Genomic DNA, 52,245 nt, shown 5'->3' with positions numbered 1-52,245 from the left:
AAATTTCTTTCCCCTTCCTTTTAGCATCATTTTTGTTGAACTACTGTCGGGGTAGCAATAGGTTTTATTACCATTTCTTAACAGGAGTTTAACTAAATGTATGCAAATCGAAGCTGGGGTCCGGCCCTATTTTCGTGCTTGATGAGGCAAAGAGCATGTTGCTTTTATGAGTAGGAGTCTCCATTGAAACCTTTTTACTCATTGTTTTAAACAATAAAGATGAATCGGAAAAGGAAAAAAAAGAATAATGTAGGTTAGAAAAGAGTTGCTATCAGCCAAGAAACATCAAAATTGGAGTAGAATTGTTCGTCATGAAGCTGAAATTGTATGTTATTAGGATAGATGATGAAATTTAAGTTTGAGGAACGATGTTTATGAACTTCTTTAGAGGGGAAAGAGAGAGATTGAGAGAGAGAGAAAAAATCTTTTTGATAAAGATGAAGAAACTGATCGTAACTATCCTATAATTAAGTCAACATTTAAAATTCAGATTCTCTTTCTAAAAAAAGGCCTTAAATCGTGGAAAGTCACATTGAGTCCAAATCTAGTATATTTAGTAATTTTAGTTGTATATTATTCTTATAATTTGTAATATAGAGTCTTAAGTAATATTATTAGGTCATTTTCCCTACAAATTAATTAAAAGGCTCCAATGTTTAATATCATTAGATAATCCAAGTTTGGTTAATGGGCTTGAATTTGAAGACATGGGCTTAAAGACTTTGTTTGGGAAAGTTGTGAAAGGAGCTTCGTGTAGGGAAAATATGCGGAGTGTCCTTCAAATGCACATGTCTTTAATTTTTGTCCCTCAAAATGGTGGCTTTTAATTTTTGGCAATTTCGCTTAATATCATGAGGTTTGGAGTTCAAATGCCGGCTCAGTAAAAAATTAATCACAAGGTAGAATTTTGTAACAAAGTTAAGCCTTAAGGCAGAGTTTTGGCATGCCTGAAGCCAAAACTCTACATGAAACTCTACCTGAAGGTAGGCAAAAACTCTGTCTTGCGAATCCAAACTCTGCCTTGTGATTTTTTTTTTAATTTTTGATTGAGCGAGAGTTCGAATCAGAAATCAAGAAATTCCAACGAAAGGGAAAAATTAAAGACAACCAATTTAATAGACGAAAATTAAAGACCACCCCAAAATAAGGGTCCAGCGAATTGCCCGAATAATAGCTACCCATAGCTACGTAAAACATTTATTTTTATTTTTTAAAATTTTTTATCCAAGACAATGTTTGGTTTTTAGAGAAGATTAAATGAAATCAAGAAAAAGGTGATGAAAAAAATTCTTTTGATAAAAATATGACTAAAAATAAAAGAAGAAAGGGTTCAGTAATTTCAGATGAAACCCAGGTGTACAAGTTAAGATTAATTTGATTAAGATTAAAGAAGAAAGTGAAGAACAACTTAAAACTATAAAGAAACTAAATAAGATAAAAATAATAAAACTGAAAAATATTAATTTTCAGCTTACGTAGCCATTAGAAATATCTTATGTGGCATAATTTTTTTCAACTCAAGTGTCATTTAAAAAGTCATCACAAGTTCTTTATCATAGTTTAAGCTAGCATTTGGCCATAGATTTCCATAAAAATTTTGAAAAAATTGGTTTGGGTGAAGTTTGTCAAATTTTGAAAATGTGTTTGGGCATAGTTTTTCAAAACATATTTTATTTTTTTGTTTTGAAAAACATGAAACATTACTTGAACCCATAAATTCTAAAAACTATCAAGAATACCCAACCATACAAACATACATACTTGCTAATCCCAAATTATGCAGAACATGATATTTTAATAACTGCTAATAACACATTTACTAGCTACTACAATTCAAATTACAATACAAAGATTCATCCGTGCAAGAAAAAAAACAATAGTAGTGAATAGCTATTCTTTAATTTAATCTTCCCACATTGTACGAACAATCTCTTCACGATGAGTATGTATTTTCAGATCAGATGACTGAGAAGACGAAGCAACATTGTTACTCTGAGTCTATTATTCGTCAGTTTCATCAACAGGCATATCATCATGTTCATATTCAATGAATAATGCATCACTGCTTTGGTGTTCACGCAAAAAAATGATGTAATACGGCACAAGCAAACACTATTTTCACCGGCGTGTCAAATTCATCATGCCTTGTTGTAGTATTCTGAATCTACTTTTTCATGCACTAAAAGTTCTTTCAATTACATTGCCTACTGAGGCGTGTCTATAATTAAATGAATTCCCAAATATCTATAGACACGCCATGGTACTGTAAATGACATGGTTTCCCGTGGCAAATGAATTCTCAAATATTAATCCAGTATGTCATAATCTTTAAGCTTGGTGTATATGTACTGCTTTAATTATGGAAACATGGTATATACAGCATTAATGGAGAAATATGTTAGATAGAATTAGTTGGGTCATTAAAAGATGGGGCTTTTTTGTAAAATACAAAAGTTGGGGTAGTTTTTAAAATTTTTGAAAAGGCCAAAACATAGATCTTGGCCCAAAATACAAGTTTGAACTAGAATTTGGGATTTGAAGATTCGTTTTCAAAATCTGTTAAAATTTTATGGTGAAACAAAATTTTGAAAGCAAATCTTCAAAGTATGCTCCCAAAATCTATGGTCAAACGGGAGCTAAGGGTAATAGAAACGCTCGATAACTTAATTATGAAATTTTCAAATTACAATAGCACTTTAGGAGCTTATTTGGTCAAGCTTCTAAAATCAACTCATTTTGAAAAGTATTATTTTAAAAGCATTTTTTGGTGAGAAGCCGTTTGTTCTTTGGCTAATCAATTTAAAAAACACTATTGAGCAACAACTAGTATTTGGTCTAAGCTTTTATAATCTATTCTAAATGTATCTCTCAAAAGCGTTTTTCAAAAAATTATTTTGGGTAAAAGCTTTTTCTTAGCTTATGAAAACAACTTTTACTACTCCCTAATGTCACGCCCCGAACCATGGCCTGGGCGAAACACGACACTCGGTGCCTTAATGCATGTGATCGATCCAACCACCTGGCTTGCTGAATCATCATGAGGATAACATGAGCGGAATATAACGTGAATGCATGATGAGCCTTTATAAAATGTAATAAGTCATAATACTTAATAAAAATACTTGTTTAAACATGAGTACGGAAATAACATGAATGAGCCAAAATGGCTATACGACTCCGAAAGTTTGACATGACATAACTGACTTGTCTAGTCTATGAAACCTCTACCATGAGTCTGACTGGAAAACATACTTACTGGGACAAGGCCCCCAGCATACCTTAGATGCATAACTAATCATAAAACAAAAGTTGATTAAACCCCGAATGAGATGGGGCTCACCAATAAGCTGATACGAATGTTGTCCTACTGAGCAGATGTGTCGTTCTGTATATCAGTACCTGCATGGTGAAATGCAGGCCCCCGGTCAATAAAAGGGGACATCAGTACATTGAATGTACTCGTATGTAAGGCTACTGAATGAAATAACATGGGACATAAAGTAATAAAGATAAGAACTGAACGTGAAACTGAAACCTGGTTATGAGCATGAACATGAATACATATATAATATAAAGCATGAGTAAAACATGGTAGGTAGGGAGAGCATTTCATAACCGACAATATAATATCACCACGTGGGTACGTGGAGTCTGGTACCTCGCCGGACCAGCAGAGCTCCCATACCTTGCCAGGATATGAGGTGGTATCGTGCCTGATGGATCCATTCAGTGTAAAATTAAGGTATCGTCTTATCTGGGCGGAGCGATCCTTGTCCTACGGTGGCTACGTAGTTTCAGGCTATCTGAGTCTTCTCGGTAATTCGTGCAACTCCCAAAAACATGAACATAATATAGTTGGCTAAGAAGCCCATGATTTTCGTGAATTAACTTGTAAACATGGTTTCATGAAATAACTTGTAAATATGGTTTCATGAAATAACTTGTATTTAGTATGTATGTATCTTGTATCATAGCATGAAAGTAATTATATAATATAGTTGCATGAAAACTTGTAGACATGTAGGATATTCATGAAATAATCATTTTTATTTAAAAACATGCATGCAAGAACCCATGAAATACAAGATATGGGTTTTCATGGATTACGGACTGATTCTCAATAATCATATGGAGTTATTAAGAACACAATGATAGAATAATAGCAATTCATACATAATATAATCATGGACATGGACCTAGGGTTATCATGAGCATGGTATAGAAACCCTAGTTTTCGTAGAGAATCATAATTTATGGATTATGAGGCGTGGGGAAGAACAATGATGTTCCCACACGTAGATAGTAACTCTACATACTTTAGTCGCTCCAAAACTTGAATTAAAGACTTGAGCTTTGAAGAAGATTTCCAAAATCTTGAATTCTTGAACCTTAAGATGGGTTTTCTTGAAAACCCTAGTTTAGGAACAATGATTTCTTGCTTAGATTATTAGAGTATATATTAGAATTGAGTTGGAAGGATTTACTCAAGTTAGAAAGGGATTAGAGACTTGAATTCAACCTAGAATCATGATAAAACTTACCTTGGAAGTTTCTTGAGGTTTGGGACTTGTTCTCTATGAATTTAGGGTGATTTTTTGTGAATGGGGTGTTGGGGAAATAAACCCCAAATCTTAAATATAACTTAAAACGCGTAAACCCGACTTTTAACCCGAAACCCGACCTTTTATGCATTGGGTCCGCGACGCACGTGCATCGTGCGACCCCCTGCAGGTCGATATTCAGAGAGGGTGTTTTTGTCCGATCGGCCCGCGACGCGGGTCCATTGCACGTGTCCGCACGCGCCCCCACAAGCGACATGTGTCGGTTCTGCACAGTATTCCGTAAAATAGGCATAACTTCTTGTACATAGCTCTGTTCAAGACCCATAATATACCGTTGGAAAGCTATTTCAAAGGAATACAACTTTAATCAAGGAAGTTTTCCCAAATTTCCAAATAATAAAGGGGTTATGGTCGTTGGAAGTAAGACCTTCTACAAACTCACTTGAAAACATCCCCTGTAGAAAGACTTCTGACTTTGCTTTGTCCAAAGACTATTCTTATGACTTGATTAGTTTCCAAAACACTTCCTATAACCCTCATATTGGTTTCATTATATTATCATCTTATGAGTCAAACCTTCGCCCGAAGCTACGAGGTGTTACACCTAAAAATACTCATTTTCTCCCAAAAGCTACACCAAATGTCCACTTTTTAAAATGAATACTTTTTAGAAGAAAATAAGCACTTTTCACCTTCCAATAACTTTTAAAAAATGCTACTCCCTCTGAATCAAAAAAAGAGTTCACTTAGCCATTTGCACACTCCTTAAGAAACTACGCACTCCATGAAAAAAATATGTAAATGGACTGAACTACCCCTAATTAAATAAGCATTGTGATTTGATCACATAACACTTAATATGGACAAATCTAGAAAGATAAGGTAAATTCTTTCTTGATTTAGAGCCCATTTGGATTGGCTTATAAGTTGGTCAAACCAGCTTATAAGCCATTTTTAACTTATTTGAGTGTGACAAAAATAGAAAACATCTTAAATTAAGTTAAAAAGTGCTTAAAATAAGTCAAAACCAAGAAATTACTCAACCCTAATTTTTTTATTTATTTTTTATGTTGTTAGCTTAAAAGCCATTTTGGTTTGACCAACGACTTTATCCTTTTTTCCCTTATATTTTCTGTTAATTTCAATATTACCCTTACTTCTAAAAACCCTTTAAGTACTTTTTTCAAAACACGTAACTGCTTATTTATAAAATAACTTTGAGCACTTAAAAGTACTTTAAGCACTTATGCTTAAAAGCTACTTTTTTTCAGCTAATTCAAACGGGCACTTAATAGGTAGACTTTTTTTTACCCAAAAAAAAAAGGCTAAGTGGACACTTTTTTGATCCGGAAGGACTATAGTTTTTTTAGCCATCAATCTTTACGTAATAATAATGATGTTACTAAAGTGGTTCTTTTGCAACAAAGCTAGGTCTCCCTCCGTCTCAATTTATGTGTCACCGTTTAATTTGTCAAGAAATCTAAAAAAAAAAAAAAATTAAAAATTTATGATTGAAAATAAGTTTTAAATATTTATATGACTGTAAATTATCTCATAAATATAAATTATTTCTAAATATAGAAAGATGTGAAAGAGTTCCTCGCTAAAGAACCCCAAAGTTCCACTACAACCAAGGAAAGAGATAGATCACATCTTGGCCAAATGCCAATCCTCCTAGTTTGAAAGAGAAAAAGAGTGGAGATGTGCGAAAAAAGATCACTCCTAACTAACCAGTCAAGTGAAAGGAGCCCACTTACCCACTCTCCTTTCCCCCCATTGCTAGGAGCCTCGTCCTCTTGACTTGATATGTCAAGAACAAGAAGACTACAACCGATAGTAGATCATCTTTTGCTTAAAAAGGCCCGCCCATCTCATATATATGAGAAAGGAAGCCTGCTTCTATTGAGAAAGGAAGCAGGCTTCTATTGAGAAAGAAAACAGGCTGGATACATTAAAAGGGAGGGTACGTCTGATTATTTCCTTAAAATAATTTAAGAAGTTAGCCGTAACATTAACAGGCGGAACGATTTTGGCATATTCCCTGCTTACACCCCTTACTTTCACTCTTCAACTCTCTTCTACCAGTTCGTCATCTGCATCCCGAAGTTTCTACACTCAAAAAAAAAAAAAAAAAAAAAACAGAGAGTTACATTGGAAGAGAGAATAAAAAAAACAGCATGGGAACAGCATATCGAAGGAGTAGAAAAGGGCCTCTTGAAGGCCTATACAGAGTGGTTATGCGTCGCAATTCAGTTTATGTAACCTTTGTCATCCTTGGCGCTTTCCTTGGTGAACAGGTAATTCCAACTCTTTAAGCCTTAGTTTCAAGTTCTAATATGCTTATCGTGCCATTTTTTAGCCTTAAAATACTTCTGCCAATATTAGACCAGCATTTGTGCTTGGCCAACTACAACTTCTGCACTTATTTGTTTGCTAAAAGCTTGGCCAAACAACTCGAGCTCTAAAGTAAGCACTTTTTAGAAATATAATAAGCACTTTTGACTTTCTAGAAATTTGGCCAAACTGGCAATCATTTAGGGAGCGGAGGAAATGATGATATTAGAAGAAAGAAATGGTATTTTTGAGTGAAGGAAAAGTTTATATTTCATTCAAAACAGAAGTATTCCCTCCTGTTCAAAATAAGTATCCACCATGTCTTTTTCATAAATGTTTTTTAATATCTTTACTAAATAAATATTAGTATGTCATCTACTAAACTAATACAAATCTTTTATATTCTCCAAATATACTATCCATTTTTTTTTTTGAAAAATTGATGGAGCCGTTTTTAATCCAAATGACATTACTAATCAGTCAACATGCCCCTCAGGATAAGTAAATGTTGTCCATTCTATACTGTAAAAAACACTAACTCCTAGAAAAAAAATAATAGGACTAAAATACCTTAATTAATACCTCTCTCGTCTATTTATTGCCTTGAGTAAGTAGGGATGTAAGTCGACACTTACTTTGAACAGGATGGAGTATCTCTTTTCCGTAATTTTCCTTTAGGTTCTAACACCAGCTAATGTGTCATGTGCGATCAAAGAAGTTTCTTTAAAAACTGGTACGGTTGAATTTCAATAAAGATCAGAAAGATGTTTATATATAGCTAAACTAGTGAAGATGATTTAAAATATAATCTTGTTGCAATATTTCTAGATTCATCTGCATTTTGAATTCTGTCTGATTCAAATAAGCATAGGAAAGTCGAAAAGTCCGTCAAATGTTATGCATCTTCAAATTCTTGCTTTTTTATCGTTACAGGCTGTTGATTATGGTGTTCGTAAGCTTTGGGATTACAATAATATTGGGGTGAGCTTTCCTGAAATTCATACTATTTGCATTCTCTTTTTTTCCTTTAAATGCTGGTTTACATGTATATTGGCTGCTCTGAGAGTTGGCAGAGTTTGTGGAGAACTCAGATTATACATGAGATGATGAGAACCCTTTCAGATACCTAGCAAGATTTATTTAAACTGATTTTTTTTTTTAACCATTGGAGACTCTGTTTGCATGAAATAAACTTTTTAAAAGGAAATTATTTCCTCAATCATTTCTCCGGTTGGTCACAAGAGTTGGTCGGATGTGATAGTAGGCAGGGATAGTGCACAGAAAGTGATGCTTAGAATTAGTCGATTGTCGTAAGTAGTTAAATAAAATCCCCTTCAGTCCTTGGCTATTGTTTAAGGTTTTTGCCCACCTATTAGGTAAATCATTTGAGAGCATTAGTCCTAAGGGTAGTTAATGCTCCTTTTTTTCCGGACTGTTCTATCATGACTTTCTCGCTTTTGTTATTTTTTGCTTTCATATTGTTCCCGATATGCTTGGTCCTATCTAACCTTTTGTCTTGTTTTTCCTCTCTTGTTCTCCTCTCTTGAGCCGAGGGTCTTTCGAAAACAGCCGCCCTACCTTTCAAGGTGGGGGTTAGGTCTGCGTACACTCTACCCTTCCCAGACCCCACATGGTGGGATTATACTGGGTTTGTTGTTGTTGTTGTTGTAGTCCTAAGGGTATTTGACTAAACTTGGCTTTTCTCTTCCGTAAATGAGTAATCGATCCTACAGCTTCTTGGATGGAGTAGTAAGACTATAACTTGGAGAAAAAAAAAAGTAATGCCTTCTTTATTTTCTAGAGTGAAGTATATTGGACCAAATCTTGGCTAAAGTGATAGATAAAAAGGACCAGAAGGAGTATTTACATGTCTATATGGTGTAGGAGAAAATGGTGCTGTGAGGGAAGCTGCAAACTCAATGTGGAATCAGCATTGCTTTACCGAATATAGAAATTTGTAAGTTATGCGCACGCGCACACAGAGAATGTGAAACAATGCATATGGCGCTTTTTCAATATTACGTTTTCAAACTTTGGAGGACGGGTGTTGCATGGATTGCTGGCTTTAGAATAAGTGATTAGACAGTCTTCTGGCAGAAATATTCTTTTGGTTTTTGCATAGTGGAACAATATTTTCTGTACCGAATCTAACTATGACCCAGAATCTGATCTTGGTGCTTCTACTTCTGCAGAAACGGTATGAAGACATCCCAGTTTTGGGGCAAAGGCAATCTGAAGAATGAATCCCTCTTTCATGATGACTACATAGGTTTGGAATTTTGTCCGATGTAATAGTAGCTATATGCATGTATGTCTAATCTCTTGAGCTCCGTGCTAGGCGGGCTATCCGGGATCATATGATCACTTTCTGTCTAGATATGATACATTTGTGTGAAACTTGGAGAACCTTAGATCTGTGTGAATAGTTTGTTATCGTTCAGGTTTGCGAGGATGCAGTACAAATGTCTTCTATTACTTGTACAGTTACCAAGAATGGCAGTTGGAATTTCTTAAATCTGGTTATAGTTTGATTTCCTTGTCTATTCTCTTGCCTATGAGTTAGCAAAACACACATTCTTCTCAACTTGCATTGCCTTCCTGCGCTATCTGATGAATCCAACAAGAAATGTCATTTTCCATGGGATGCTTAGCATCATCCCTAATGTTCTGCCGAATGACCGTGATATAACTTTCATTTTCAGCAGTTTAGAAAATTTTGCTATGATAAGATTGCTACCTAATAATAATTCACACATACTGCAGCAGCGAATTGGGAAACCCTCGGGCACTGTTACCGTAAGTCTATGGTCATTCATCTCAGGTTATTATTATAGAACCAATACAAGACAATAAGTAGGAAAATCACTTATTTTTCACGGAAACATTTTATTGTAAAACATTTTCCGTCATACCACACACACCCTTAGTTCTATAATATTGTTATTTTGAGCAACTATGCCTTGGGGTTATTACCTGTGTCTGTTAAGCTTAAAACCGTGGACCTCTTTATTTCAACTCAATCCACTGAAGGTCCATATCCTGCTAGTTGAAATTTAACTTTCATATTCTGTTGTCTGATTGGAAGCATATATCATTTGAATGAGGTTCCCATTAGTATGATGATAGATGCTTCTTTGTAAAGAGTAATACTCTTGTCTTAAGATTTTCTATCCTTTGTATACAGATGTATCGGTAGATTTATTCTTTTTTATGAAAAAAGTGTCAAGTATTGGTGCACAGAGTTACTCAATACTTGTACTGATAAGAGGTAGCAAATACCTTGTGGAATTAGTCCAGTTGCATACAAGCTAACTCAAATACCATGATTATAAAAATAATGTTTAGAGAAAATTGAGGACAAATTCTCTATTTCATTTGGTATATACTAACTTTATGTTCAGTAGGTAGGTACTGGAGGAAAATTCTGAATTTCATTTTCTTTTCTTTCCTACTTTTCAAGCAAAGCATAAAAGATTATGAACTTGGGTTAAATAGGTCAGCCCCTTTCAGTATTGTGTATCCCTTTCAACCACATGTTGTGTATCCCTTTCAACCACATGTAGGTCACAAGCCAAAAATCATTAAATTCTCAAGTGATGGACCACAGGCAAAACCTTTTCATCTTTGAGCCTTCTAATTCCTCCCTCCTTATTTGACATATTGCCCAGCAAAGTGAACACAGAAATTAGCTACTTAAAAGTACAAGTACCAAACCCCAAATTTAAATTTTAATAATTCAATATTGCAGGCTTTTAACCACAGTGGCCCAGTTTATAAATGTGCTTCATTGTCCCCAGAAAACAGTTGAAATCATATTTACATACCATATCAAACTTGTCCCTTTTTCTCTGCCCAATTCTATATTAGAGCCTGTTTGGGTTGGCTTATAAGTTGGTTATAAGCTATTTTTAGCTTTTTTGAGTGTTTGGCTGGCCAGTTTAAAGTCATTTTGTGTTTAAAATAAGCTTAAAAAAATAATTGGGCCCGTTTGACTTAGCTTATCTAAAGCTCAGCTTATAAGCTAAAAAAAAAAATAAGTTGGGTTACCCCAACTTATTTTTTTTTAGCTTATAAGTTGTTTGCAGTTTATAAGCGGCTTAAAACAAGTCCATCCAAACATGCTCTTAGTCATATAGAGGTGTTTTCAAAAGTTAAAAGTGGGACATTAGTTACTGTTCTTATAGTGACATTCTTTTAGAATGGGAAGGGACAATGTAGAATTCAGAATTTTAAACATTTTAGAGTGTTATGGCAGGAGAATAAAACTTACTATTGTGTTTTTAATATTATGAATAAAACTTTCATTATTTGATATCTTAGTTCTAAAATTTTATAAATGCATGTATGGTAACTTTTTCTTTGTGAGACAGAGAAGAAAAATAATCTACATTTCACATACAGATAAAAGAAAATGTTATCCGTTTCCCTAGCTCTAAAAGAATTAATCTAATAGACAAAGAATCATTTAGAAAACTAAACACATCATGAAGTGTATGAATGAGAAAGTACATTCAATTATACTATGCTAGACTAAAGTGAAAAAGAAAATTATTAATAAGGAATAACAATTCAATAATTTTAATGATTGATCAAAGAAAAGAATCAGAAACAAGAACATCTGGTTTCAACAGCATTTTGTTTAAAATATGTATTTTCATAGAATATATTTATGGGAATCAAACTTACTAAATAAACAGATCAAAACCAGTTGCTAACCACTTGTCCATGGCCCACAATATTTTCTCTGTGATAAGTACTAACCAAGTGTATCCCTAATAGCTAATACTGTGTGTTTTCTCAATACTAAGACCAAATATCTACAAAATAGAATAATTTATTACAAAGATTCTAATGTGTAGACGTAAATTTGAAATTAATCTGTTCATCATGACACATTATTATTCAATTGTGATGTGTAATAAACTATCCAAGAATCAATTACTATCACCATTATTTTAAATATTTTAGTCTGTAGTTAGATTTTAATAATTCACACAAACATGCTGCAGCAGCAAATTGGGCAACCCTGAGGCACTGTTAGCATAAGTCTATGGTCATTCATCTCAGGTTTCTTAGCCTTTTGTGTTCTTTTAGTTCTATAATGTTGTTGTTTTGAGCAACAATGCCTTGGGGTTATTACTTGTGCTTGTTAAGCTTAAAACTACAAACCTCTTTGATTGAGTTGTTGTGCTAGTTGAAGAGATTTAACTTGCATATTCTGTTGCCTGATTGGAAGCATATATCATGTTTCAACGAAGTTCCAATTAGTATGATGATAGATGCTTCTCTGTAAAGAGTAATTTTGTCTTAAGATTTTCTATATCTTGTATTCTCCTTGTATACGGATGTATAGACTTATTCTTTTTATGAAAGAAGTGGCAAGTTTGAATGGAAATAAAAGGAAAGCATCTGATGCCAAATGCTAAAGTTTTATTCATCAAGTTTCTTTACCAAATAGCATAGGGAAAGTATAATGTGGTTTATGAACAATTAATCAGATAAATGAAATTGATGATGAGTTCAGAGAAAGTTGATGAGGTTCCAGGTTTCAATATCGGCAGGGTAAAAAATACTATGTGACTTTTTTCTTATTTGTCCAAATTTTACTGAATAGAGTTACCCGATACCTATAATGGTGGGAGGTAGCAGATACCCGCTGAATCAGTCAAGGTGCGTGTAAGGTAGCCTTGTGTTGGTGGAAGATAACAGGTATTCTGTAAAATTAGTCGAGGTGTGCGCAAATTAACTACCATAATCATTTAAAAAGAAAAAAAAAATCAGAGAAAGTTGAAGACAAACTTCTATATTTCATCTGTTTTATATATGACTTTATTTATGTTCAGTAGTTAGGTACTTGAGGACAAATTCTGAATTATGAAGTTGGGTTAAATAGGTCAGTCCCTTTCAGTATTGTGTATCCCTTTTTCAACACCTTTATTTACTTAAAATGTTCTCATAGGTCACAAAAGCCACAAGCATTAAATTGTCAAGTGATGGACCACAGGAAAAAACTTTTTTTCTTTTAGCCTTCTAAATTATAATTCCTCCCCCTTTTTTTGACAGAGTGCCCAGCAAAGTGAACACAAAATTAGCTACCTTAAAAGTACAAATACCAAACCCCAAACTTAAATTGTCCTAATTCAACATTGCAGGCTTTTACCCTTTTTCCCTTTGTCCAATTCTATATTTGTCATGTTTCGTGTTCTCAAAAGTTAAAGGTGGGGCAACAGTTACTGTTTCTTCTGAAATAATGACATTCTTTTATTAGAATGAGAAGGGGCAATGTAGAATTCAGAATCTTAAAACTTAATTATATGCCTTTAATATTTGTGAATATAACTTTCACTATTTGATTATTTCTTATTTTAGTTCTACAAATATACAAATGCACTTGAGGCAACATTTTTCTTTATAAAATATAGAAGAAAATACCTCACATAAAGATGATACAAAATGTTATCCGTTTCCCTAGCTCTTATACTATGGTAGCCTAAAGTGAAAAAGAGAATAATTAATGACAAATAACAAGTATCATTGATCAAAGAAAAGAATCAGAAACAAGAACATCCCGTTTAAACAACATATTGTTAAAATAAATCTGTTTCCATAGAATATATATTTATGGGAATCAAACTTACCAAATAACTGATTGAAACCTGTTGCTAAACACTTGTCCATGGCCCATAATATAGTCTATGATGTGATAATACTAATCTAGCGTATCCCTAATATTGTTTGTTTTCTCAATTCTAGACCCAGTAACTACAAGATAGAATAATTTATTGCAAAGATTCTAATGTGTAGACGTAAAATTGAAATTAATTTGTTTATCATTACACGTTATTATTCAACCGTGATCTGTAATAAACTGTCCAAGAATCAATTATTACCACCATTATTTTTAAATATTTTAGTCTTTAGTTAGATCTTTCCTTTGATCATATTAAGATTTTGTACTTAAAGTACCTACCTACCAAACATAAGTCATATATACAGATCAAAAGTTGCAACAAATAATTTCCTTCTCCTCTAATTAGCTGTCCACTGTTTATTTTAATGGTAAAATAATTTTTTTTGGGTCTGTTTCTAAACCTACAAGCATTCTATCTGGATTTTGTATTTCTTGAGGGGGGACCAGCAACAATATTGTTAAATACAGGGGCACAAACAAACTATCCCTTTCGTAAGTGAAATTCCTACGAAAGTGATAGTTGTTCTACTTTTTCTTTTGACAATTGATACGTTTAGGACCACAACCCCCGACTTTTTCCATTTTCACCCCAAATATTAGGTCAACTAGTAACAACCTTTGTAGTAAATTTAAATCCTTCTTTTAAAATGTCTTTAAAAAAGTTTTTTCCATCTTTATTATCATGTTCAAGATATTTGCTGTTTTCTTACATTTTGTATTGACTTGTATTCTAGCATATTTATTCTACGTATATTGTTATGATGTTTATATAGGTAGCACCATTTCTTTCATATAAAATTCGTTCTACACATGACTCTGTTATATCAAGAAAATCACATTTACTGTTGGAGTTAAAACATGCACAAACCTCCTCACATTATTTTCCGTTGCGTAGTACCAAATTCGTTCTTTTTTAGTATCTTCTTTGATGGTAGTTAATCACTTAAATCTTTCCCTCAAAATGCATGATATAACTCTTATCTAAAAAGAAAAAAGATTGAAAAATTGAACATCTTTAGAGTTTCAAATAAATCAACACTTTATCAAAAACTAATTTCAATGTACAAAATTCTTGCAAAACTAATTCTAGTTTTCTAAAAGTAGTTTTAGTAAAAGTAGCTCAAAGTTTTTTTTTTCTAACTCAATATCCGGTACACACTTTAGAACTTAACTAATTTAAATTTAGGTCGAAAAATTCTACTTTGAAAAGCAAAATGCTCCCCGTCAAAAGCAACTCCATTTCAAAGACTTGAATTTGTGAACTCGGACGAATTCCAAATTTTTATTACCCAACCTTTGGATTTTGATGGTAAAAATAACTCAAAAGTTACGCCACCTGTATAATATAATTGAAAACAGCCGAGCTAGTGGGTGATTCTTATATTTTAATGGATCATAGCCCAATAAATCTATAGTACATATATAATTGTGGAGCTTTTTACTTTTGAATTTTGAAACTACGCATATTTTGACCTTGACCTTTAATCCATGAAAATTTGAGCCACTGCGCGGCTAACTGCCTTGGGATAAGAATTTAGGAGGTAAAGAAGATCAAATAATTATTTTTTGGGGTTTTCCTCTTTGGGGATTTAAACATCATTTTCTTCAACATGGACGTTTCAAAAATAATTTTCTTGCAACTTTATTAATCATTAAATATTTTAATCATATTGACCATATTGTTCCTCCCTTCATGCATGGGACATGCATGTTCAACAATCAAAAGAAAAGAAGGATAATGAATATTGTAGCCTCAAAAACGAAGAATAAAATCGTATAGCTGTATAGGGTTCTTTTTTGGTTTCTCCTTGGACATTCAGTATCCGCTTAGTGATCTGCCTAAATTAGATTAACATTGGAAAATTCTACTTTACTGCGAAGCTCTTCCTAATAAATGTGACTTATTCCTAGTGCTCGAATGAAAATTCCCAACTAAGGATGAAGAGTACTTACCACGGTCACCATAATTGGACCTAGGGGTTAGCTTTCTTGACCTTTGGTTAAGATTTGTATCTTTCCTTTTTTTCTCTCTTTATCAACTCTTCACAGTGGTCCTTAGCTTGTTATTGAACTAGTGGCTCTAAAAATTCCAAATCTTTTTTTAAAAAGAGCAATGTAATCACTGATCTCCAAGGAATTAATTTACTCCTGCAATACTCTTTTTATTTTTTTATTTTATGAAAGATGTTATTCTTGTCACAAAGATTTGACCTTTTATTGCCTAAAAACAGTATGTGCACCCTGACTTCATAGTTTGTTTTGATTATTGGGTTTGTAATTAAATGTTTATATATCTTTAATGTTTTTTTTTTTAATACAAGTATAAAATTCTAAGCAAAAGTTAGTGAATCCCATATCTAATCTCTATAGCTTCGCCCATGCTGATAATGTAAGAGATCTTAAATTATCACCGTAATTTAACTTGTTATAACACTCTATTTTTATGGTTACCTAATCATATCTATTACAAAAATTACCTATTAATATTACAGGTGTAAGTTAATCTAATAGTGTAAAAATATTAGTATACATAATTAATGCATAAAAGCTGAACTCATATCTCTGGTCAAAAATATACCTGAACTACCACTGTTTCTTGAGTTTCCTACAGGAACTATCAGGTGTGCTAGTTTACTATCTGAACTACTACCAACTATTTATCAAAACACACCTCAACTATTAGTCATTTACATGCGTGTTTTTTACCATTAACTCTATATAATTATAATCTTGAAATGAGAATGTCATACTTGGTACGCAAGCTCTTATCCCCAGATAACTTGCTTCCAAATCTCCTTTCCCATAACACAACCCCATACATTGACACATGCGCAAAAAATGGTAACAAAAATTGAGGTGAGGGAGCAAATGTAGACTCCAATTGGATATGAAGCAAGAGAAGAAGACATTTTAGTAAACCAAAAACATAAAAAAAAATGTTCTCAATTTTGATATTTATAGGAGAAAACCCATCATTTTTGTATTTTAGGAATAATACGGAGGAGGCAACAACATTGGTGGAAGGAAGAAAATTTTGAAAAAATGACCTTGGTCCATAACTCCACATGCTTAGCAAAAGGTATATATTTGTCTCTATACTTTACGAAAAGGTCTAATTTTGCAAGTTTGACTCATTTATGTACTCGTCGTTATAATTCTGGCTCGAAATTGCTCTTAGTCGCTAACGGCACAATTATGATCGAACCAAACTTTTAACCATAAAGGCAAATTTTGATCTTTTTTCTATTATATATTAATTAGTCTCTAATTAATGTGGACTAAAGTGCACTTAAGGAACAATAAGGACATTATTTTAAGGAGTAAAGGACTTAAAATGGTATTTTCTCCTATTTATTGTATTCAAGCCTATGTATATTTTCATAGATCTGTTCAATTAGGATCATTCACTTACAAGTTGACAAAATGTAAGTAAATAATATACTAGTGATGGCACATCGATATCATCTACTATAATTTCTTGTTTGAATATTTATTTATTCTTTTGGATTTTTGAGACCTATGGGAATACACACCAAAAGGTCACTCTCAATGCTAATAAAAGTCCAAAAAAAAAACAGTATCTGAAATCTGACAGACACCTAAGCTGCTCAGCTGCTACTTCCCACATGGTTCTTTTCGTATTTATTGATGCCAATATTTAACTCATCAAATTTTATGAACCACTCATTTCCTAGATTAGATTATTTATCACCTTAAAAAAATACTTGTATGGGATTTACTTCATCAAATTTCCATATCATGCACTGCTGGACAATGTGGTACGAACAAAAAAAAACAGTACATGAATTATTACATCTTGCCCTAACAAAAAAATGACAGTTCGGAGTACAAAAATCAACACATACAATTTTTAATGTGAATTAAATATAAATTTCTTAATTCTATTAGTTGAAGTTCATATATATAGATGCTATATAAAGAATACTCTAAATCATACAAGTTTTTTGGAGTTAGATATACATATTCGTAAGAATGTTTGGAATAATCTCAATGAGAAAAAAAATTGATTGACTTTTCACATAATAGAGACTTTCATTTTTCTTCACACGTATGGAAAGAAAGGGGTGAAAATAGTAAATACCAAAATTTTGGATGATTAATTTAGCTTTTGCCAGTATTTCAAAACTATTTAAAAGAAAATAATCACTTTTTGGACATTGTAATTTGTATTTATTAATTTAGAAGATCTTGTGACTAATTAAACACCACCAATTTCAGCTTGTTGCATTTAACTCTAAACCATAGGAACCAGACAGGTCCTTAGTATATGCTAGAATAATGGCAAGCAAGAAGGTATCCAAAGACATAATATTAATAATTTTACAACATAATTTGTGTAACGGAATGTTTTTTTCCTTTCAAATCCGTTTTGCCGACAATCCTTCAGGAGGCACAAAGGACTAAGTTCCAAATTTCACAAATATACCAAACTTATTTGTTCAATTATTATCCATTAAATGACATATATATTAGTCCCTCGGCATCAAAAAGAGTGTCCACTTAGCCATTTGCACACCCTTTAAGAAAATACTAACTCCTAGTAAAATATTGTTAATTTGACTAAACTGCCCCTCATTAAATAGATATTGAGATTTGATCACATAAAACTTAATAGGGGCAAATCTGAAAAAAAAAAAAAAAAATTAATTCTTTCTTGATTTGATAAGTGAACACTCTTTTTGACAAAAAAAAAAAAAGGCTACATGGACACTCTTTTTTATCCGGAGGGAGTACCACCAAATGGTGGGGGTTAGGTACCTCCAAAAGCGACGATAAAGTAGAAGGTACGGGTTCAACAGAATCCATTAACTTTAATCAATATCATATATTTATTTTAGTTTATTCATTTTTAATTATAATTCAGTAATTGAAAAACTAAAATCAAGAACTCATAAGCGTTAAATTTTGGATTCGCATGTGAGTACTCCTTCATCTTTAACCAAAAAGTTTCAAATGCAAGCCTTTGAAATTGAGTTACCTTGGTAGGGCGTGTTTTACCCCAAATTGAAACTCTGGGGCACGAATGTTGCAAAACAGATTCCGGAAATCAGGTGAAATACAAACAATAAATAAATTAAAGATACACACATATATACCCTATGGCAATAAGCAAAAGTTTTTTGGTTTGGTAAGTATTTCTTCAGATCATCACTTTTAGCTGTCATTAGTGCAGCTTTAGTCCTTTCTTTCTCTAGTTTTTGATACTTTTAATGGCCTACGTTTCATGTATGCATAACTCCCTAAACATAACATAAAACAAGATGTCGAAGGGTGTGTTCATTGTTGAGCTTTCATTCATAAATTAGTCGTCCCTTTTTCGATTGCATTCAAGTATGACGGTATTGGTCATTTTCCATGGTGTCAAAAAACGAGAGAAAAAGGCCAAAAGGCCTGATATGAAATTAATTCAGGTCGAGTGATTGTGACTTAAAACCTTTTATTTATTTAGAGTATTTATTTATGAAGCGTGGAGATTCGATTAGAGGAAAGAGGGAAAAAGACGCTATAATAAGGATCAATCTTGCGATTCTAGAATCTTTAATGTAGTACTAATTAATTTTCTCCGGCTTATGGAAAAATGAAGGTTATAGGGTTATCGTTCTCATTCAACAGGTGTCGGTAATAATTTTACAACTCTTAATGATTAAGAAGGTTTTGTGAAATTTATTTTAAAAGTAAACTCAAAAACCCTTTAAAAATGGTAATTTCGTCTAGATTATTTTTCTGATTAATTAGATAGTCATGCCAAGAAATAAACTAATTAATACACTACAAAAAAAGATTGGAATCCTTCTATTCATAATTAGGGGTCTCAAATCATATAATTAAGATTAAGAACCTTCATGTAAGGATCACGCTTTCACACCTCCCTAAGTGAATATATTCTGTGCGAATTTGAATTAATCTAGTAGTAGCTTAAAATTACATAGACTTATAAGTAATACTAAGTTGATTATATATGTTGTTCCCGGTAGAGGATAATTACGATTGTTCCACCAACCTATCAACTTTAGAGTTAATCTTTTCAGTGCTAGCTTAAGCTGCTAATCATTTTAGTTAACAATTAATCATAAGCCTTCATCATCATTGTTGCTGTTGTTTTGGGTAACTATCAATTGCTTTACACTCTTCCTCTTTTTTCTTTCAACGTGATTATTACTCAAATCTACTTTTTTAGTAAACTAATAATATTACAGTAAATATTTCACCCAAAATAGCACCTTCCCATGTCTGATGGCACAAATATTTCAACAAGAAGCTAATCTTAATCGAATTAATCCTCCAAAATAGTATATAACTCGGATATGTTACTACCAATTTCTGTAAATTTTATACTTCCATAGAATAAAATTTAATTTAACATTGTCAATTCCCAAAAGAAACAGCATAAGTAAAAGTCTTCAGCCCTTGTGCATTTTCATAATTGGACTGTTTACTAGCTCCACCTATTCTGTATATTGAAGTGACTTTTACTATTCTATTTTTTTTTCCCCCTCAAATTCAGGGATGAAAAAAAATAAAAAAAATCAAAGATGTCAATAGTGGTCTCCGACTATTTATAGAATTTTGAAAAGCCCAATAATTACTTTCCTTAAACCAATAATTGTTAGGCCTCTGAGTCAAGTATACTCTATTCTGCAGGTACTTAAGTAAAAGTGTCATATTTCCCATCAAAAGTAAAGTGGATTAATTCTTTGAATAAAACAGACTAAAAAATTGTTACTTGTGAAAAGAAGTATTGTCAGGCAAGAAAATAAGAAAATCATAAAGCATGACGCAATAATATTTCATTACTATAATGTTTAGTACGTTTATATACTTTATCCGTTTATTTTATTTGTTTTAGCACGAAATTTATAAAGTTAGAATAACTCTTTGAAACTTATAGTTTTAAAGTAAAGAGTTGTATAATATATCAAAATGCCCTTTAAATTTTATCATTTACTCATGCCAGTCGAGATATTAGAATAAAACAGTTATAACTAAATATAGAAAGTGATATTCTTTTAAAATAGATTAAAAAGGAACATAAGACACACAAATTAAAAGGCGTGGGGGTGGGGGTAATATATCCAACATTTAAAATTATAGTTTGATAAAAATATCAAAACATTGAAAGTCTTACCGATAGTGATAGATATGACACTTCTTACCAATAAGGACTGTGGTTGAATGATATCTACGCCTTTGTTCTTAATAAAAGATCTTGTATTGGCGAAATATGGTCCAAACACTTGGACAACGCAGAAGTCGTTGTCGCTTGGCAGCGCAAGTCTAACCGGATCCAAGTCAGCAAAGATCTCTTTGGCATGGTATTGAAATAATAGCTCGGGAAATTTGATCGAAGCCCAACTCCCAGCTTGTTACAGACTCATTCATTGCTACGAGACAGTCTTGCTTTAGAGTCAAATGATCGGTCAACCATCAGTGATCATATATGATAAGCTTCCCATATCAACTGCCCTAAAATTTCAGGATCCGCTACATATCAGTGTACATTACACAAGGGACATGCAAATAATGATTATTATGAGTCATGTAACAATAGTGAAAAAGATACTTTAGGGTTAGATTATAAATACACCCTCTCTCCCTCATTTGTATTCCATTTGGTTTTGATCACTTACACCGCTTAAGCTCTCTATTTGTAATAAGCAATCACTCTTCTCACTTGTTTTGTGTCCTGGTTACTTTGTACTGCTATTTCTTACCATCACAGACAGGTTCACAACATCTAGAGGTTAATTTTGATTATTATAACTCACTTGACACTATTTACAAATTCAATTGTTAATCCTTAATTTTAATTTTAGATTAAACAGGTCTCATGTTTTGAGTCTGGATATGACGTCGTCTTCATCAGGGAGCGTTTTACTATCAATTTTGCACTTTCTGGCGTGAATATGGATTTAATCGAACTCTAGTACGAGTACCAGATATCGGGCGAAAATAAAAAAAAAAACGGAAATACATATGAAACTTCTTAATAGTTAATGATTGAGAAAAGACTTATTCTGGGAAAAAAGTGTCTCTATTAAAAAAGTACATTGAACTTAACATAAATAATTAATTAATAAAAAGTTAAAGAAAGCAATTGGAGAATCCAAATCAAGTAAGATTTATAGTTAATCAGTTATATAATTTTTTAGGCAAGATGCTACAGGTTAAGCACGTTGTAAAGACGTGCATTGTCCCCAGCCCAACGCTCAATGAGGAATTTTCAATTCATTTTTAATTAAAAATTAATTTACAAGCAAAAATAGGTTAAACATTAAATAACTTTTAATAAGATAGCATAATCTTTCCAAAATTATACTCTTGATATCCCAATTTAACCTGTCTCTCTTAATGTCTCTAGATTTGAATTATTTCATTTCATTGAATTAGTAATATGAATCTATACAACTTTCATAATTTATAAAAATATAATTTTGTTTAACTAATTAAATTAATAGTCCCCATTCCAATTTAGGCGGCGACCTTCCAATTTCGAGAGTCAAACAAGTTTTCTTTAACAATAATTTTTTCATATGCTTTTGAATATTTTAAATTATTAATTATTGTGACTTATATTACTTCTTATGTAATTTTCAAATATGCAAATTTATTTTAAAAAAAACTTAAAGCTTTTATGTCACGTTCAAAATTAAGAAATTGGACATTCAAAAATTCGAACTATGCCACATAAATCGCCCCAGAGGGAGTATTTACTACCCGTTTAGCCATGAGAATTATTCACTATTTTTTTATTTTTTTTCCGCTGTATTTGAAAATTTGCGTTTGGCCATGAAAATTCCAAATACAACTTCGGACACCTAAAATCTTGTTTTCACCTTTTTTCACTTTCACTACATTGAAAATGACTAAATAACTTTTTGCCAAACGTATAACTAAGCACAACTCCATCTTCAACCCCAACTTCAAAAATTCCAAATAACGTAAAAAATATTTGATTTCTATAGCCAAACGCCTACTTAATATAGTAATTTTCTCAAACGCCTACTTAATATACTCCCTCCGTTCACTTTTATTTGTTCAGTATTCCAAAAATATATTTTCTCTTTTATTTGTTACTTTTAACATATCAAGATAAGATAATTTTTTTCCTATTTTTCCCATAATATTAATTACCACTTTAAATCATTTTTCAAATCCAATAAAAATATGCCCTAATTAATATGGGTATATGGATAGATTATGCACTTCATTTATTATTTTTTAAATAACGTGAAAAATTTAAAGTGAACAAGTAAAAATGGACGAAGAGAGTGATAATTTTCTTGTTATAAAAAATAAATTTTGAAATTATACCTAATATATTTTATAGGGACCCATTTTGAGTAGCATGGAGTGGAAGCCCACATGTCCTCTATACAATCCAAGAAAGGACCATTGATGTTAGAAAACATGTAAACAGAAATGAGAAAAACTGAAACAACACACACACACACACGCACACTCTTTCTCTCTCTTTCAAGCATTTCTTCAGAGTATAGTTTGTGAAATTATAGAGCTTTAGATCTCTGTTTACAACATTTTTTCAAGGTAAATGACTTCTTTTTTAGTTTTCTTGATTTCTAGTTGTGTTTTGGTTTGAACTTTTGTTCATTATTGATGGTTCTCTATGTGGGGTTTTTCTTAACTTCATTGCAATGACTTTTAAGTTACTCAATCTCTTCTTTCATGAGTTATTTTAAGTTGTTTTGTATTTGTATTGTACTAAAAATTGCAACTTTTTAGGAAGTTGTGAGAAATGATGGAGGCATTTGAAAAACAAATCCCACTTCAAATCTTTCTTTTTTCCTTGAAAGTTGTAATCTTTGTTATTTTTGAGTAATGGGGTTGTTTTAATATAAATGGATCTATGTTTGAACTGAGTGTATTTTCATATTTTGGTTTGGCTTATAGGTATAAGATTCATTAAGTTGATGCTTGCTCATAAATTGGGCGGATTGATACCTCATTTAGGGTTGTGTGATTTTATGGGAAACTTTTTATAGGATATCAAGAAATATAAGTGCTTTACAATATGCATAAAAAGATTTACTTTTATTGTTTCATACAATGTTGGACCTCAAACAATAGTGAATGCCTTATTGAGGTCAAGTTAATGGTTATCTTTGCAAATGTTCTTGGAAAATCCAATCCAACTTGATTTTTTTGAGCTTTCTAATTGCATTTTCTGTTTCATGAAATGCTTGTTCATTCAACTCTTTATTCTTGTTTTGTTGCCAAAGAAGGGTAATATCTGCCTGTTCTGTATATTTATTCTGGTTTAGTACTTTAATATATGTATGATTTGAGTATTAAGGAAGATATCAGGTGTTGCTTTGATTTTCTAATGAGGAATCTAATTATCATTACAGGGACAAGGATGGATTGCAAAATGACTAAATCAAACTGGATTTGCTAGAGCTCAGAAATTTTCGGTCTGATGTGATGTATGACGTTCCACGCATAGTCAAAAAGGTGTTTGGCTTTTGAAAGATGGTTCAAATCAAGAATCTTTTATGTTTAAGCCATTTACCTTTGAAGTGCTGAATTCTTGCTGATTGGTCGATTTACTGCCAAGGCCTTAGGTGATGGGTTCATTCCGTGGTAATTGTGAAATTGTTGAGTCAAAGGATGAAGTCGAATTGTTCCAGCAGTCAAGAAAGCAGAAGCCTCCTTTGGTTAGAAAAGGAGCCGGTAAAGTTGTAGGAGATGACATCAATCAGCTTTTCGAATCAATCAATGTAAGAACATCAAAGAGTTTGGATTTAACAGATCATGTTAGAAGAGATGCCTCAAAAAGGCCAATGAGGGCTGGTGGATCGCACTCTCCGGTAACAGGGTTTTCTGATCCAGTTTCTCTAAAGCAGGCGTTTCGGGGTTTAGCCATTTCTCAGGCGGCAGAAATGGCTGCAATGAAACGATTATCAAAGCCACCTGGTTCTCCTAGTATTTTAGAACCTGGAAGGATTACTTGCTCCTCCCGATTTGCAAATACTAGTGATTCTGGTTTCCACAAGGTGGCCCAAAACCCCTACGAACGGTATGTTAAGTCAGCAAACCATAGTCCCCGTTCTTCTCCCAGATTTGCCATTAAACCATTTAGCATAAGTGAAAATGGGAAAATAGTGCCAGCAGAGAGCACGTCCAGCTTGGTAACTGAGCACATTCAAGAGTCCAGGTTAAAGTCGCCAGGTCAAAGTGCTCTTTCTTCTCCACGATATGCTAATAAACCAAGTATTATTAAGAGTACGGAGTCCATGTCCAGGCAATCTGAGAGAATATCACCAGCAGAAAATGTTCCAGCCTCCCGTAAAAAGGATTTTCCAACCAGCCAACGCGCTCTCTCTTCACCTCGAATTGGTGATAAACCAGTAATTAAGCAAGCAGAACCAATTTTAGCTCAAAATGGGAGGACAGGTGGCGTAGAAAGCATTTCAGGCTCTTTCACGATGATCCCTCAGTACCCTAAAGAGCCCATGAAATCCCTAAACAAAGGTCCAATTTTGTCTCCTAGGTTGGTAGCTAAACAGGCTTTAAATATTACAACTTCCAGTCTCCAGAAAAATGAGAAAGCAGTTCCTTCCTCATCTTCATGTGAGTCTAGCAATGTTGTATTGGTGTCCGGACAAAAAAGATCACCAGATAATGTGAAGAGAAATGTGGTTACATCATTTAGAGTAGCAAACAAAACAGCTCTAAAGCTGAAACGGAAAGGCAGAGGCAACAAGGAGACCAAATCGACAAAAGGTACCAGTCGTGCCATTAAGCCTCCAGTCAAAAACAAATATCTTGTCAAGAAGAAATTGAAAGAGGAGTCAGAGCTAGCATCTGGCACTTTAAATCTATGCTATGAAATAAATGGTCCCACAGAATCGCCTAGTCAACTTGTCTGCCAGAGATGTCATTGCACTCTCGAGGGTGCGGGGAAGGAATCTAATAGGGAACCTGCAAAGCAAATCTCTAATGGCTATGACAATGGTGGTCCTCCTGTGTTGAAATTCAACAAGACATCAAAATCTAGGGAGCAAGGGGAATTCTCTCAGAGCTCAAAGAGTAGTATCGGTGATTATAGTACTAGCACAACCATCAGTGAAGAGAGCAACCTAAGCGGTTCGTTTTCTGGGAACAGACCACACATGTCTAAGGATGGAAGATGGGAGGCTATCACTCAGGTTAGGAAACAATATGGATTCTTAGGGTTAAGTCATTTCAATTTATTGAAGAAACTTGGTTGTGGAGATATTGGCTCAGTGTATCTAGCTGAGTTGCTAGAAACTAACTGCTTGTTTGCAATAAAAGTTATGGATAATGAATATCTGGCAAGAAGGAAAAAGTTGCCGAGGGCCCAAACTGAAAGAGAGATTCTGCGTATCCTGGATCATCCTTTTCTGCCAACACTCTATGCGCAGTTTACTTCAGAAAATTTATCATGTTTAGTTATGGAGTTCTGTTCGGGTGGTGATTTGCATGTCCTCCGACAGAAGCAGCCAGGCCGATATTTTTCTGAGCCAGCAGCAAGGTATGATGTTCTCCAAAGCAGTAGATTTTACTCAACATTAATCATGTTGTAGATGTTGATTTGCTGGATAAAACCCGTAAAAAAATGAAGCTTTCTTTGGAAATGATTTAGGGTGTGTTTGGTATGAAAGAAAATGTTTTCCTAAGAAATGTTTTCTTAGTAAACGAGCGAGTTTCTTACTTATTTTATAGTGTTTGGTAAGTAAGCAAATAATATTATTCCAATAGCATTTATATGTAATCTAGCAAAATACTATGGGGATGGGATGGGGTGGGGAGTGGGTGTTCGGGGGTGGCTGGGGCTGGGATGGTCGAGGGGTGGGGATTGGGGGCGTTGGATGGGGGGAGGAGACAATGAACTTGGAATATCACTTATGGAACTTGTTTTCCCTACTTCCACTAGAGAAGTCATTTTCCTCATTTTTAAGGAACTTGTTTTCTTGAGGAAAACATTTGCCGAAACATTTTGACCAACCAAACATGAGAAAACTCAAAAACATTTTCCTCCATACCAAACTCATCCTTAATTCACCATAAACATAACATTTAAAGACTCTTTCTTTTGACCTGCAATTAGAGGTGAAAATTTTTGATAAAGGGTAACAATTTTTTAGTTTAAATGGTTAGACTATATATGGGTGAATGTCTATGCAGTCATTTTATTATGATATGCCTATCCTCACTTGATTATCCACCCAGACACTTCTCTGGGTAATTGCATTGAAAAAAACACCATAAAATTTTGGCTTCCCGTAGTTCATTTTGCACCTCTAAGTCTCGGTTTAATATAGAGCTTAACTTGGACTTGCTAGTAACTTTATTGAATTGAACAAATAAAGGATTGGTATTGCACGACCATGGCCTTTTTTTTCAGTTAAGAGATTACAAGTTTTTTTAAGCTTAGTTATGTCCTCTTTCCCTCACCAATCAAACCTCTCCTTCCAAAGTAAAATGAAAATTGATTAGAATACACTTGTGTCAAAACTATTGCTTTTAAACGCTGAAGGGAACTTCTTTGATTGGACTTCTATTCGTGATTCACTTGGTTTTATTTTATTTGTGTCGATACATTGTCAAAATCTGGATTCTGCAGAAAAGTTATCAATAGTTTCGGTGAAGACTTGGTAGTTTGACTTGGAAAGGGAGAACTTTGGGTTGCTGTTTAAAAAAGTTGGCTTGCTTTGGTAGCTGTGTCTTTATACACTGTTGGAAAGATTAAAGATTTTGGTTTGCTTTAATAACCTAGTGGTTGTGCTTTTCATAACTTGGTTGAATGTACATCACAGTTTCAGCCGAGTTTTTATGGAAGCTAGTAACTGTATTCTGCATCATGTATATTTGTCTATAATGCTCAAGCATAGATGAATTAAATATTATCTTAACCAAGCTGAGAATGTAAAAATCAACTCCCGCCATGTTGAATGGAAACTAACTACTATTCTGTATCATGATTATGCATCCACGATATTCTAACTTAGATAGATTATAGTCTCATACATCATGTTATTAATCTTTTAGCTTCCACATCTGTATAGTCGGTAGTCAGTGAAAACCTCTCTTAACTCATTGTAATTGCAGGTTTTATGTTGCTGAGGTCCTCCTTGCTCTGGAGTATTTGCATATGCAAGGAGTTGTATACCGTGATTTGAAACCAGAAAATATTCTGGTCCGAGAAGATGGTCACATCATGCTTACTGATTTCGATCTCTCACTCAGATGTTCCGTTAATCCCACTCTTCTACAATCATCCTCATTGGGAGTAGAAGCCCCACGGATCTCTGGTCCATGCGCAGGATCCAATTGCATTGATCCTTTTTGTGCGGGACCCTCATGTCAAGTTTCTTGCTTTAGCCCCAGAATTTTACCCGGCCACACTGCAAGAGCAAGAAAGCTAAAAGCTGATCAAGCTGCATCTCTTAACAGATCATTGCCTCAGCTTGTAGTAGAGCCAACGGAAGCTCGGTCCAACTCGTTCGTGGGTACACATGAATACTTAGCTCCTGAGATTATCAAAGGGGAGGGTCATGGAAGTGCTGTTGACTGGTGGACACTTGGCGTTTTCCTATACGAGCTTCTATATGGGAAGACACCCTTTAAAGGTGGGGGAAACGAAGAAACATTGGCCAACGTTGTCACGCAGAACCTTAGATTTCCAGACAGCCAGATCGTTAGTTTTCAGGCAAGGGATCTTATCAGAGGGCTGTTGGGAAAGGATCCCGAGAATCGATTGGGAACAGAAACAGGAGCTGCTGAGATAAAGAGACACCCTTTCTTTGATGGCTTGAATTGGGCACTGATACGTTGCGCCGTTCCACCTCAAGTGCCCGGAGTAGGTAAAGTAGTTCTTGAGGAAAAGAGCAAAAAGTTTCTGGAGTATAGTTCAACAAGAGAGCATTTGGAATTTGAACTGTTTTAGCAAAACTGGTGTTTGCTCTCTGGTTATGACTTGTGATGTATCATTGTTCCCACCCCTTGTTGATATTGATGTCTAAATTATACAATGAAAAGCAAGGGGATCTCATATACATCACCATAAAATTTTGCTCAGTGAAAAGTATGCTGTAGTTATCCTTGATTATGCCATATTATATTTGGATTTGCTTAGATGATGTCGGAAACAGCCTCTCTGCCCTACAAAGGCAGAGGTAAGGTCTGCGTACATCCTCCCCAGACCAGCCTGTGAGATCACACTGGGTATGTTGTTGTTTTTGAGTTGTTTAGATGATGTACCTGGGAAAAGCTTAAGAGCCACAACTAGGAGGCTGAGCAATAAATGTACTGAGTCATGCTATGAAATGGTAGTTGATTGAAATGGAATAAGATTAAGAAGGGGAGCGGAGTTAGAGGGGCAGAAAGGGGTTCACCGGAAAATTACGCTACATATACGAGGTCAATTTTTTCTTCCAAACTTCATTCTATGGAGATCTTGATCTAATTGCCTCTGCATATGCTATTGTTTTTTTAATAATACTTTTTTTTTTTAAAAAAGTATGTGACATACATGAAGGTGAAAGTACGATATAAGGATAGTCTCTTGATAATTTATGCATAAAAGGTCAGCAAATATGTCCAAGTGTTGGCTAAATCAAGTGACATGGAGTAAAATTATAATATCTGTGAAGAAAAATATCTCTCTATTAGGCATATGGTTAAGTCATCTCTCTATTAGGCATATGGTTAAGTTCTAACACTTGTAACAGCCTTCAAAATTTGTTATTCGATATGCTATTTGACTATCTTTGTAAGTGATGTCGTGTGCAACTATAGGCGGATACATTATAAGTTGATCCCTTTTTCGGCTCAAAATTGAAGATAGAAATGATGGTCTCTTTTCAAGTTTTGCGCTAAATTATTTACAAAATAAATAAATAAATATCTACACTTGATATTCACGCCAATAAGCCAATAAATTAGTTTAACCAATACGAACCTTAAAATAAACTAAAAATATATAAAAGGCATTCTGGTGCATAAAGCATCCCGCGTTAGCGGGACTGGGGAAGAACTGCATCCCGAGGAGTGTGATGTAAACAACCTACCCTAATGTAAGCATTAATGACTGCTTCTAAACTAACAATATATATGAATTAATTATGATTAAGTCATAAAAGTTCTTATGCAAGACATACATCTTGCTTTCATTTGTTTGACGCAAACAACAAACAAATATATGTTCCTCTCCTTGCTTCTGCTAAGCAAGAAAAGATGCAACTATATCGTTTCTTACCAACCATTTAGTCTTTGATTAATTAATGTTTATTATCACTTTATTATGTAATTTTTTAAATCAAATTAATTTATATGGTATAAGCATCAAGTGCCTGAAAATATCTTCATCCATCCTCGAAAGAGTGGGAAAAATGAAAACAAAAATAAGATAACTCAAAAGGTAAAGGAAGCTGTAGGCTTGTCTATTAATTTGGGCCATGAGACAGGTTTGGATCGACCTGATTGTGGGCAATTCGCAGAATTGTCCTTCTTCTTTTGGGGTGTCCCTCAAATGGGCGGTCTTTAATCTTTATCCTTCGTCTAAAACTCATGGGTTTCGGGTTTAAACTCTTGCTCAGTTAAAAAATTTTAAAAAAATCGCAAAGCAGAGTTTGAATTTTTCTCTACCCCTCCAACAGACTTTCAGTTATGCTTAACTAAAAGTCTAGCAGAGGGGGTAGACTTTGCCTTGAGGCATAGTATATATATATATATATATATATATATATATATATATATATATATATTTATTTTATTTTATTTTTTTACTTTTCAAGACAAACTTTTAGTTATGGCTTAAGGAAAAGTTCCACCTTATGGAACATACTTTTAGTTATGCCTTAACTAGAAGTGTGTCCCATAAGACATAATTAAAAGTATACCCCATAAGGTGAAACTTTTTCTTAAGCCATAACTAAAAGTTTGCCTTAAGGAAAAATTGTGCCTTATGGGACATACTTTTGGTTATGCCTTAACTAAAAGCCTGCCCCATAAACTATGCCTTATGAAAAAGTTCTACCTTATGAGACAGACTTTTAGTTATGCCGGATCCTACATACACGCCCCCCACCTTGCCTTGCGAAATTATTCTTTTATTTTATGCCTGAGCGAGAATTCAAACTCAGAACCTCAAGTATTCGCCCACCTTTTCAAGCAAATGGCAAAATTTAAAGACCACAAATATGAGGGATAAAATTTAAAGACCACAAATATGAAAGGTAAAATTTAAAAATTACAAATGTGAGGAGTAAAATTTAAAGACCATAAATATGAGAGACAAAATTTAAAGACCGCCCCAAAAGTACAATCTGCGGAAAAAAAATGCCTAATTGTTATGGGAAATAAGCTGATTTACGCAATGTCCCTTTTTAGGCTCTATTTAAATTTTGTCCCTTTTTTAAAAATTGTGCAAATACAGTCCTTAAGAAATTAAGCTCCCAGATAATTTTAGACTTGGGTCTAATAATTGTCGTTTATTTCTCAAATTTATACTAAAAAAAAAAATTGTCAACTAATGTGTGCTATTATTTGCAGAATTTTAGACCGTGTTTTAAAATTCTCATAAGATTTTTAGTTTGCTCAGATTTTTTTTGCAATTTGCAGGATTGCCTTTCGCTGGGGTGGTCTTTAATTTTTGTCCCTCAAATTGGTGGTCTTTAATTTTTATCCTCTGCCACCACCAATTTGAAGGCCAAAAATTAAAGACCACACAATCCGCACAAAAAAAAGGATTTTTTTCCCGTTATCTAAAAAATTCATACCTTACGAGAGAAATAATTTGAAAGAAATATCATTTACTCCTTACTAAAGAACTTTTCAAAAAGGGACAACCAGAGAAAGTTAGTGGGGGACTGCGTTTATTAGTACAAAAAGTTCCGAATACATAAAGACGATAGATAGTAAATGCAAGACTTTGGCAACAAAATAGCCAAAGTATTCATGATATCAACTCAAACCAATAATAAACACACCAGACATCCCATGCAAATTTGTACAGCTGATAGTAGTTAGTGAATGCAACACAAAAGAAAAATGAACAACAACACGGCCACAGACAAAAAGCAACAAAGTTCAAAAACACCTTTGTCATGAAAAATCAACACAACACTTGCAAAAATCAAGTGCTAATATAACTGGCCTCCGACGTGCTACCTCGTGCCAATTGATGCAACACACTTGTCGGGGACAAGCTAGTCGTTGATGACCTTAAGGCCTCAGCAAGTGGCCCGCCCATCGAGGCCACTTGGTGACTCGTCCTCCATGTAGACCGTTCAACATTCCTGACTTGCTGAGGGCCCGAGTCATAGTCATTACCGGTCGAGAGCTTCAACGAGAAGTCGGACGAGGGGTTACCCCCACCAGGCATTGAAATGGACAGGCTGGTGGCAGCATTGTCACCTTCTTGAAGTTGTTGTTGTCTAGGCCAATCATCAAAGAAATGGCGTAGGATTTGGCCATTGGATAATTTACCATCACTACCAGATACATCTTTTTGGGCTTCTAGTGGTGGACCCTTTTTGGTGGACTCAGATGGCCTACAAATCAATATCATGACAGCCCAGCCCAAATCAAGCAGGGGACAAATTGATGAAAAAGCTGTAAAAAACATCTAGCATAACAGGGGACCTCTTTTTAACGTACACAGATACACACAACAACTGGATGGGGTGAATTCTTTATTACCCCACAGGACAAAAGAAAGTAGAGATTTTTACACTACACTAAAGACAGGGAATTCCTTATTACCCCACAAATACCATTACACATAACAACTGGATTGTATGGTATTTTCATATAGCCAAGATTTTCACTAAATATTCAAATTAAAAAGCAGGGAATTCCTTATTACCCCACAAATACCATTACACATAACAACTGGATTGTATGGTATTTTCATATAGCCAAGATTTTCACTAAATATTCAATTAAAAAGCATTAAACACGCAAAAAATTCAAAAGGATTCAGCATCAATTATATATGGATATAAAATAATCTTGACCCTATCTATACACTATAATTTTCGTGCGAAGGGGGTTACTGTTAATTTTTTTTTTTTTGTACTACTCAGGGACGGAGCTTGTGCTTCACCAGCTCCGTCCATGAGTAGTAAAAAAAAAAAGGGAAAAGGGTCAAATATACCCCTCTACTTTAGTATAATAGTTAAATATACCCTCCGTTAGTCAAAGTAGATAAATATACCCTTTTCGTTAGTCATAGTAGATAAATATACCCTTTCCGTTAAGAAAATACACAAATATACCCCTCAGTTGACAAAATCCCCAATTCCACCATTAATTACCCGATATAACTTAAAAAACCCGTGCCCGCCCCGCCCCAACCCGTAAATTAAATTCTTTCCACCCAAATATATACCACCCACCACTACAACCGACCCAACACAACTACCACCACCATTCAAGGGCAGGGTTCATAGAAAGAAAATCAAAGTGGGCCAAGAATATCTTCAATAGATTCTAATAATCCAAGAAAAATTTAATAAGTAGACCCTACTAATCAATGAGGCAAAAAGGAAAAAGACAAGATAAGATAAAGGAATTTGGAGAAGATGGAACCCTTTGATCAAGGTTTAATTTAGCTTTTCTCCCTATTGGGAGACAAGTATCCACTTAACAGTTATATACAAACATGTTTCTTTGTAGGAGGTAGTGGAAAAAAAAAGGAATAATTGAGGATATTTGTTGGTCCCTTCAAGAAAATAAAAAAGTAAAGTTCAATGCTTTAATGCATGATTGAACTTCTCGTCAATCTCTTTTGCAAAATAAACAGTGAAAAAAAGTAGCATCTGCACAATTATTCATTCACTAGAGATATATAGAGTGTTTATTCACTAGAAAAAAGCTACTCATAAATAAAGTGAGAAGATATACATTAAGGCAGACCCCCCCCCCCCCCCACACGAAAAATAACCAAAAAAGAATAAAAATAAAAAGGCCTGAAGATGCAGATATAATGTTTACAATAACAAAAAAGATGCAAAGAGAAAAAGATTCACTTATATATAAAAGAAATTAACACCATAGGGTAGAGTAGGTAACGGGTCTTATTTTTAAGAATAATTTTACTTTTTATGGACGAAGTAGTTCTCTTTTTTTTTTTAAAGGAAAATAATGATTGTCGTTTTCGGGCTCCCCTGCATACACCTCGACTATTTCGATGGGTAGCTGCTACCTCCTATTAGCACAAGTATCGGCTAACTCTATCCACCACGGCTTAGACAGATGTGAGAAAAAGCACCTAGTGTTTCTGCCAATGTTGCTCGGACTCCAAAAATGTTGTTCTACCTGTGTCGAATCCCCTAAAAATGCACTATTTTTGGAAGATCCAACACGCACCCGTCTACGTGTTTGAAGAGTCCAAGCGACATAAATTTTCCCCCCTACGACCTCATGATTCTTAACCCATTACATTGCTATCCCATATTTCAGTGTATACTAGTTAAAACTCAAAACATAAAAAATCCAGCATTCAAAATTATACCTTTGATTGAGATGAAGAGCATCCATTGTAGGTGAATGTCCAGATAGAGAAAAATGAGGAGCAGCAGCATGACCAGCCATTTTTGCAAAGGCTTGATGAGAAACAGTGGTGGTGGTGTTTTTATTAGCACCATTACTAACAGGTGTGGGAATTTCCACAGGCTTTCTTGAACGGCTGCGGCCACGGTGAACGTGGCGCTCGCAGTACTTCTGGCCAGCCACTACATCCCTTGAACACCTCCATTTCTTCCCATCTGTCCTCCTACACCTCCCTGGTTCTGGATCCATCCCTGCTCTTCCCCAGTACCCTGACTGCATCACTTCAAATTTTACATAACATTTGTTAATTAGTCAGCCAGTACATCTGTTAATCTTGGAGGTCATTGATTTAACTCATATACACTGACATATTTTTGTATAATGATATAGTATTTGGAATTTACTAGCGCGACTAATCCAAATTCATGCAGTGCAAAGCTATTAAAGAGGAAAGCGCTCCCTACTAAGATTTCTTTTCATTCCTAGGGCTTGAACACGAGATTTCTAATTAAGGATGAAGGGATCTTATCCATCCCACTAAAATCTTGTGGCGCACGGATTTTTCAGAAATAATGTCAGGTGTTAGTCGAATCCTCCGAAAGCTATGCATTTTGGAGAATGCGACACTAGTGTAACAATATTTATTGAAGGTCCGAGCAACATGACCACAATTATTTTTGATATTTCAAGATGTTGTAGCAAGTAACCAAATGTTCTTTATTTGCTAGGTTATTAATCCAATTTTTTTTGGCCCATTAAACGTAATTATATTCTAGGTGATATAGTGTAAAAATAATTCTGTACTAACAAATTTACAGAAATTAAACTCTGACTGAAAACATCATTTATAGTTCAACAATTAATGCCATCCAACAATTCTCTTACAACAAAAAATAAGCCAGAAATATTCTTGGAATACAGTAAAAGTACAGATCGGTTGAGCTCTTTAATCTAAGCTTATAACAGTCTATATATCCAGAATGTCATCAACTACATGAAGACATTAACACTGAGTCATTTGGATTTGGTTTTACTTTTCTTTTTTAATAAAAGAATGGTCCAAAAATGTTAGGGAAATATTATTTGTAAGTGGTTAAGGAAAGTTGAGTTTGAGTTGGCTTTGTCTTTGAAAACTTTGGCAAAATTAAGACTAAGAAACACAGATCAAGAACACAACTTTATAACTAAATTTTCATAATAAATAAAAACCAAGAAACACCAAAAGAGTCGACATATATATACATCAAAATGAAGAGCAAAAGATTACCATTTTCCACAGCCAGTTAAAAATTAAGCAGAGTAAAAAGTGAAAAAAAGAAAGCAACTCACAAGCTTGTTGGTAGTGAGGATACTGTTGATATGGATTGGAAAAGTAATATGAAGGAGCAGAAGAAGTAATAATACTTTTCTTAACAAGATGAAGAAGTTCATGAGGAACAGGTGCACCAGCTATAAAATGCCTAAAAATCAAAGCCTGTAGTTCAAGTTCCTGCCACTGGGCCAAGCTGAAGTAACCACTCCCCATCCCTAGATTAAAAAAAAAAAAAAAAAAAACAAGAACAGCTAGTTTAGCACAAAAACTGAACTTGGAAGCAAGAAACTTGAAAAGGGTGTTTAATTCTGTAACTTACTGGGAAATTTGGTGGTGGCAGTGGCTGTTGAATCTGACAAAAATTTGGTTGTAGTAGTTGTTGTTGTTGGTTCAGATACAAACAATGGAAGTTCAGCAGAAACAGAGTGAAAGTCAAGGTGAAGTCTTGGTAACTTTGCTGGTGATTCTTGATTTTCTGACTCATTGTTTCTCCATTGCTTCAGATTGAAGTCCATAGAGAGAGAGAGAGAGAGAGAGAGAGAGTAAAGAGAAATAAAGATTGGATCTTTTTTTGTTTACTTTGGTTTTATTTGAGCTAGTTGGAGGATGATAAGAATATTAATGTGCGGCATATGTGTAAGAAAACTCTGAAGAGAAAGTTGGGAAAAGCTTATTGTTTTGCAGGAAGTTGTGTGGACCCTTTCTTTTTATGTCTTTTTGCAGGGTCGAGTGCGGGGAAACCTGCACTATACGGCAATAACTATAACCAAATGGTAAAAAGTTCCTTCATCTTTAATCAGGAACTTTAAATTGGAGCCTTAGAGTTGAATCACTTTTAGTACAGAGGAATAAAATTTTCATGCACGTTTTGCATGGTGTGAATCTCAATAGACGGATCAATAAAATTGCGTTAAAGTCACACACATATGGCGGTGGAATGGATAAATCTCCTTATAGAGTGTTCAACAATCAACACCTTATAAATTAGCTTTTGGAGCCGACTTAGGATTAACATCTTTTTTCTTACTAATTATTTAGTTAGAATCAAACTCCTATAATATATTATATTGTCCTCGCTCTAGATATAAGTCATGCGCTTGCCCGAAGTGTTAAAGAGTTCAATATCAGTTATGGGGAAATAAATTTGCCATTTTGAATTATTTTAGGTTCAAAATTCATCTTGTTACCAATTTCAAACAACAGATGATTAAATTAAAAAAAAAAATGATCTCATATGTGACAATTATCATATATTACGATTGGATGGATGAAATTTCTTTAAAATTGAGATTGAGTCCACAGAAAGGATATACCTGATAAGAAGCCTTTTTCTTCCTTACTAGGTTCGAAGAATATGGTAAGTCACAGTAACAAGAAAAGGAATATGGTTAGATAAATACAATATTTCCATTTTTTCCTAGAATTTGGATTTGAGTCCGGTAGCGAACTCTTGATAATAAAAAGTCATGTTGCTCAAATTTTTTAAAAATATAATAAATGTGTATTGAATTCTCTAAAAAATAGTTCATTTTTAAAGAATCTGATATTAATATGACATCAAAAGTGATGAGTCCGCGCAACTTATGCAATTTAGTATTGCAAAATAAATTCAAATTAATAGAAGCGATCAATCAAATAACGGATATACTTGCCCAAAAGAAAAAACCTTGTTTGTGGTGGCCACTGTTCATCCAACCAGTGGGCATTTGAGAAAAGTAAAAGAAATGAAAAGACTTTTAGGAAAGCTTAGTAGGCACTTGGGAGAAAGACAGTCAGAGACAAGACAGTTGAGAGAAAAGAGAGAAAAAAAAAAACACGACAGACAAAAAATATCTATTAACAAAATGTTTAGGTGTGTAAGTTTCTGCAAGCTCTGCTGCATGTGTCTGTAGCTGTAAGTCTTATGGGAAAGTGAACCCAAAAAAGCAGTAGCTACAGTTTATGACTAATGTGTATTATTTCGAGGCTCAGTTCTGTTTGGGGCTCAACAAAACAATTTTTCACTATTTTTTGGCTACGAGTCAAAAACTGAAACATTAGAGAATGTGAGACAGAAAGAGAAAAAATCAAGAAAATTAAGGGAGCTGACAAATGCAAGGTTCTATTTCAGCCAAAATATCAGAGTTTGTCTAATTTTCATAAGCTGTTACAAAGGTTTGGTCAGATGGAGGAAGACGAGGAAGATGTCAATTTTAATTTACAAATTTCACTTTGGAGTTTGGACAATTTTATCTGGTAATAGCCAATGATAAATAGAAATTTTTTAAAGTTCTGTGAATAAAGTTTCTATGGCAATAGACATTTTTTTGCATGTCCATGTTTGTGCATTGTACCTGTCACATCAGGGATTTAGAGAAACATTCATCTTTAAACTCTGATGTACTTCAATTACTTTGTATAACTAAAACATGATATTTTTATTAGGTGCAAACATGATATTTTTATTAGATGCCTTGTGCTTGGCAAATTATTGTTTTGAGCTAAAAAGGAAAAGAAGTGCTACTGGTATCAGAAAATGTCACATTTTGGTTGTACATTAGAATGGACCTTTTCCGTAAGTAAGGATATTTTTAGCTGCGCTAAAAGTTTAAAGACAGGAACTCAATTGAGCTAAACTATTAACGAAAGGTAAATCTTGATCTTTCGCAAAGCACAGAGCTAGGCAAATCAATATTTTTCCTATTAACTAAAAAATTGGTGTTACTAATTTACGTGATACTCCAGCATTCGTGGAAATGATATGAAAAGTCTCTTGTTTTCGCTTTAATTTCCAACCTCGCATCGTTTTTGTTGATACATTCATGAATTATTTGTGAAATATCAACAAGATAATTAATTCAAAAGGAGCTATATATCATATTTAACTTATTTTTTTGCAGTAATTATCGACTTTACTGTGGTTCTAAAACTTTGTTAAGAAGCGATAGTAAGCTTGTATTGCAAGTAGAAGGAGAGAAATTAATGACTCTTTTTATAGGTTCTTTTAGTTCGAGGGAAGAGCCCTTTAGTTTGTTTTGAACTTTTTTCTTGCTTCCATGCACTTTCCATGTTAAACTTAAGGAAAAGAAGATGACAAATTCTTAGTTAAATTAATAAATCACAATTATCAAGATATTCCTGAGTCTCGTAATGTTAAATGTTTCTCTAGGTGTTACTTATCAGAGATTAAGATGATAAGCTTTGGGCCTCTAAAACTAAGTATTTTTTTCAAGCTTCCACATGAATGTCATGATAATGGCAATTGGCAAGTGTGCCATTTTCCTCTATTGTCTCGTTACATTAAATGTGTCTCTAGGTGTTAGTGTGTTACTTAATTATCATACTTTCAATTGGAAGCAAGAAAATCACACTTAGAACAGAAAGGTCTTTTGGCCACAATGATCCAAATGGGATAAATTCATATGATTATTTAAGTCAAATTTAATAATTTATACTTACTTAATGTCATTTTTATCTTTTATTCTCAAAGTTTATTTTAATTTAAAATTGTACAATACAGGTTATGGTGATTTTTACATAAGTGTGGTCAAATTTGGGTCAAATTGGTGTGGTCATTTAATAACTCTCTATTTAGAATTGATAAATATTTATTCGCATGCCATGACATGAATCGTTGTGATGTTGCAGATAGAATTGATCACTTGACACTTACTTACGGCTTTCGGATTTGAGTTCTAAAATAAATAGTACGAAAAATTGGTAAAAGAAGTCCTAACGTATTGAAAATGGTTTCAAGTTTTCCTCCTTCTGCCTATTAAATCGTAATTGTTCTTAATATCAAATTTAAGCTTAAAATTGTCTCTCTTTTTAACAAAATATGAAGTGGAATATATAAAAAAACTAAATAAATATGTGGAAAACCCAATCCACATTAGTAGAGGTCAAATTGGTCCGCATGTTATAAAGTCCCAATCCATTCACAACTTGTCCCATTAACCCAAACCCGTTTTTGAAAAGATCCCAACAGTTCAACCTCTCCTTCACTATTGTCTACCATTTTAAGATTATTTGCAACACACAAGTTTTCATAATCACAAAAGTAAATTTCTGTTAGCAGGGGCGGATCTAGTAAGGCGGGTGGGGATGCCACGCCACCCGCACACCTCGAGCAAAACCTTGTATATATATGTGATTATATATGGGAAATAATATAAATATGTAAAATGGCACCCTAACTAACAAATGGTTGTTTGGTGCCACTGGTGAAGGGTCGAAAGTTGTGCCCACAGCACCTTGGATCGAGTCCAACTTGCACCAATTCTTTTAAAGACTTCTCTTTTCTAAGAAGCTTACAGAAGATTCGTTCTCCTTTTTTCTTATTTTCTTTTTCTATTTTGCTTCTTCTTTACTTTATTTTCCTTGTTTCTTCTTTTCTTTTTATTTACTTGCTGATGGTTTTTTTTCCCCTAATGAGTCACATTGACTTTTAAAATTTTTATAAATCCTTGCTTCTCTTTATTGTTCATAGTGTTTATTAATTTTCTATTTTGATATCTAAATGTGCATCTAAGTTGAGTTCTAGTTCTAGTTGATTAGTCTTGAGTTAGTTGATAGCTTCAAAACATAACTCTCAATTATAAATGAATAATATATTTTTGTTGATATTAGTAATACTATTGAATTTTTATGCTCTGTTTAAAATTATCATAATTATTAATTTATTTCGTTTAATCGATATATATATAAATCGAAAAGATGAATAACTCGAATTGCGGTAGTAGAAAAAATAAATCAAGTTGAAATCCAAAATAGTGTGACAATCGGTTTGTCTATATAAACGGACGGAAAATGTTTCGCTCCCCAACTCGTTTAAGTCAACTGATGCATTGGGTCATTCCCTTGTTTACGGAACTGGGCTATGGAACGCGTCGAGAAAGCCGACACTTCTGCCTTTCCACGAGTTAAAAATTGTAACAATAGAAATACTTGTAGCTAAGATGAATAACTCGAACCGAAGCTCAAAATAAATCAAGTCAAAGGCCAAAATAGTGTGATAATCGGTCGGTCTATATAAATTGGAAGGCTGAATAACCAGAATCGAAGCCCAAAATGGACCAAATCGAAGCCCAAAATAGTGTGGCACCCGAAATCTTAAATTCCTGGATCCGCCTCTGTCTGTTAGTGCGTTATTAATATGCTATTCTTCTTTATTGATATTCAAATAACAATAAAATTTTAATAACTTCTAATATATGTGAAGTATCAGTGGGGCACCGTGCTCATGCATAACAGATAAAGATTCTACTGTAGTCTTCAAGTAGATCTTTTATATTTAGTTATTTACTTGACCTATTTCAGTTGTAATTAATTTGTTGATCACACTCCACTTCTATTTTTTTGTGAATTAAACTGGAAGGATACTACATTTGTGCAAGCTAGAGGCAACTAAGCCCTATCCTTTGAACTCCCACTGTTCAGTTCCTAGATTTTAATTTCAAACGCTTTTATAGTTTGTAAGACTTGTGGTAATCAAAACTTTTATGGTCTAAAGAATCCTAAATGGTAGACAATTATGTGAATGAAGAGTATGAAGTGTTGAGATTTTCTCAAAACAGGTTTTGGTTAATGGGCCGGCTTGTTAATGCCACACTTTTATTTCAAAAGTTCAAATATTCCACGTCAGATTCTGATAAAAAGAGGGAAAATTTTAAGATTAAATTTAACGTTAAAGGCAATTATGGTAAGTGGAAGGATATTGACAATTTTAAAGCATTTTCAATACGTGAGGGCATATTTGGCCATTTTCCGTACTATTTATATAGCTCAAGCTCGAAAATTCTAATTAAGTGTGAAGTGATCGATTATATCCATTCAATCGCAACAATTCATGGCATGCGAAAACATCGATTCCTTTTCGTCTGTCCCCAAAAGTGTTTTTCAATTCCAACATCTTACATGACAAGTTTAAGACCGTAAGATTTGAAGAACTACACATATTTTTAATTTAAGATCATAAAATTCAAAAATCACTTTTTATTTTTTAAATTTTTGTTCAATCAAACTAAAACACTTAAATTGAGACGATGGAAGTATCACTTTATTCTCCGATTGGTAAAAACTTACCTTGACGAGTAAATAAAAGCTAATTTAACTTGCAGAAAATGAGAAAGGGGTAAGGAAGTAAATGGAAAGAAGGCAATCAGTGGAAATATTAATTGATGGAAACATAAGAGAGAAGTGTCAGAAAAGCAGGTGGTGGGAAACAGTAAATGCAGACTGTTGTGTTGTCCATTTCTCTCTTTATATTTATTTATTATGTTGCGTGCATTCACTTGATGTGACCAACTAACGTTTTCTTACTCACTTTCTGTTCCATTTTCTTTAATCAACTTAAACGGTGATCACTGTGAAGAAGATAATCAGATTATCTCAGTTAGTCAACCTAATGTACATGCTTAACAAAACAATGTGATATGGTTAGTGTAATTAAGTTAGCTTGCTATTAATAATGCCACTGTATAGTAGGAGTACTAGTAACATTTTACAAGTAAACATGGAAGAGAACAACCGTATAGGGCATGTTCTCTAGTTTAATGCATGTACTTTCAGCATCATCTTTGTTCCATTTTGCGTAAAGCAAGTATTATTGGCCGAGTCGAAATTTTCATGCAAAACAATTAAAATACAAAGAAGTACGTTAATATACAAAAAAGCTAAAGGTATACAAATTTCAACATATTTAATATCGATACACAAAAATAATTCTAACATAAAACTAGCAAAGAGAGTTCAGATACTAGTTTCGTCCATATCAGTACCGAGTACATCAATCTTGTAGCCAAACTAGATAACGAATCATCGAATAATCGATAAAAAGACATGCTCTACAACTAGGAGCAGAGTTACAAGTGAAATATGATCAGTCTTATACCTTTCATCAAAAAATTATACTATTATATATGTATATCAATATTATCCTTACTCATATATATTAATCTTAAAAAATCTATTGTTTATAAAATTCTTGATTTTGCCACAGCATACAACTGCATAAGTTCTTGTTTGAAATTAAATCTGAGTACACCAAAACCTCAAACCAGTTAGCTCATTTTTTTGGGGGGGATACCAAATATACACACAATTTTGACGTCATTTATAAGATTGGTATTTGTATTAAATTCTTGATATTACAATCTTATAAAATGTCAAAGTTCCTTGCAGCAGCTGGTAATATCCTTGGATCAGCTGTGTACAATCATAAGGTGGGATCTATGACAAATAATCCACGTCACCTGAATTCACCTTAATTTGCAAAAATCTTGTCCTAAAAACTTCAAATTGTAATATCTCCCACCACATTTTTAGTTTAGGATAAATATATTTGGCACAACCACAAATGACACAACTTGGCACAACTCCACCTTTTTAGGGGTATTAATGTAATTTCGCATGGCCTTTGAGGGTGTACCAGTAAATTCCTCTTTTTCCTATTTCATTGATAACCTTCCTGAAAAGTTAGAGGAAAAAGTCAAAATAATTTAAATTTTACTCTCTCTTTCTTCAAGACCATAATTACTTTTTTCTTCTCAATAACATTCAATAAGAAAAAACGTGTAATACACCTATTCCAAATCCATAAACAATAGTACTAATGAGACTTCTCTTTTTCTTTTTGTAGGTTTGAAAAATTGTCAATGAACATGTACTCAATTTAAATATGTACGTACTTTCTTCACTACTACACTTCATTAAGTTTAATGAAGCAGATTCCGATAAAAAATACATATTTGCATGCCTATTTTTTAAAAAAAAAATACAACTCCAAAAATATCTTCATTGGATAAATCAGATAATTATCATATGGAACATATTGTTGACATGTTGAAAAAATTCAAGCTCAATCTAACGGCTAAGGAATTTTTTCTTCCTTCTTATAATAATCGTGGTGGTGATCAAATGGTTCTCACTAACTTTGTACCGGCTAATAAGACTAATGGTTTTCAATATAATAGAAGGGTATAGATTTCGTTTTTTTTTTTCTTTTATTTTGACTAAAGTTCTTTGTTTTTTTGTTTTTTGTTTTTTTTTTTTTTTTGGAAATTGATGTTTTGCCTATTTTGTTTTATGGCTCGATTTAAAATTGAATTAGTGCAAATTAACTAAGGTTAGATAAGGATTGAGTTAAAAAAATTGCTAAGTGTTGATTTAATTTAGTCAATTTAAAAAAAAAACATGTATGTAACAAGTAGTCAACAGTATGGTTGAGACGAAAAAATGAATCAACTAGAACATAATCTAATCTGAAACCTAACGTTCTCTTCTCTCTCTACACGGAGGCTTGAGGGCGTAGCCATTGCTGCCACAGCTAGTTGACTTTAACTGAAACATTAAATTATCGCAATTTAGCTAAGATTAGATATAATTGAGTAATAATTGGCAAGTTTTGATTTAATTCAATAACTTTTTTTTTAAAAAAAATATAGTGGATGTAACAAGTGTTCAACACTATGGTTGGTTTTAATTGAAATATAGGATTGATTCAATTTAGCTAAGTACTATTATATAATATTACGTAAAACAATTTGATAACTATTAATTCAATTTCATCAATTTAAAAAAAAAATGGATGTAAGAGTTTGTCAACACTATGGTTGACTTTAATTGAAACATTAAATTATCTCAACTTAGCTAAGTATTAGATAGAATTAAGTAGCAATTAGTAAATTTAGATCTAATTTAATCAATAAAATAGTGGATGTAATAAGTACTCAACACTATGATTGACTTTGATTAAAACATTGAATTGCTTCAATTCACCTAAGTATTATATAAGATTGAGTAACAATTAACAGCTTTTGATTTAATTCTATCAATTTTAAAAGAAAAAAGTACATGTAAGTATATGCAATTAGTAGTCAGTACTATGGTTGACTTTAACTTAAACATTGAATTATCTCGATTATTTAAGTATTGAATGGAAAAAAGTAACAATGAGAAACTTTAGATCTAATTCAATCAATTTTTTTTAATTATTTTTTAAAAGAGTGGATGAAGTAGTCAACACAGTGGTTGACTTTAATTGAAACAATGAATTATCTCAATTTAGCTGAGTATTAGATAGAATTGAGTAGTAATTAGTAAGTTTATATCTATTTCAATCAACAAAACAGTGGATGTAACAAGTAGTCAATATTACGATTAACTTTAATTGAAATATTGAATTGCTTCAATTTAACTAAGTATTATAGAGGATTGAATAACAATTAGCAACTTTTGATTTAATTCAATCATTTTTTAAAAAAGTAGATGTAGCAAGTAGTCAATACTCTGGTTGAGTTTAATTGAAACATAGAATTATCTCAATTAGTTAAGTATTAAATAGAATTGAGTAGCAATTAACAAGTTTAGATCTAATTCAATCAATTTAAACAAAAACAAAGGATGTAACAAGTAGTCAACACTATGGTCGACTTTCATTGAAACATTAAATGCCTTCAATTTAGTTAAGTATTATATAGGATTGAGTAACAACGTGCAACTTCTGATTTAATTCAATCAATTTTTTTTTTAATAAAAGTAGATGTAACAAATAGTCAATATTATAGTTGACTTTAATTGGAATATTGAATTATCTCAATTAGATAAGTATAAAAAAGAATTGAGTAACAATGACCAAGTTTAGATCTAATTCAATCAATTTAAATAAAAAAATGTAGATGTAACAAGTAGTCAACACTATGGTCGATTTTAATTAAAACATTAAATTCCTTCAATTTAGCTAAGCATGATATAGGATTGAGTAACAATTAGCAACTCTTGATTTAATTCAATCAAATTTTTTTTTTAATAAAAAAGTAGACGCAACAAGTAGTCAATATATGGTTGACTTTAATTGAAAAATTGAATTATCTCAATTAGTCAAGTATTAAATAAAATTGAGTAACAATTGACAAGTTTTGATCTAATTTAATCACTCTAAACAAAAGTAATGAATGTAACAAGTAGTCAACACTATGATTAACTTTAGTTAAAACATAAAAACTATCTCAATTTAACTAAGTATTCGATAGAATTGAGTAGCAATTAGTAAGTTTAAATTTAATTCAATCAATAAAATAGTGAATGTAATAAGCAGTCAACACTATGGTTGACTTTAATTGAAACATTGAATTGCTTCAATTTAGCTAAGTATAGGATTGAGTAACAATTAGCAACTTTTGATTTAATTCAATCAATTAAAAAAAAAAAAGTAGATGTAACAAGTAGTAAATACTATCGTTGACTTTAATTGAAATATGAATTATCTCAATTAGTTAATTATTAAATAGAATTGAGTGACAATTAGCAAGTTCATATGTAATTCATTCAATTTAAACAAAAATAGTGGATGTTACGAGAGTTAACACTATGATAATGGTTCACTTTGATTGGAATATTTAATTATCTCAATTTAAGAAAGTATTAGATATGATTGAGTAACAATTAACAAGTTTTGATTTAAGTCAAAAAAAAATTTAAATATGGATGTAACAAGTAGTCAACACTATGGTTTACTTTAATTGCAATATTAAATTATTGACTTTAATTGCAATATTAAATTATCTCAGTTTAGTTAAGCATTAGATAGGATAAAGTAACAATTAGCAAGTTTTGATTTAATTCAATTTTTTTTTTTTAAATAGACGATGTAACAAGTGGTGTCTTTTCATAGACATTCGATAAAACTGAAATGATACAAAGAGACGTAACAAGTAATCAACACTATGGTTTGACTTTGATTGAAGTTGAATTATCTCAATTTAGCTAAGCATCAACCATTGTTAAGTCAAAGTTTTCCCAAGTGTTGACTCAATTCAATCATTTTTTTTTTAAAAAAAGTGGATATAACAAGTAGTCAAACACTATGATTGACTTTAATTGAAACTTTGAATTATCTTAGTTTTTCTAAGAGTTATATAAATTTGAGTACCAATTAGCAAGTTTTGATTTAATTCCATCATTATTAAAAAAAAAAAAAAAGATGTAACAAACAGTCAACACTATGGTTGACTCTAATTGAATTATTAAATTATCTCAAATTAGCTAAGTATTAGATATGATTGAGTAACAATTATCGGCTTTTAATTTAATTCAATCAACTTTTAAAAAAAATGAATGTAACAAATAGTTGACATGGTGATTGGATTGAATTAAAAAATTGAATCATCTCAATTTGTTAAGCATTAGATTGAATAAATATTTTGTAAGTATTGATATAATTAAATTAATTTAAGAAAATTTAAAAAATAGTGAATGTAACAATTAGTCAACATCGAGTTAACTTTAATGGAAATATTGAATTATCTCAATTTAGCTAAGTATTTGATAGAATTGAATAACAATTAGCAAATTTCGATTTACTTCAATCATTTTTTTAAATAGCGGGTTTAACAAGTAGTCACACTATTGTTGTAGGGATCTAGTAGCTCAGTTGGTTGGCTACCTGAACTCTCACCTTGTTGGTAAGGGTTCAAATCCCCACATTGTAATCATCTTCCTCATTTTCCCTTCCCTACCCTGTATGTAATAAAAAAAATAAAAAATATATATATGTTATAAAATATATATATGAATGTCCATATAGTCTAGGTTTTCCACATGTCCTAAATAAGAGTAGGTACATGTACATTTGGTGGCATGTATGAAATGAAGAAAATGAAGCAACACAAGTTTGATTTTAACTCTTGGTGTTGTCATTGATGACTTCATCAAGAGATTTACCATCTCTATAAATAGATGGTTATGTTCTCAATTTGTGTAGAGATATCAACAAGAAGTGAAATACAATCTCTCCCTCATTTCTATAAAGTTATTAGTTTGCTTCTCTTGTTTATTTCCAATCATATAGTTTTATAACACGTTATCAGCACGAGTCTCTAATCTTTTATTTGAGTTTAGCCCATATCGGTACTACCGTCTTTGTGTCATCCATGCCTTACAGAAAATCAAGGTATTGTCCTACCCATCTAAAATAATATATTTATGCAGAAGTTTTTGTTATTTAAGGGGTTGCAATTATAAATCATCCAGGAAACGGTTCACAACGGTGTATGTAATCAAGTATTGTTTGCAATTCTTCATGAGGTTTGGGTATCTAGTAATTTATACTTGTATCTTATAATAAAAACAGTTTCCATCACAGGTAAAGTGATTTGAGCCTTTTTGCTTATTATTGTTGGTTTAATATTTTTAATTCACTTCTAATGTTACATGCTATGTTTATATATGCGTATATCGTGATTAATTTGGTACTTGTTTTTAGAATGATCCTAGAAGTGACATTCATACTTCACAAGTCTAAAGTATCACTAAATTTATTTATATTTATGGATCACGATCACTGGAAGTGATGATTCATATATAGGCCTCCATAGTGTGATTTATATTGAAAATATGTTAGAGAAAAATCTCTACATTATATGCATATCTCGATTTGCTCCTGAAGTAGCAATATCTTAAAAGAAATTTTAAGCTATCACAATTTGATATGCTTAAGGCCTGCACGTTCAGATGATTGTGTTCCATTTTTGAAGAATGAGAACTTTTGATATAAGCTATAAATATAGATCCATTCCCTGAAGTAAATGTGATAATATGTAGTAAAGCCTATAAATATAAAACGTGCATTTGATTGTGAAAATATCATGATCCATCTCCAGAAGAGATAATTATTTATTTACAAGTATCATGACACTAGCAATGTCCAAATAATATTTGATTATGATAAATAAATTTAAGTCTCTTGAAGATGTTATATATGATAATACCATTCATCGTAGATCGTAATTGGTACGATCGGAATACTGTAGTAGACCTGAAGTTTACTATAATAAAAAATGGTTATCATATTGAGACTACAAATGATCGGAATATTAAATATCTTCAAGTTACTATGGGTAAGAAATACACAAGTGAAATGTTACCCGAGCATGATGAGATCACATATCACGATAAACCAGAAGTTTATTGATATACATTTTCATGTAATAGTAAACCAGAAGTTTATTAAAAGAAATAGCACTCGTCATAGTAAACTTGAAGTTTACTGGTACAGATAATTTTATCAGTTGACAAGACCATTTTGATCGTCCTGATTTAAATCTGATGTACTAATTGAGTATTACAAACATATTGAAGAACTAGAAGATTCTTTAAGAATTTGTTTGTGTTGCTAGTTCTCATGATAAGTTGATTACACCAGCTAATGTTGGGACTGAATCCCCAAAATTCTGAAAAATATAAAAGGTGAATGTGGGCCCCTTCACCTATAATGTAATGTCTTAAATAGATGCATCTATGAGACGGTCTCATGTATGTTTATTGTCAACTGACAGTTTGACATTTACGAAGTTGCTTGCTCAAAATGATTGAGTTGGAAGCACAATTTTCAGAATATGTAATCAAGACAATCATCTTGATAATGCTGGTTTATATCTAAGTTGGTTTGGCATTAGATGCCTCCATAATACAGCCAAACCATTGCTTATGAGAACAGAGTTTCAGATGTTGGTCTGAGATATGATATATTGCATACAACAACACTTGTGTGCTTCAGATCAATAAATTTTGATAAATTCTCCCCTCATATTTGGTTCAGGGTCAGGAACTAGATATTTCCATCTTTTAGCATTTGATGTGCGGTACATGATTAATGGATATACCATGATGCACACAGATGAATTTTCCCAAAGACAATGGGGACATATGTCACTAAAATAAATGGGAGAGAATAAGCAGCTAAGAAATATGTTGTGAATTATCATCAGTATGATCCTCAGATAATTCAAGTCAAATGCTGGAAGCATTTGCTGACCCAACTATTTCATATTTCATCTGCAAAATGCTCCTAATGTCCCTGAAGGACAGAGTCTACAACATGCATGGAGCATGGTAAACCAATCGGTTCCAAATATAATAATCCTTGAAAAAAAGGGAGGAGCAAATGATCATAATAAGGAGGCAAAGTGCTCTTGAAGAGCCGACGACATAACACTTCATGAAACCTTATGCGAGGTTCAAGTACCTGAAAATAATGAAGTGATGAGATCTCAGTAAGTTATGTCGAATTGCGAACCGATACAACATGATATCTTGTCGACAATATTTTGATACAATATAGCGCGCAATATTGTATAAGGTTGTGAGGATTTTATTTCTACGTATCTTAAAGCATGTTGATGTAGAGATAATCACCAAGTAAAATGATGCATCTTGGTAAACGTAATGTTTATTGGGCCAGCAGTCCAAACATTAGAAAATGTCACATTATTTATAATGACGGAAGTTGTCACAGTATGGCTTACTTGACAAAATTTATATGAAAATTTCTGAAGGGTTCAAAATGCCTGAAGCATATACAAATTCTTGGGAAACTTGTTTATAATCCTTAAATGGATTAAATGAATCAAGGCTGATGTACTGAAATCGCCTTAATGAATATTTATTGACGAAGGGTACCAATAAGATCATGTTTATCCTTGTCTCTATATGATAATCAGAACCTTTCATATTATTATGCAAGTTGATGACTTGTATATTATTGGAGCTCTTGAAGAGTTTCCAAAAGCACTTGATTATATCTGCTGAAATGAGAAAATTGAAATGGTCCTGAAGTACCATATATTTGTGGAGTTGATGCATTTATATATCTTGCTATAACTACAGGCATGATATAATTTACTCCAACATGGAGTTATTGAAATAGATCAACTGCACATTGCAAATGAAAGCCCTGACATGAATGTATTTGTCCTAACCAATACAGTCAAGTGTTTTTGGACATACAGGGCATTCATCTGATCGACATAAGAATTCAATCCAGATGTTTTATCTATTTCCATGAAGGATTATTGTCATGACAGTCAAATCATAGAAAGACAACAAGAGATTATGAAGCAAGTCATGATGTACTTGTCCTAATTGCAACAGTATTATACGGCGATGATGCAACTCTATCTGAGAAAGGAAGATGCAGATCATCAACCAGTTCGTCAAATGATCATTTGACAGATCTGATAAAAGCTCTGTCAATCTCAAGATATGATAAGTTGGTATACAAGATTTGTTACATCATCGTCAAGAATTATGTGATGCTTTAATCAGGGGGAGCAAATACGCACTGTACTCTTTTTCCCTTGACCAAGGTTTTGTCTCATTTGGGTTTTCCTGGCAAGGTTTTTAATGAGGCAGCTCTCAAAGCGTATTATTAGATATGTGTACTCTTTTTCCTTCACTAGGACTTTTTCCCACGGGGTTTTTTCCTAATAAGGTTTTAACGAGACACGTCATCTATTAATGGTTTAAAACAATCTGGGCGCATGTGGTATAACCGCCTTAGTGAATATTTGTTAAAGGAAGGCTATACAAATGATGCAATTTGCCCATGTGTTTTTATAAAAAAGTAATATCGGAGTTTGTTGTACTTGTTGTATATGTTGACAACATAAACCTTATTGGAACTCCTGCAGAGCTCAAAAAGGCAATTGATTATTTAAAGAAGGAATTTGAGATGAAAGATCTTGGAAAGACAAAATTATGCCTTGGTTTGCAAATTGAACATTTGACAAATGGCATTTTTGTCCATCAATCTGCCTATACAGAGAAAGTGTTGAAATGATTTTATATGGATGAAGCACATCCATTAAATACTCCGATGGTTGTTCGATCATTTGATGCGAATAAAGATCAGTTCCGACCTCAAGAAAAGAATGAGGAAATTCTTGGTCCAGAAGTACCATATCTTAGTGCAATTGGTGCACTAATGTATCTTGCCAATACCACAAGGCCTGACATAGCATTTTCAGTTAATGTGTTAGCGAGACATAGTTGTGCTCCTACAAGGAGACACTGGAACGGAATTAAACACATATTGAGGTATTTAAAGGGGACTATCGATTTGGGCTTATTTTATTCTAGCAATTGCAGTCCCGATCTTGTTGGTTATGCCGATGCAAGGTATTTATCTGACCCACACAAAGCTAGATCTCAAACAGGCTGTGTATTTATTTGTGGGGGCGCTGCCATACCTTGGCGATCTACAAAGCAGTCTATTGTGGCTACCTCATCAAATCATGCTGAGATAATAACTATTCATGAAGCGAGCCGTGAAGTTGTGTGGCTGAGGTCAATGATACATCTCATTCGATAAAAGTGTGGTTTGAAATGTGATAAAATACCCACAATCTTATATGAAAATAATGCAGCATGCATTGCCCAATTAAAAGGAGGATTCATAAAAGGAGATAGGACAAAACACATTTCACCAAAGTTGTTCTTCACACACGAGCTCCAAAAGAATGGTGATATCAACGTGCAACAGATTCGTTCAAGTGATAATATGGCTAATTTGTTCACCAAGTCTCTACCAACTGCAACTTCGAGAAGATGGTGCACAAGATTGGAATGCGAAGACTCAAATATTTGGACTGAAGTTCTCATCAGGGAGAGTTAATACATGTTGTACTCTTTTTTCCATACAAGGTTTTGTCCCACTGGGTTTTTCTTGTAAGGTTTTTAATGAGGCAACCAAATGTATATTATTAGAAATATGTACTCTTTTTCCTTCACTAGAATTTTTCCCACTGGGTTTTTTTTAGTAAGGTTTTAACGAGGCATATTATCTATCAATGGACATCCAAGGGGGAGTGTTATAAAATATATATATGAATGTCCATATAGTCTAGGTTTTCCACATGTCCTAAATAAGAGTAGGTACATGCACATTTGGTGGCATGTATGAAATGAAGAAAATGAAGCAAGGTACATGTACATTTGGTGGCATGTATGAAATGAAGAAAATGAAGCAACAC

The 52,245-nt window shown here is 33.0% G+C and overlaps 3 protein-coding genes across 3 annotated transcripts; 2 read left to right on the top strand and 1 right to left on the bottom strand.

The window, feature by feature from the left end:
• The first annotated feature begins 6,009 nt into the window (after window positions 1-6,009).
• Window positions 6,010-9,366, top strand: LOC132605430 (cytochrome b-c1 complex subunit 9, mitochondrial-like). Its single transcript, XM_060318579.1, has 3 exons — window positions 6,010-6,859; window positions 7,830-7,877; window positions 9,089-9,366. The coding sequence occupies exons 1-3, from the start codon at window positions 6,740-6,742 to the stop codon at window positions 9,137-9,139; spliced, it is 219 nt and encodes a 72-aa protein (XP_060174562.1). The 5' UTR covers window positions 6,010-6,739; the 3' UTR covers window positions 9,140-9,366.
• A 13,632-nt stretch (window positions 9,367-22,998) lies between these two features.
• Window positions 22,999-28,696, top strand: LOC132607174 (serine/threonine-protein kinase KIPK2-like). Its single transcript, XM_060321025.1, has 3 exons — window positions 22,999-23,154; window positions 23,976-26,122; window positions 27,700-28,696. The coding sequence occupies exons 2-3, from the start codon at window positions 24,192-24,194 to the stop codon at window positions 28,535-28,537; spliced, it is 2,769 nt and encodes a 922-aa protein (XP_060177008.1). The 5' UTR covers window positions 22,999-23,154; window positions 23,976-24,191; the 3' UTR covers window positions 28,538-28,696.
• A 2,748-nt stretch (window positions 28,697-31,444) lies between these two features.
• On the bottom strand, window positions 31,445-36,136 carry LOC132607173 (growth-regulating factor 3-like). The gene is made up of 4 exons (XM_060321024.1): window positions 35,778-36,136; window positions 35,476-35,673; window positions 34,109-34,427; window positions 31,445-32,144 (listed from the first exon to the last, which is right to left on the bottom strand). Exons 1-4 carry the CDS (start codon window positions 35,971-35,973, stop codon window positions 31,727-31,729), a joined length of 1,131 nt encoding a protein of 376 aa, XP_060177007.1. The 5' UTR covers window positions 35,974-36,136; the 3' UTR covers window positions 31,445-31,726.
• Window positions 36,137-52,245: the final 16,109 nt, after the last annotated feature.

The sequence above is a fragment of the Lycium barbarum genome, chromosome 8, assembly GCF_019175385.1.
Source record: "Lycium barbarum isolate Lr01 chromosome 8, ASM1917538v2, whole genome shotgun sequence".
Classification (NCBI taxonomy): Eukaryota; Viridiplantae; Streptophyta; class Magnoliopsida; order Solanales; family Solanaceae; genus Lycium; species Lycium barbarum.
The sequence above is the reverse complement of the archived record's forward strand: the minus strand, read 5'-3'. Positions and strand labels throughout refer to the sequence as shown.

Excerpts from the sequence above, each read along its gene's own strand:
- LOC132607174 (XM_060321025.1), top strand. The coding sequence starts at position 24,192 with ATGGGTTCATTCCGTGGTAATTGTGAAATTGTTGAGTCAAAGGATGAA. Across the intron at positions 26,123-27,699 it reads TTTTCTGAGCCAGCAGCAAG|GTTTTATGTTGCTGAGGTCC; the intron begins GTATGATGTTCT and ends TTGTAATTGCAG.
- LOC132607173 (XM_060321024.1), bottom strand. The coding sequence starts at position 35,973 with ATGGACTTCAATCTGAAGCAATGGAGAAACAATGAGTCAGAAAATCAA. Across the intron at positions 35,674-35,777 it reads TGCCACCACCAAATTTCCCA|GGATGGGGAGTGGTTACTTC; the intron begins GTAAGTTACAGA and ends TTTTTAATCTAG. Across the intron at positions 32,145-34,108 it reads GCTCTTCATCTCAATCAAAG|GCCATCTGAGTCCACCAAAA; the intron begins GTATAATTTTGA and ends ATTGATTTGTAG.
- LOC132605430 (XM_060318579.1), top strand. The coding sequence starts at position 6,740 with ATGGGAACAGCATATCGAAGGAGTAGAAAAGGGCCTCTTGAAGGCCTA. Across the intron at positions 6,860-7,829 it reads GCGCTTTCCTTGGTGAACAG|GCTGTTGATTATGGTGTTCG; the intron begins GTAATTCCAACT and ends TTATCGTTACAG. Across the intron at positions 7,878-9,088 it reads GGGATTACAATAATATTGGG|AAACGGTATGAAGACATCCC; the intron begins GTGAGCTTTCCT and ends CTACTTCTGCAG.